Here is a 72,089-nt window from a genome sequence, read left to right on the forward strand (position 1 = left end):
CAGCAGATGGCCGCTCACACTGAGCCTGGTTCTGCTGGAGGTTTCTTCCTGTTCAAAGGGAGTTTTTCCTCTCCACTGTCGCTACAAGCATGCTTAGTGTGAGGGATTGCTGAAGAGTCAATGGCTGAAACTGAAACGGCACACTAGCCACTAGCCCTTAACTATCAGTCTTCCTCGCAGCTGTGCCAGGCGGTTTGATTGAAGGTGGGGGGATATAACTGAGAATGGGACGGCTTCTTCCCTCCAACAGAAAAGGAAAGCAGCCGTTGCTATGGCAACACAGTGATGCCCCATGTCTGTGGCTTTAGCCTGTTAAATTACACATTTGCCCCTCTCTTAAAACAAATGTATGCGGTCAAATAAAACTATTTCAAAGAAGATTTGTCCATTTTGGAATTGATTCAATTTTTTTCATATATTAACTTTTGATTTTCTGTCAGTGTGACGAAGATTCAGCAAACCAGCGGAATTTACATTTGAAGGAACCTGTTTCCTCCGCCTCCAGGACGCCGTTACACCTGCTGCCGAATTCCAGTGAGCCTGTAACTGATGCTGACTGGCTGTTTAAGGGCTGAACGACCCACTGGCCCTACCCACTATGGGGTTTGGGACGGCCCTTACTAGGGCTGGGCGATATAGAAAAAAAGCTTATCGATAAAAAAAATGCATATTGATCGATATCGATAATTATTGAAAAGATTTGAAACCATATTTTATGTGCAGCTCTGCCTGGACTTTTTATGATATTGCTAAATGATTTATTTTTAATAAAAAACACAAACACAGACTTAATTGAATCTTTATTTAACCAACTTTTTTAACCATAACAGAATTGTTTTAAAGAAAAATAACTTAAGAGACCTGAGTTATGTTATTAAATACTGACAAAGAATAAACTAAAGTGACCAGAAAAGTGACCAAAATAACAAATAACAAATAAATAAATGGACCCACCCGCATTCTTCTAAGCTGAACCTGGTTCAGCTTAGTTTCCTGCTTTAACCTGAGTTATTACTTTGAAGTTTCTGGCCCCTCAGCATTTTTCTCTCAATTGTTAGAACTACGTGGCAAACTGCCCAGAACTGAAAATATATATATATTTTCCCGAAATTCCCGAAGATTCCTTGGAGGACGACGCATATGCGCGCCGGGGCCTACACAGCTCGTACTCCTGCGGCTGTGAGCGGCTGAGATGATAAAAAAAGTTGGTTGTGTTATCAGACTTGGTTTTCACTGGTTCCCGACACATTTTCCAGATGACTGTGGTTTGTTTTTTGTCCGACTTGCCATGACCGAAATACTGCCAGACTGCCAAACTACAAAAACCCTCCTTTGAAACAGTTTCCTCCGCCTCTCCTTGCTGCATCTTCATGTGCTCTGTGTTGTGGTTTGAGAGGGCGGCGCTTTGTGACGTCGTGCCTGGGTCCGCGATTGTGATTGGTTGGGAGGAAGTAGTGACTAGCATAAACCTACATGCTAGGCTACAATGAGAAGGAAGGAAAACTGCGTTTTTTTTATTGAACTTTTATCTACTCTCTTTTTTTCTATTGCACCACACGTCTATCGATCGATATATATCGGTATTGAATTATCGCCCAGCCCTAGCCCTTACTGTAGCAGACCCTCTGTGGGAACTTGCAAACAGAGGGTTGGTGCTCAGGGGCCGGTTTGGGATTGGGCCCCTGAGTCGATGCAATCAGCTGCTTTTCCTTATATATAAAACTGCGAGACAATCTGACTGGATGATGTGGTTGAATTGTCTCTGTAAAATGACCTGAGCTGACAGGAGGTGAACATAAATGAACAAGTTACAAAGTAGAAATACTTTGTTTCCTTCCTTCAGTAGAAATGTTGGCTAGCTATGCTTTACTGCAGTAATTATGTTTTAGTAATCTTCTTACTTCTACCCATTACAGTTTGAAAATAGTCTCGTTAGTTTTGTTTCATTTAAGCTCATTTTCTTTATGGCCTGATGGTATTTAGAAAAAATAAAAAAATCCATCAAAATAATTAGTTTCATGTAGACAATTAATTTCTTTGTGGTTGGACTCAGTGCTGCACCTGTCAAGGCTCAGAACAGAGGACCCAGTTTTTGCAGTAGACAGACAGATTTATCAAAAACCTTTATTAAGAAAATGGATCTGCAGTCACAAGGGGTGACGTCTGAGACAGGAACCTCTGCAGGGAGAGAACACAGGTTAGTGACCACGTCTATCCGATGGAGGATGATTATTAACGTGTGAGGCTCCTATAGTTCAGTCCGAGCTCACAGGATGAGGTGGATTCTGCTAACAGCACACAGCAAACGCTGCCCAGAGAGTTCCAGACGCTCAGGCCTTGAAGACTGCAGAACAGGAAGCAGATCAGATCCAAGCAGACAAAGGAAGGCAGGATAATCCACACAGAAAGCCCATATTCTGATCTTCAGCTACCACAGCGTACATGTTATATTAAATAATACTACTTATACTTTAGCAATAGCATCAAGGTACTACTAAACTGTATCTCTTATACTATATCTGCTGGTTGTGCTGTTCTTTTTATATCTCTTTGCAGTCGATGAATCAGACTGAAGATGTTTAATCATTATCTCCCTTTTATCTCCTCTTTCTTTCATCCCTTTTTTCCTGTTTTTCTTTCCCTGTTCTATTTTCCCATTGCAGTGTCCATGTAATCTATAAAACTCCCCGCATAATTATAATAAAGCTATTTATATGCATAAATGAAGCGGAACACTATGGTGATAGCCGTACTGCTCCACTTGTGAAAGTAAAATCTGTTGGCCTCTTTTTGGCATCAAGATAATTATTCTTATTGCCACATTGCAGACAGGACACTGTTAGAAAAAAAAAAAAGTCCGGAGGGCGGAGCTAACGTCTGTGTCAGAGATGCTTACAGGAGTCCAGGCCAGAAGATCAGGGATCCGACAAGGTACCGAAGGGAAATCCAGGTCAGTGACAGGATCAGGCAAACAGGTCAGAACAGGAAGAGGCAGGCTCAGAGGTCCACAATCAGAACGGGTCAAGATCAGGCAATCAGAACACAATCAGCAATAAGATCGGGCAATCAGAACACAATCAGCAATAAGATCGGGCAATCAGAACACAATCAGCAATAAGATCGGGCAATCAGAACACAATCAGCTACAATGGAGAAGTTTCACCAAAGGCTCGAATAAGCGGATGACTGGAAGCAGTCAGGTTAAATAGAGACTGGAATAGGTGGATCAGATGAACGGTGATGAGAAACTAGGCAGAGCTAGGCAGCTGAACAAAATGAACAATCAAGTCAGTGATCATGACAGTACCAACTTGTTGTTCACCACAAAGCAAAATAAATAGTTTATCAAGATGATGTAAAGTTAAATGTGACAATGTTACCATTAGTTATAAAACTGAGAAAATGAAGTCTAAGGAAGTTATCAACCAGAATTGTAGAAAATGTTGCTCTAATAGGGTAGAGCAGTAAAGCTTCTTGCCTTAACATGTTTTCCTGCATTACTTTTACTGTTATACTTTAAGTAGTTTTATAAATTGTACTTTTACACTTTTACTGGAGTAAAAAGCTGAAGTTGATCCTCTAACTTCTACAAAAGTGTTTTTAAAAAGCAGGATTTATGCTGGAGGAATAAACATGAATACTTTAGACACCACTGTTTGTGAAGTGGCGCTATTGAAATAAACTGAATTGAAAATGAATTGAATTGTAATTGCCAACAGAAACACTTGGTTTTATTTCAATGTTTTTCAAATCTAAATAGCATTCATGCCGTCCAGCAGTGTTGGGCTAGCTACTTGTCCAGTGTAGTGAGCTAAGCTATCAGTTACTCAACAATAAATTAAGCTTCACTACACCAAAGCTACCACCTAAAGAATTATAGCAAGCTAAGTTACACTAATGTGTTAAAAGTAGCTTAACTACATCAGAAGCTACTTAACGTTGTACCAACCTAATATCAATTCAAAATGAGTCTGATACACTGGTTAAAATATTTATTAAAGATCAGCCAATGACATATCACACTGTAAACATTGCTTTATGATCAGCATATTAAAATAAAAACTGAAGTAATTACTAGTAGACAAACTAGTAAACAATCTGCTGTTATTAGAGCCAAATGAAAGGTACTGTGTAGTGTTCTACACATGGAGACATGGCTATGAGTTTGCATTCAATGGACATCTCTAGGGAAAACGAAACCCTACAAAAGGCATCTTATTTCTTTAGGGTCTCCCTTAGAGAAAACTTCTTCAGACCTCAATTAAACAGTCGATTCAAGTAACAAATGAAACTGTTTACAAAAAAGGGGAAAAAATAAAGAAGGTAATTAAGAGATACATATATTTATGTCTCACCATATAATTTAATTTCTACCTACATATTTATTCATTGTATTTTTGGGGGGGATTAATTGAATGCTTATTTATTTATTTATTGAGCATTTATTTATTTATGTATTTATTTTATATACGGTAGAGCTGTTCCTCCATAAATAAAAAAATCTTATCTGTGCAAAGCCTAAAAACAGATTTATGTAAACATCCTGTCTGGTAAACTAGGCCATGGAAATACAATATCGAAGTTTCACTACTGCTCTCTAATTAGAGTATCTTAGTGGCACATATGGGAAAATTATCCTGCCATAATGCAAGAGCACATAACTTCAATTTGAGAAAAGAATTTCATCTTCTTGCTCTCAAAACTTATAATGCTCACACTCAAAACATGCGCTCTCTCTCAAATATGTTCTCTTCTCTCTCAAATCTTTGTTTCTTCTCTCAGATTTAATGCTTCTTGCACAGATATTTTCTCCTCTCGCTTGCCTCCTTCTCTTCGCGCACAAACCGCGCTCTGCACGGGTCACAAACACACTCGCAAACCCGTAGGCTCTGCTTGCGGATTTTTTTTTTGCTCTCTCGGATTGCAGTTGGATCGTCGCCTAGCAACCATTCCAGCCAATAGAACGACAGGCTCGGAAAGGGTGCGCTTGTTTAACCCTACTGAGTGTGCCTGTGCTACTAAGCCACTTATAAGAGCATCAGCTGAAACTGCTATTTACAGTAGCTTGTGGCTGATTGTTGTTTCAAAATAGAAAACCTGGTTTCATTTCTTAGTTTTGCCCTGGATTTTGTAGCGTTTGTGGACGCTACGTCGCTACTTGATCAAAACAATAACGTCACTACAGGAAAGTTACTTCATAAATAAAGCAGCGACGCTACGGTCAAGCTACTGGAAAATGTAGTTAAACTAATAGCTTCGCTACATGTAGCGGCGCTACTGCCCATCACTGCCGTCCAGTGTTGCATTGAATACAATAATTTGGAATTACTCTGTTGAAAACAGAGACTTTTCACCGTGCATCACATCCCACTGCAGCTACAGGCATGAAAATCCTTCTATGACCTCTATGAAAACCTGAGAACACGTGGCTTTGCAATAACAAACAGCATAATAGAAATTAAATATCCAACATTGAAGTTTTCACCAGAAACACATTTAAAACTGTTATCTCTAGAATATCCAGATGGCCAAAGGATGCTGTAGTCATGCAGAAGGACTCTAAACAGATGTTTCAAAAACGTCACGTATATTGAATAAAGTTTTGATTCTTTATGTAGAGACCTAAACCTTCTGTACTGAATAGATTTAGATTTTTCCTGTAGTCAGTGAAATGCTGCACTAACTGGGTTATAAACCGCCAGTGTTTCTGGGCAGCACAGAGCGGCTGACCAGCAGCTGCTGTTCCTCGGATCATTTCTGAAGTGGCTCTGCACAGATATTAAAGAAAGATTACATTTTCAAGTCCTGTGATAACCCAACGCAATTTTCTTTCTCAGAGAGAGTGCATTGATTTACTCAAGACCAAGCCATGATTGTTTTTTAATGCCAGTCAGCAAAGCAGAACGAGATAAATTACTTTTCAGCCCATAGCTGAAATGCAAAAGAACCAAAATGTCAGTGATTTGTAAAAGAGAGATTAAAGCAGTTCTCCATTTTTCAAAGCTGTGGCGATACGTAGATCCTGTCATCCTCACCAGCAGCTGAATCGTCAGCGTCCTGAAGGAGACGCCTACTTCTGTTGGTCGCTTTATCAAAGCATCGATAGATGACGGATACATCGCTGTGTTGCTAAACTATTTATTTTGACCTCAATTAACTTATGTCATGAAATAACTATTTTAAAGTTTATACTGATGTTGCTTCAAGTTTATGATGGAATCCCATTGATTTTCTTTGGGGATTATTAAATGTTATCCTCTGTGATTATCTGAAAACACGGTTATGTAATGTACGGGAATCGGACCCAAGATACAACCAACACAGGTCAGTGACTTTTACAGGCTTTGTTTTAGGAATGAATGGGGAAAGCATTTAATGTGGAGGACACACTGCTGCGCTTGAACAGGAACCCCTGACTCAGGAGGTCCAGAGCATGAAGGCCCGGTTTGAGGCAGTGAACTGAGTAATGAGCTGAAGTCCGCCTGCAGACTGGGTTTGCTGGGGCACGGGCCCATTGGCAGCTGTCAGGTTGACAGGAGGTTCCAGTGGGGGCTTTCCAGAGATGTGATCCAGAGGGGTCCAGGTTCAGCAACAGTATGACGGATCCAGCCGCAGTAGAGACAGGGGGATCCAAGAAGGAAGGTTCAGGTCCAATCCAGGTTCAAAAACTATTAGGTTTCAGAGATCCACAAAGGTTAGGCAAAATCCAGTACTCAAAGGCAGAGGGGGTCAGGCTTTAATTCCAACAAAATATTAAAGTCTTTCTGAAAGAATATTGGGATCAACTGTATCAAATGCAGCACTGAGATCCAACAGGACGAGCACAGATACAAGTCCATTATCTGAGGCCATGAGAATATCATTAGTGGCTTTCACCAGAGCTGTTTCAGTGCTATGATGAGCTCTAAAGCCAGACTGAAACTCTTCAAAAAGTTCATTATGCTGGAAGTGATCGCACACTTGTTTGGCAACTACTTTCTCAAGAATTTTGGATAAGAAAGGAAGATTGGATATAGGTCTATAATTGACCAAGTCATCTGGGTCAAGAGACGGTTTCTTAAGCAGAGGTTTAATTACAGCAGCCATTTCTTTCTACATATTATGATCAAACCTTTAAAGGTGGGAATATGGGTGTTGAGCCATATGCCATGATCATGGTTTTTGGACATTGGGAACCAGTGTCCATGTTTCATCTTGACATAATGACCAGAGAAGAGAACGCAGCTTTGGTGAAAAAACAGCTGTGGAATCTCTGCATCCCTCAGTTTTTAGCCAAGGATCTCAAAAGCGGCCACCGGACCTCCCACAGAGGTGTGACTTACCAGCCCCCTCTCTGTGAGGGAAAGAAAACCCATGAAACAGACAGGATTTTGTTTCGGCAGGACCTCCAGCAAGATGGAGATTCAAGGCCCAGGGGGAACCAGATCTCCAGAATCCTCAAGGATAAATCAGAACCTTTCAGAACCAAACTGCTGCAAAACAGACCTTTTGCAACACATTTAGCTTGAGTTTCAGAACCTATAGAGCCAGACTGGATGAGAAGCCAGCCTTGATGTAAACCACTGAGACAAAGAGGACCCCTGCTGGGAGCCTGAGACAAAGAAACCCCTGGTTGCTGCCCTGACTGCTGAGCTGCAGCTGGATGAAACTCAAGCCTTCCAAATAGACATGGACAACTATTTATTTTGGTTAAAGCAATGATAAACAGTCTCTGCATGAAAATGATTACAACTGATGGCCACACATTTTCAAAATCCCCATGATGTCATCAGCAGGGCTCAAACTTAAAGAATCATTTCAGAGTCAGTTGTTTCATGAAAATATGACATTTTGACATAAACATGGGTTTTTATTTTCTATGTTTCAGGTTTGCCTGCAGTTCAACAGGATGGTTGGTAAGAGCTTCAGACAGGAGTTCTGTGCAGCCCTTCATCATCATAGTCTTACAACTCCTGACCTTAAAAAAACAGACCGGGTATGGATGTCTGTTCGTAGTTTTAAGGGTAGCATATGAACCCTTTTTTAATTTTGAGATGTCCTCTCTGCTCTCTCAATCTACCAGACTTTGAATGTGACAGAGGTCTGATGCCTTTTCCTTCCTGTCATTCACAGCAATGATCCTTTAACCTTCTTCAGGGCCTGTTTTACCACCCCTCCCCAGTTTATCCCTTAATTATTTCCTCTCTTTTCCCGTTTTTAAAGCTCCCTGATTTTAACCTGTAATACTCAGAGACTGAGGAGCGGATGGATGGATAAATGACCGGTCAGTCTGGGAAACGGAGGAGAATGGAAACATGTAGAATCGTAGCATAACCTGCCCTCCTCTCTCTGCATGTCTCTTCCTCTCATACATATCACTTTAGGAGTGGATTGTTTAAATTGTTCGTCTTTTTGTTTAATTTGATTGTTTAATTGGTTCAGGTTTGTTTTATACCTCAAACTATTAAAGGAGAATTCCGGTTTTTAACACTTTTAGCCCATTTTCTGTAGTGTCCAGGATGAAATCGAATGATCGACACCAAAATTTTGACAATTGGTCCTGTCTCTGCTTTTTGGCTCATGCAGAATCCCCCCCCGGCTGCTTTAGAATGGCTTCCATTGTGCATGTCCGATAATGTCCTTAAAACAACCTTAAACGTTCTTTTTTTAAAATATGCTACTCACCGGGTCGTCAGCGCTGTTCAATGACGTTCCAAAAAAAGTTTCGTAAAGAAAAAACGTTCCTGTAGTGTTTTATTTAGCATTTTGTAAATCCCATTGAGTTCTGTTGGAATAGTCAATATTCCCCTGCCACCGGAAACGGAAATGGGGCCTGTTTACACAGTTGTAGTCTTTTCGCTTCACTCTGTGTACTCCGACGTCGAGGTGCTAACGTCTCTGTTAAACACTTTAAAAAACTCTGAAAATGGAATACGAAAGGTGGATTCTTGATTCTCTATGTATCTATGCTTCTTTTTCTATGTCTGCTTGTGTCTCCTTGAACCCCAGTGGGCCTCAGCAGATGGACGCTCACTGTCTTCCTGTTCAAAGGGAGTTTTTCCTCTCCACTGTCGCTACAAGCATGCTTAGTGTGAGGGATGTTCACACCAAGCAAACCTGGGAAACCTATGAAGACACTGTTGCAGTGATCAATTCTACTAAAGATAAATGCATGAATGAGTTTTGCCAGATCCTGCTGAACATTAGTCCTTTAATCCTGGAGATGTTCTTCAAGTGACAAAACGCTGACTTAGCAAATGTTTTTATGATCATCTGAAGGTTCAGGTCTGAGTCCATCATAACACCAAGATTTCAGCCATAATCTGTGGTTTCTAGCTGTAGCAGCTGAAGCTGTGAGCTAACTCTGGATCCCTTCTTCTTTGGTCCAAAGATTATTTCCTCAGTTTTTTTTCTATTCAGTTGTAGAAAATGATGGTTCATCCCCAGATTGATCTGTTCTAAGCTCTAACCAACGCTCTGATAGGTTCACGGTTACCTGACGACATTGGGATGTTAAGCTGTGTGTCGTCTGCATAGTTAGGCTAACCTATCTGGTTGTTTGCTAAAAATTGAGCTAAGAGGCGCATGAAGATGTTGAATAGGAGGGGCCCCAGAATGAGGCCTTGAGGAACCCCACATGTGATTTTTCTGGTCTCTGATTTAAAGTTCCCTACTGACACATAGAAGTCCCTGCCCTTCAGGTAGGATTTAAACCAGTCCAGTGCTGAACCTGAAAGGTAAACCCAGTTTTACAGACGCTCTAATAAAATCCACCGATCAACAGAATCAAACGCTGCTCTGAGGTCTAGTAATAGCAGCACTGTGGTTCTTCCAGGGTCTGAGTTTATACAGATGCCATTGAACACCTTAATCAGGGCAGTGTCTGTACTGTGGTTGCTATGGGAACCTGACTGGAAGACATCAAAGCAGTAGATTTTTGTTAATAAGCATTTAACTGTTAAACTGCAACTGTTTCTATATTCTCACTGAGGAAGGAGGTTAGAGATGGGCATGTAGTTTTTCAGGTTTTTAAGGGAAAACACCCAACATGAGGGATTAGTTTATGGTTTGAATTAAATCAGACTAAAGCAGACAAAACTTTCTAAATAAAGCTTGGGGTTAGAACATTAGAGCTTAGCTGCTGACTAGTTTCTTCTCAACTTTTGCAGTTTATTGGGCAGAATTGGGACATTTTAATAGATTATTAAGATGAATTATTATTTATTGTAACTGGAGAAAGCCTTGGTGCTGGAAGAAAATGTTAAATAATTTAAATAGATAATTTTGTAAAGCTCTATTGAATTAAAATGATATTTAGAGTTTTGAGTACTAAAGACATATAGTGTGGTCAGAAATTAATATAGAATTTTAATGAACTGAAGTTAAGTTAAATTGAAAAGTAGTAAACTGTTGTTCCAACTAGAGATCTTCCGTTAGTTTAACTTGGTTTCAGCTGAAGTATTCTGTCCCAATCCTTTGGGGGCTGAAGTACATTGAACTTAGTTTAGTTATAAAATTAATCCTTCAGTACTTCCATCGTTTAAGGCAGCGAGTTAGGATGGTTTTTGAAAGTAGATTCTACTAATCTTGGTTTACAGCGTATATTTTCACTTTCACCATATTGTTGACCATTTCCTGTATCACATGCGATTACTTAAAGGAATAGTACACCCAAAACATGATTAGCCTTCATTTTCTACTCACCCCCATGCTGAACAACACTCTGGAGTACTTTTTTGATATCTCAAATGCATCTGGAGATCTGGGAGGCTTCTTGCTGTCTGCTGACATTCAAATAATGGAGGTCTATGGCGCCCGAGACAGAAAGGTCCATAAAAGTCCACAAAAAACGTGTCAATATTCCTCCATACTGCTCGTCCAATGTATTCCAAGTGTCCTGAGTGGGTAGCGTCCAGAATTTACTGGAAACGAAGTCATTTAGAATGTTTTTAGAGCATAAACAGTAGTGTATAGGATTTCCTGAAAGCACGCACATGCGCGTTCACGACGCTACGGAAGCCGGCAGACCAAACCAGCGCATTCAGCTCGGCAAAGAACTCATGCTCTTCCTCAACACTGAAGTCCTCAGACATTTTTCTTTCGTTGTTTCTTTCTTTGCACAGGTAAACAGCACATTTCTTCTTCTACGCTTGCATTATTGGCAGAGCAGACGCTGAATGCGCACTTTCATCTGGTTTGGTCTGCCGCGGTTTTCTTAGACTCGTGAACGCGCTTTTAGGAAATCCTATACACTACTGTTTATGCTCTAAAAACATTCTAAATGACTTCGTTTCGAGTAAATCATGGATGCTACCCACTCAGGACACTTGGAATACATTGGACGAGCAGTATGGAGGAATATTGACACGTTTTTTGTGGACTTTTATGGACCTTTCTGTCTCGGGCGCCATAGACCTCCATTATTTGAATGTCAGCAGACAGCAAGAAGCCTCCCAGATCTCCAGATGCATTTGGGATATCGAAAAAGTACTCCAGAGTGTTGTTCAGCATGGGGGTGAGTAGAAAATGAAGGCTAATCATGTTTTGGGTGTACTATTCCTTTAACACACATGCCACAAAGATCAAGACTTCACAGTTGCTGCTCTGTCTTAAAATCTATATTTTTAGAAGTTTTTTTTATTTAATATGGACTTTAAACTTATTACATATTGCTCCTTTCTCCTTGGTCCAAAGAAAAGCCTTTTTTTCTCTCTCCTGCATTCAGTGACCCAGACCCAATACTCATACTAGGCCACAAGTCTCTCTCTGAAGTGTGCTTATAGAGGAAGTGCACTTAAGGATTCAAGTGCGTAAAATCTGGAGAATTGGAGCAGTGCTTCCAGCCTGCATCCTAATGCAGACGTCTAAATGGAAAGGACTAATCCCCTTTTTTTGCAGCTTTATTGCTAAAAAAATGTTTTGTTGAACAGGATCATTCTTCATTAGACCACCGGTTTCAGATAACAGCAGTAGTACTTTAAAGTTTGCAACATAGCTGCGTGAAGACCACCACAATGATAAAAAAGTCAGTGAAGGGTCTTGCTCAGGGACCCAGAGTGTCAGTCTGTGGGAGTGGGGCCTGAACTGAAAACCTGCCCTAACCACCAGGCCAGCACTCCCCCCAGCTAAAGCCCAGTGTGCACCAACAAGAAATGAAAAAAGGAAATAACTCCTCGATGTAAAGTAAATAGGATCTAGATGTTGAGTAGGTCTCATTCGTTCGATATCCAATCTAGCTAATTACTCATTATTTGAGCCAATATCAAATCGCAGCATCTCTGTATTTATACTTCATATTTCCCCAAAGCAGATGTGTTTATATTTTATACTTTATAACCACATCTATTTTCCTATGAAATTGCCTGTGCAGCGCAACAAAACAGACCTGTGGTCTATCTTGGTCTGAGCTACTTAAGGCCTCTCACAGAAAATCACTTTCCACGATTTCATTTCTATTCACTTTCAGAGTGCTTCGTGCCCCGACGTTTTTAAACACACGTTACAGATCAGGTGCATAATCAGATGTTGGGTGTGTTCAGGGCTTAAGGCTGAAAATATTTATTCACATTTAACATGATTTTTGTCAATTGCTCATTTGAACTGTATTTATTACAGAAATGTTTTTATGGCTTAAACTAAACCCACAATATTGTCATGATCTTGGCGCTGATGGCTGGTTAGGTTGCTCAGTTTCTTCACCTGTCCAGTTCTGCCCAGTTTTCTCATCACTGCTCACCTGTTCCACCTGATCCTGCTTCTATTTGAAGTGCTTGGTCCCAGCCATCAGTGCCAGATTATTCTTGAGAATTTTTCTAGTTGTACTAATAGTATTCTGATTGTCTGATCCTAACCTATTTCTATATTCTGGAACTCTCTGTGTTGGAACCGCTGCTTCCTGTCAGCTTACCGGCTGGTATCACCCTTGTTCTCTGGGCACCGACTGAACTCTAAACCAGGTTAGTGACTCACGCGCTCATCCTCTGTCCTTGTGGTTACTACCCTGTTTCCTCACTCCAGAGTTTCTTGCCTCAGACGCCTTCAGCCGCTGCAACTCTGATCCGTTGTTGCTTTAATAAACGCTTTTGAAGTTATCCCACTGTCCGTCTTGCCTGAACACTTGGTCCCTTTGTTTTGAGTCATTACAAATATATCCAAACAACAAGCCAGAGTAGTCGGTAAATGTTTTCCCCACAGTGAATTGATCATAGGCTATAAAGAAACATCCATTATGAAAGCTACTGTATATCATACTAATCAAATAAAATACTAACAATTTTAAGTCAAATGGAAAATGCATTCAAACTGTATAAATATTACAGTCAGGCAAGTCCTAAAACCAGAAAGTCTCATTTTCCCCCCACCATGGTGGCTGCTTGGTGATTTGTCAGAATTGTTGGCAAATGCAATTAATCTGTGAAAAATACAAGAAAAAAGTAAATACTGTGAAATAACGTGAAACAAGTAAATAATAAGACCCTGGTGCTTAAGACTCACATCTGCTTAGGTGGGTTTGTACTCCAGCACACCTGGATCCAACTGCTCCAGGTTTACTCCTGGTTTGGGGGGTATTTGGCATCTTTTCACCTGTAATAAACAAATATTACATTGAAAAAAACTGAAGCATAGTTAACTATTTTTGTTGTTTTTGTTTTATGCCTCACTGCTTGATTGTCACACTTATAAGTTGTAGCGATGTAAAGATGCTTTTATGTTTTAAACACTGAAGCAACCAAAAGTTCCTTTGCGACTAAAAAAGCAGATATCAGACATTAACTAGAGAAGGCCGAGTATTAAACCATCCTGAGTTCCCATCAAAGCACCATCAGAAGAGCAAGCGGAGCGGGCTTTGACTGCAAAGCTCTGACAGGCATGTTGACTCACTCATATGTTTGGTGAAAACATAATGGAAATAAATAAGGAAACAAGTCACTTACTGAGTAACAATGAGCCTTTGTTCCCTGCATATCGGCTGAAATAACAGTTAAACTCAGCAGGTGGTTTTGTAGTTTGGTTTATTGTGGTTGTTTTGGGTGCAGTGGATTTGTTTGGGGTGTGGTTTCTTTGGTCGGCCACATCTTGTTTCCATTTTGGTAAAAAGCTAAATGGATTTAACTTTCCAATATCTGTTTTGCTTAACTCTTCTTAAAAGGGAAACACATGAGTTTAAATATCAAAGCTCATTGTGAAATATTCACCTCTGCTGTTTACCTCTCTAAGCAGGTGAGCACAGGACCACACCATTGGAGAATGGAAGGGGGGAGTTTGGTCTCATATTTGCTGTTTCCTATGATAAGTTTTGAGTATTTGTTTGGGTTGAAGTAAAATATATTTTTTTGTATTGATAGGTAGGTCCATCCATCCATCTTCTAACACACTTAATCCCAAGTGGGGTCGCGAGGGGTGCTGGTGTCTATCTCCAGCAGTCAATGGGCGAGAGGCGGGTTAAACTCCAGTCCATCACAGGGCAACACAAAGACAAACAGGACAAACAACCATTCACACACACTCACACCTAAGGAGGATTTAGAGAAGCCAATGAACCTAACAGTCATGTTTTTGGACTGTGGGAGGAAGCAGGAGTACCCAGAGAGAACCCATGCATGCTCAGGGAGAACATGCTAACTAGGGCAGGGAATAGAACCCAGAACCTTCTTGCTGCAAGGCAGCAGTGCTAATTGGCCATTCATTTAAAACCAATTTTATTTTTTTTCTTGTTATTTTGCAGCTCTATATCCCTTTTATCAGGAAGTCCACAAACTGTAGTTAAAAGCCTTCAGCTGATCCAAAATGCTGCAGCCAGAGTTCTGATGAAAATGAAAAAGAGAGATCATATCTCTCCTATCCTGGCTTCTCTTCATCGGCTTCCTGTTAAATCCAGAATAGAATTTAAAATCCTCCTTCTCACATATAAAGCCTTAAATGGCCAAGCTCCATCTGATATCAGAGATCTGATTGTTCCTTATGTTCCTAACAGAGCACTTCGCTCTCAATCTGCAGGTTTACTAGTGGTTCCTAGAATTTCTAAAAGTAGAATGGGAGGCAGATCTTTTAGTTCTCAGGCTCCTCTCCTGTGGAACCAACTACCAGTTTTAGTCCGTGAGGCAGACACCCTGTCTACTTTTAAGGCTAGGCTTAAAACTTTCCTTTTTGATAAAGCTTCTAGTTAGAGTGGCTCAGGTTATCCTGAGCTATCTCTATAGTTCTGCTGCTATAGGCTTAGACTGCTGGAGGACATAGGGACCCCTTTTTCATCATTCTGCTTCATTCTATCTCTATTCTCCCACTCTGCAGAATCTGTTAGTTCAATCTCTAACGTTCTGCTCTCTCTGCTTTTTCTCATAGTAGCTTCATCTGGTCTGTTCCTGTTTGGCTGTGACTCCATCCTGGAGAGAAATATCAGCTGTGCTGCTGCCATCAACACCTTTGTTTCTAGATGTTGGAGCTTGGCCTGTTTTCCAGTGTAGTCCTGTTTCTCTGACTGTGACTAACTGGATGTGCTCTCTTGTTGGTGGTTTCTTCCAATTTAGTTCCACCTCTAGATATCAAACATGTCTGCCATTGTTCGGTGTGGTTTGGTTGATGAGCTGCACCAGATAAAATTAAAGACTGAAAACTCTTTGGAGCATGTTTTCTTTCAACTAGTTTGGATCCCAGCTCCAAGATCGCTGGGCCTCCTGAGGAGCATGTGACCGGGGGGTCATGGGGGCAACACTGTTCAATTCATGACATTATATGGGGGTCATTTAGGGGGTTTAAGGTGCAAATCTAAGCATTCTGTGTTCAGCCACAACTCTGAAATTGTGCAGTAATGTGGCGTTCCAATCACTGCTGATGGTCCTGCTGTTCATGCAGCGCTTTAAAACAAAACTAGCTTTGCATCAAATACCAACAGAAAGACAGTGAGCCCATGAAGAAGATTACTGTGGATCCCACTGGTAGATGGGACTCCTCCTCTGGTCTCATGGTACATTGGTTTTGTTGTGCAGAGGTTAATGATGTAGAAATTGGGGTGATAAGTTGGGGGAATGGAGCAATCTGTAGCTTGAATAAACTAGCTTTAGCCACCTGTTACCTGAGCTCTGCCCGCCTTCTGCTCCGTCTGTCTGTGCAGGATAAACCTGACCTGGCTAACTTCCTGCTGCAGCAGCAGCTGGAGGTTAAATGGATCCGTCCATGCGCCTCTCTTATCATAAATGTCTAGCATTCGGTTTGGGTTTACCTGAAATGCAGTTCCCTGACCCTGGCACAGGTTGACAGAGGCATCTGGTTCCACTAATAAGCTGCTGACCTACATTTAGGCCCATTTCCCTTTTTTTCCTTCTGGTGCTGCTTGAGTTGTTCAGGTGTTCGTTTAAATTGACACAAGCAACAAAATAGAGGGAGATTTATTCAACAAACCCGTACAGATTCTAACTTAAAAGCAAATTCTTGTTCCGATTTGACATTAATCCCAAAAGACTCGTCATAAATCATTAATACTGACTAAAGCTGTGAGGTTCCTGGCTTTTCCTGAACAAATGTCTGCTCAGATATAGGAGATTGACCAAATAACCACAAAGCTTTGTCTTATTAATACTTCTACTACTGAAGATTCATCATACATTTTTTTTATTTTAAAGAAATCATCTTTTAACATTTAAAAAAGGCAAAATCAAAATGTACTGCATGCATGTTTTTGAAGGTAACTTGGTTGTAGAAATGTTTTTTCTCCATTTTTGGGCGCGATGACAATGAACGTATTCTTTCATCTAAATAGAGAAGAAGGAGCCAAGAATTATGAGAAAAAGATAAAACAATTTGAATTTCCTCCCCCAGTCATGAAGAAGCTCCCCTGCCTTGTTAGATGTTATCTGTTCTGGTCAGCTGATGACATCATCTGTTCCTGTTTGGCTGTGACTCCATCCTGGAGAGAAATATCAGCTGTGTTGCTGCCATCAACACCTTTGCTTCTAGATGCTGGAGATCGGCCTGTTTTCCAGTGTTTAGTCCTGTTTCTCTCCTATAGCTATGGGCTCAACTTTTACTGGGACTAACTGGATGTTCTCTCTTTCATGTTGACATTAAAACTCGCTCAGAGCTTCTTAAATTAACTTCCAGGTAGAGCTGCCTGTGGATCTAGTTTACCTTTTCTAGCATATAAAGTATTTATAGATCACAGCTTCTATGTTCTTTTTTCTATGTCTGCTTCTGTCTCCTTGAACCCCAGTGGGCCTCAGCAGATGGCCGCTCACACTGAGCCTGGTTCTGCTGGAGGTTTCTTCCTGTTCAAAGGGAGTTTTTCCTCTCCACTGTCGCTACAAGCATGCTTAGAGTGAGGGATTGCTGAAGAGTCAAATGCCGTGTCTCAACATCTGCCGAGGAGAGCTCTCCTCGCAAAGCATATCTGCTCGTCTAGTGACCATGGATTATCACTACTTTCAAGGTGCATTGTGGGTAATTTAAACTCCCGTTCTTTTCATCCACTAGACGTGTGGACACTCGTCTAAAATGGTGTAATCACTTTATAGTGCCCTATCTATAGATTAGGGCGGACATTCAGACACAGTCAATGAGTCGATGCAATCAGGTGGTTTTCCTTACATAGAAAACTTTAAACCAATCTGACTGGATGATCTAGTTGAATTGAATCTGGAAAGTTCCTTAAGATGACAGTATGTGAATTAGCTCTATATTAAATGAAATGAATAGATATGAGTTCCAAGTATCAGATTTTTAAAACAACCTTAAAAACATGCAGAAATAGTTTATTCACTAGCATATATTTATTAGTGAAAAGCTAAAGTCATCTCGCCTCAGCTTAGGAGGTGTTTGCTGTTGAAAAGCATCACTGAACCAAACAGCGCTCTGCTGGACGAAGCACCTCAGACAGATTCAAAAAGCTGCTGACTTACAGCAAAGAGGACTTCATCAGGACAAATCGGTGGCTAACAGATTCAAATGGGACAGAAACACAGCTTCTGTTGATGGTGACACCTTGTTGTTTGAAGTAAATGAGAAATAGTTTATTCATAGTTAGTAGATTGATTAGATTAGTTAATTGTAGATTATTTTAACAAGCAATAAATAAAGCTAATTTATTTGTATCTCCCTCTATTTATGGTTATGGATATGTAAATAGATTAAAATACACTAACACTTGTACATAAGCCAAAGTATAGAACTGGTACTTCAGGCTCTCTTGGATGTCGACAGTTTAAAAACAAAGAGGAGGTTTTTGCTGCCGAATAGAATTGACCACCGCAGGTTTACTTGTTTTCAGTCATCTAGACTGAGCGTAGCTGCAGCTCTCCTCCTGTTGGCATCTTCTAGTGCACTTTACTGCCATGACCGCCCTGTTAGTGTCTCACTGTACTCTCACTATTATAGATGCACTAATCGTGAACTGAAGATGGTCTGGGTAGCAGTCCTGGTCCAGTGCAGGTTTACCCTAACAGTGATTCAAACTGAGGCTGCCACTAAACTGCAGATGACTCTGGTGGCAACAGAAGTTAACGTGGGTTATTTCCAGGTATGTTGTGCCAAATTGTTCTGTATACACAGAAATATATTTTCCATCCTCCATTTTTTATTGATTTTTGTGGGGAGTGTTGGTGTTCTGTCAGATGAGCATACGCCGTCAGACCTGCATACCTATAGTCAATGCACAATACGTCAGATATACGTTTATCTCATTAGTTTTGAACAAATATAGATTTTAAACTACCTCACAGGGTGTGTTTCCTTTAGTCAAGTACAAAAAAACATACGCTTAAAACAACACCAAAAAGTAATTAGCTTGTTGTACATGACTAAAGGGATACAGGCGCGTCGAGGTAGTTTAAAGTTTATTTTTCGTAAACTAAAGGGATAAATGGGTATTGACTATGGGTATGCTGGTCTGACTGGGTATGCTGGTCTGACTGGGTATGCTGGTCATACAGTGGTTAGGGCGCTTGGAATCCAGAGGTTCTGAGTTCAAGCCCCACTCCCACAGTCTGCCACTCTGGGTCCCTGAGCAAGACCCTTAACCTCACACTGCTCCCCAGGCTCCGCACAATGGCAGCCCACTGCTCCCCAAGGGGAGGGGTTAAAAGTAGAGGTGAATTACTTCAATGTGAGATCAATAAAGTTTAATTATTATTATTCAGCGACTCTGTTTCCATGTGTTTCTGTTTTGCAGTGCTGTTGGGCGCAGGTTGGTGGATTGATTTTATTCAGAAATACGCAATAAATGTTCCTGTCTGGTACAACCTGACAGACTGAAAATTGAGACATGGAAATAATCCTTATCAGCATTTCTATAAATGGCCAGCGTATTGTCAGCAGGTGTTATAAGCTGCGGTTTCTGGAAAGCTCTTCTTTCCTTCTGCTAACAGTAGGTTGTGGCGTTGACCCTACCTGTGATTCTTACTGGACCAAATAAGTTGGAGTGGCCAGAGACCTCAGAGGAGATGGGAGGAAGAGCCTCCTCACTCCTGTGAAGATTTACCTTTCTGTCATGACTTTATGTGGTTGAAATGGAAAAGAGAATTGGGCGATGTTTACAGCACCATAAAGCTTTCTTTTAAACCCAAGGACTTGGTCACCCTGAAACTGTAACACAGCTTCCATAAAACTCAGGCTAACGCCGTCTTTTAAATCTGATGAAGCTTTTATCGATCTTGTTTTATTTGCTCCTATTTCCCCACCTCTGGGTTAATAGAGGCCAATCAGAGGACAACAGAGGAAGGCTCCTGGCTTATCAGCAGCTTTAATAAAAAAGAGAAAATGATGCAAAGAAGTTGGATGAAGAAAGTGATGCCAAGACATAAGGATTGGTTTGATGTTCACAGCCCTGCATGCTACGTCTGGACTTCAACAAAGCTTTCATAAAGACATGTTTACCAGGTAGACATTTTGATTAATTTATGGTCTCAGCCATTACTGTGTGACATATTCAGGACTACATTTCTAAGAAAATCCTTTACATCTTGCTTTGAAAGCCACACAGAAATATTATTGAGCGATTCTGTTTTTCGGTTTCTTCATTCTAAAATAAATATATATTTGTATGGTTTTCCTGCAGCGGTACAACAAAGCTTTATTTTTCTATTCTTGCTGACTAATTGGACCTACAACACAACCAGGGAGTGTAAATTGTTGCTATAAACTGACTGAAACGGTCCACAAAAAAAAAGGATTGTTTCAACAACACTGTAGTTTAGTTGGTGTAACAATCATGCAGCTTTTAGAATAAGCAAATTGCCCCACGGTGCTTCTAGACTTTCTAACCACTGCATCTCACTCTGAATGATCAACTGCGCTGTGATGACCATTGTGGAAAAAAGTATTCAAATATACACCCCAGTTAAATAACAGAGATCGATGGATTTCACTCAGTCGGCATTTTATTTTATCTTTGCAAACAGTTCATCATACGGTCCTTAATGCACCGTAATCAGTCCTGTTCTGATCTGAGCAGCATTTGTTAACCCTTACTAACAATAATACTAAAAGCTAAAAGAGCTAAAAGCTAAAAGAAAAGAAATCACAGACACTCAGATATGATCCTGTGGCAACAATATCATCCTTGTTGGGATCTGGAGGCTTGTCTACTTTTCTCCACCAGAGGGAGCCTGAGATCTTCCTCCTGAGGGCGTGAGCTGACTTCTACACACCTGCTTCCCATCTGCTCATCATGAGGCCTTCTTAAGGAGGAGGAGGCTGACACTTCCCTGCCAGAGTGTTTGCCAGTAATGATCCTGACTTATCTGGATATCAGTCCAATCCTGGAGAAAACAATCGCTACCTGGAACCTGCCTGTCTGCCCTCAGCCTGCTGATCAGCCTCTGGACTCTCAAGGTTCCCCCCCTGCCGGTCAGAATACCCTCTGAGCAAGGATTAACTCAAACCGCCGTTCAACTGCAAGTTGCAAGAAAAAAAGTTGCTCCAGCTGCTTCCCTTCCGTGACCAGCCTGACAAACGAAGACGCCTGATTGTTTCTGCATGTGCGTCAGACGCCTAGACCCCAACATGACAATCCTGTTGCAACGATATGTTTCTGTAGCAAAGATATAATCCTGAGGCAACGATATGATCCTGTGGCAACGATATAATCCTGAGGCAACGATGTGAAAATTGTGGCAATGATATAATCCTGCAGCCATGTTTCTGTAAAATACAAAATGCTGCTTTGCTGATATTCTGTCTGGGTTTGGAGTTCTTCTGATCTTTTTCCTAAAGATCTCTCATTGGCATTGTTACTGGAGGTGGTGACAACTAGGAAAGCTCTATAGACCAACTGCATTTTTCCTTCTTTCCTGAAAACCAGTGTAACGATCGGGACTCTTAGACCCAATATTCAGCAGAAAAACAGACGATTTGAAACATTTTTATCCTTTTAAAACATAAACAGAGTGGAGGAACATTAACGGGGCGGGTTATCAGATTCTCTGCAGATACAGGAATCTCAGGTCAGAGACAAAAGTGTTGAGCTGATTACGACTAGGAGAAAAGTTACTGACCTGGTTAAGAGTCTGATTCAGAGAGAGAGGAACCCGTTGGGAGATGTCCACTGCTTGCAGTCAATGCCACTTCAGAGCACAGGGGAGCTGGCACCAGCCGACGCTGAGCAAGCAACAGTATCCGTGAGGGATTATCCAAAGTCTAAGTACAGTAGCAGCCATTCAAAATGGGCCTTTCCAGTCAAAAGCCAGCCCAATGGCAGCCCACTAATGTGCAACTCCCAGCAACATCCCCTCCATCTTCCAGCCACTACAATGACCTCCTCTTGTAAATTTTTTGTTCTCTGACTCTTTCACTGAATTACAGGGTCTGACCAGGAGATGGCGCTTCTCTTTAGATCTTAATTACAGAGGGGGGGGACCAGCCAAGGACCCATCAAGGAAAGTGGGGACATTTTGAAAGGCCTTACAGTCCAAAACTGTTTCAGAGACCAGTGGATCAGAGAGCCAAAGAGGTTTCCAAGGGAAATCCAAGCCGAAGTCAGAAACACAGTCCAAGTCCGGTAACCAGAAAAATCCAGGAAGTCAGATCAAAAATCACACTGAGCAGAACAGATGGGTAAAAAGGCAAAAAACAAAACTCCACGGGAAAAAAACAGATCAGAATCAAAACAAGAAAACATTTACTTTAACGTTACTCTCACCGAAACAGCTTGAATAATCTGGCACTGATGGCAGGAAAGCAAACAGCATTAATAGCTGCAGGGACCAGGTGAATCAGACCTGCGGTAATCAGCCACAGGGCAAATTACACAGGTGAGCAGGGAAAATGGATCAAGTCAACCATCAGCGCCAGGACAACCAGTGCTGCCCAACTGGTCCTAATCTGCACTCAGATTTTCAATCATCTCTGGAGTTGCTGCAGCTTCCCTCCTGCCCCACCGCCAGCACTGATCCAAACAACCTCAGCCTCCATGGATGGAAACATCTGCTTGTGTTCATGTAGGAAGAAAAGCTCTTGAAAGGTTTGATTATTTATATCAGCCTCTGATTGAATAAAACAAGCCATTTCTTTTCCTATTTCACTTCTTGTTTGCCCTTCAGCTCTCCACAGAAACCCACCAATGAAATGACAGCGATCTCCACAGACTAGCGGTTAGGAGGCAGGCATTTCACAGACACTGTCAGTGCTTGATTTTCCTATTAGCTGAGTCCCTCCAGCAGAAGTTAATGTGATGCAATCTGTCTATTTGTCTGCTGTATGTTGGATATAATAAGAAAATGTAAGGTACCTCAGTGTTCCATTGTTACTTTGAGCAATTACTTGGTAACTGAAGCAGGAGTGGGTGGTTAACATTATACTGCTGTCTGAGTCACACAATAAATCCAAGATGTATTTCTGGGTTTCATGAAGCTGCAGGCATTTGGCTCCAGGCTGTTAACAGAAAAAGTTACTGAATCATGCTGAGGAGACAGAAACCATACTTCTGCTGTATTTAATCTAATTAAGAGAACTCTTCTAGTAGGATATTATGGGAACCAGAATATTGTACTATTAAGTGGAACTAATTTATTTTTGTCAGCTGTTTAATGTTCTTTGTATACTGTGAATACCTTGGAATCACAGCAACAGCCCCGACAGAAGCAGCAACCGTTTTCAGCTTCAGCAGCTTTATAAGCAGCTCCAGTACCACCGAGTTCATCAGCACAATAAGCAGCAGAAACAATAGCAACACCATGATTAACATGCTGATTATTGTTCTGGCATCTGTAGGGCCAGTTACTCAGGCAACAACCTTTGCTGCAGTACCTGCTTCAAACCAAACCCAGAAATACTGCAGAAATGTCCTGCCATAGTTTATGTTTCTGAAAGTTAGCTTGAAACATTATTTCATAGTCTTAGAATCTCATCTGCACAGAAAAAGAGAAGATTACATTAATTTCCACACAACATAAGCTGCCTTATGCCAGAGTTAGACTTTGTAAGCTTTAGTTTCTGGTTATTTTTATGTTGGATACACTAGTATACATTTAGAAAATATATTTATTTTATCACATTCAGTTTTCCATTCAACTCAGTTTATTTCTATAGCGCCAATTCAAAGCACATGTCAGCTCAAGGCACTTTGCAGATTCAAAAACCAGCTGATTGCATCGACTCATTGACTCTTCAGCAATCCCTCACACCAAGCATGCTTGTAGCGACAGTGGAGAGGAAAAACTCCCTTTGAACAGGAAGAAACCTCCAACAGAACCAGGCTCAGTGTGAGCGGCCATCTGCTGAGGCCCACTGGGGTTCAAGGAGACAGAAGCAGACATAGAAAAAGAAGCATAGATACAAAAGGCAACTGTCAACCAGCTCCACAGGCGGCCCCGTCCAGGAAACACACAGCCAGGCAGACGAGCTCCGAGCCAGCTCCCATGTCAGAGGATGAAGAGAGCACATCCAGTTAGTCACAGTCAGAGAAACAGGACTACACTGGAAAACAGGCCGATCTCCAACATCTAGAAACAAAGGTGTTGATGGCAGCAGCACAGCTGATATTTCTCTCCAGGATGGAGTCACAGCCAAACAGGAACAGACCAGATGAAGCTACTATGAGAAAAAGCAGAGAGAGCAGAACGTTAGAGATTGAACTAACAGATTCTGCAGAGTGGGAGAATAGAGATAGAATGAAGTAGAATGATGAAAAAGGGGTCCCTATGTCCTCCAGCAGTCTAAGCCTATAGCAGCAGAACTATAGAGATAGCTCAGGATAACCTGAAGCCACTCTAACTAGAAGCTTTATCAAAAAGGAAAGTTGTATTACATTGTAAAACCTGCATATTAAGATGTAATATTAGTGTTTACTGTCGGACTCGTAGCCAGGTACATGATGAGACGGACACAAGGAGGAGCTACGGCACCTGCCCCTTTTCCTCCAGCCAGAAAAACATTCCACCTGAAATCTCCTGTCTTTCCTTTATAAACAGTGGATGCAATGTGTAGCTCTAGGAAGCCTTTTTGGATTTCAAACCCAGCACATGAGCCACTGCATAGCTCCCTTAACATATATATATATACAGTGGGCAAAAAAGTATTTAGTCAGCCACCAATAGTGCAAGTTCTCCCACTTAAAAAGATGAGAGAGGCCGGTAATTTTCATCATAGATATACCTCAACTATGAGAGACAAAATGAGAAAAAAAATCCAGAAAATCACATTGTCTGATTTTTAAAGAATTTATTTGCAAAATATGGTGGAAAATAAGTATTTGGTCAGTTACAAACAAGCAAGATTTCTGGCTCTCACAGACCTGTAACTTCTTCTGTAAGAGGCTCCTCTGTCCTCCACTCATTACCTTCATTAATGGCACCTGTTTGAGCCCGTTATCAGTATAAAAGACACCTGTCCACAACCTCAAACAGTCACACTCTAACCTCCACCATGGCCAAAACTAGAGAGCTGTCAAAGGACACCCGAAACAAAATGATAGACCTGCACCAGGCTGGGAAGTCTGAATCTGCAATAGGTAAACAGCTTGGTGTGAAGAAATCAACTGTGGGATCAATTATTAGAAAATGGAAAACATACAAGACCACTGATAATCTTCCTCGATCTGGGGCTCCACGCAAGATCTCACCCCGTGGGGTCAAAATGATCACAAGAACGGTGAGTAAAACTCCCAGAACCACACGGGGGGACCTAGTGAATGACCTGCAGAGAGCTGGGACCAAAGTAACAAAGGCTACCATCAGTAACACACTACGCCGCCAGGGACTCAAATCCTGCAGTGCCAGACGTGTCCCCCTGCTTAAGCCAGTACATGTCAAGGCCCGTCTCAAGTTTGCTAGAGAGCGTTTGGATGATCCAGACGATGACTGGGAGAATATCATATGGTCAGATGAAACCAAAATAGAACTTTTTGGTAAAAACTCTACTCGTTGTGTTTGGAGGAGAGAGAATGCTGAGTTGCATCCAAAGAACACCATACCTACAGTGAAGCATGGGGGTGGAAACATCATGCTTTGGGGCTGTTTTTCTGCTAAGGGACCAGGACGACTGATCCGTGTGAAGGAAAGAATGAATGGGGCCATGTATCGTCACATTTTTAGTGAAAACCTCCTTCCATCAGCAAGGGCATTGAAGATGAAACGTGGCTGGGTCTTTCAGCATGACAATGATCCCAAACACACCGCCCGGGTAACGAAGGAGTGGCTTCGTAAGAAGCATTTCAAGGTCCTGAAGTGGCCTAGCCAGTCTCCAGATCTCAACCCCATAGAAAATCTTTGGAGGGAGTTGAAAGTCCGTGTTGCCTAGCGACAGCCCCAGAACATCACTGCTCTAGAGGAGATCTGCATGGAGGAATGGGCCAAAATACCAGCAACAGTGTGTGAAAACCTTGTGAAGACTGACAGAAAACGTTTGATCTCTGTCATTGCCAACAAAGGGTATATAACAAAGTATTGAGATGAACTTTTGTTATTGACCAAATACTTATTTTCCACCATATTTTGCAAATAAATTCTTTAAAAATCAGACAATGTGATTTTCTGGATTTTTTTTCTCATTTTGTCTCTCATAGTTGAGGTATATCTATGATGAAAATTACCGGCCTCTCTCATCTTTTTGAGTGGGAGAACTTGCACTATTGGTGGCTGACTAAATACTTTTTTGCCCCACTGTATATATACATATATATATATATATATATATATATATATATATATATATATATATATATATATATATATATATATATATATATATATATATATATATATATATATATATATATATATATATATATATCATGTACTTTCATGGTCTCAGTAGAATAGAATAGAAAATCCCCACAATGGGGAAATTCTGGTGTTTCCAGCAGCAAAAAGATTGTACAAAAAAATGGTCAAACAAATGTGGACCTTAGAAAAATGTGTGAGAATAACATAATAGTGAAGAGTTAAAAGATAAACAATAAAATACTGTAAAGTGTTTTAACAATATAAAACTGTGCACTTGGAGAATAAATAGCCAATAAAGAACTATGGACAGTTATATATTTGAACATAGAAACATCAGAGATGTGCAAAATGACAGCAGCATGTTATTTAACTGACTAAGGTCAGGGTTTATACAGGAATTAATAACTCAAATTTAATTATTTTTTAATGCTCTTTTAATGCTCTTATAAATAATTTCAATGCCACCAACAGGTACCCATCAACAGGCTGCAGCCATGTCCCAAATTCCTCGTTTTCCAGCCACTTAAACATTCTCTAGCTTTTTGCTGGCATTCTATGCTTTTCTGAACATGCAAATATATCGTGATATAATATATCTGATGAATTTGTTATTATAAACATTTTTTCAATAAAGCATTTTAAATGCCACAAAAAACACATTAAATACATATTAATGCAAATTAAGGCCTTAATTTAAAAAACAATAATCTAATGACTTTTAATGATTATTAATGACCCACTGAAACCCTGAAGGTAGAAACTGAGCAGAATCAGCATGAATGGAAGAACTGATTGAGGTTGTTGGGAACAGTGGTGATTCTAGAGTCTTCCAGCTGCTGGGAGGAAGGATCTGTGATAACGCTCCCTGGTGCATTTAAGGTGCAGCAGTCTGTCACTGAAGGAGCTCTCCAGTTCAGCACCAGCTGAACCAGCATGGGGGGGGGGGACATTATCCAACAGAGATGTTCATTTAGTCAGGATCCGTCTGTTTCCCACCTCCTGCACTGAGTCCAGAGGGCATCCAATCACAGACGTCTGTCAAACATTTTATTTAAATATTAACAAGAAGCCAAATTAGCAAGGTGACATTTGTGCACATAAAATATATTTGATGAAGCTCTAGTCAGTAAAATCCAGACACGAACTGTCATGATCTTGGAACTGATGACTTGCCTAATTTCTCATTTCTTTCACCTGTCTAGGTCTGCCCAGTTTCTTATTACCGTCCATCTGTGTCACCTGCTCCAGCCTCTATTTAACATGACTTCTACCAGTTATCAGTGCCAGATTATTTTGGGCCTTTGTTGAGAGTTTTCAGGCATATCTAGCTGTTTCTGATTGCCTGATCCTGACCTGTTCTGCCTCTCAGCCTCTCCCATCATCCTCCACCAGATTTACAGGGTCACTAACCTGTGTTCTCTCCCTGCAGAGGTTCCTGCCTTAGATGCCCTAGCTGCTTACTGCAGATCCGTTTTCTTAATAAACGGTTTAAGAAATCTGTCTGTTTGCTTCGAAAACTGGATCCTCTTGTTCTGAGCCTTGACAGTGAAGATTATGTCGAAATGACGTTTTTCTATTTCTGAGTGTAAAAATGATGATTTGATGCTCAGATAAGGGCTGGACAGTGGAGCACAGTTTGTAGCTTTGCTGCCTTGCAGCCAGAAGGTTCAGGGTTCAATTCCCATCATTGGTTCTCTCCAGGTGCTCCGGCTGCATCCCACATGACTGTTAGGTTAATCGGCTTCTCTAAAGATTGTCCTTAGGCATGAGCGCGTGTCTGCAAGGGTTTACTACTTTGTGTGTCTCTGTGTTGCCTGCTACACAGCTTACCTGTCCATGGTGACCCTGCCGCTCGCCCACAGACTGCTGGAGAGAGACTGACGCCACCGCAGCCCTAATGGAAGATGATGGATGGATGCCCTGATTCTTTTTTAGTATTTTTAATTCTCTGGGCTTCTAGTTGATCTCATTAACTTCATCTCATTTGAACTATAAACCTCACACAGGCTACATGCAGCCGTAAAGATAAACCTCCTTATGGCCTTTTTCTTTTGCTTTTATCAGGGCAGAGGAGGACTGCAGTCTGGTGAACAGTTTTCCCCAGTATCGTCAGGGTGGGTGGAAGTTTGGACCCAAAATGCAGAGGCAGAGATGGTTTCATGTGGATTTAAAGATGGAGGCAGCAGCAGTATAAATCCAAAATAATCAGGCAATGAACACAGGAACCAGAACAGAGAAGGACGGGAGGAGACTGACAGGAACTGATGATGAGGACATGAAATAAAGACAGCAAACTGCAGAGGAGGGTGTATATATACACTGGAGAGGAGACTAACAGGACAGAGAGTGGACCTATGATCTGAGTGAGAACAGGTGTGCAGAGAAAGAACTAGAAAACCAATGGGAAGAAGGGGACACAAGGGGGCGATGGAGAGTAACTGGGAAATATAAAAAAAAGATAACTGTAAACAATAAATGACAAATATAAAAAATAGAGCAAAACCTAAAGAAGCCTGAATAGGAGACGACTAAAAAAAACAAACAGGAACAGTTAGACTAATAAGATATAACTCTTAACAGTAAAAACAGAATAACATAAATCCAAGCCCAACTAAGTTAATTCTAAACTGAAGCAAAAATTCCAGAATGGCTGCTCAGAAAAAGCAGTTTCATGTATAAAGTTTCTTTTTATTGAGAAAAGTTTTTTAAAGTTTATAAAACAAGTGAAAAAGAAGATGGATCAGCATGATGGGACAGTTCATAGTCATGCTGAATAGTGATGATGTGCTGGTGAGGAGCGATGGAGGAGAGCTTTGGTTGGCGCGACCCGCTGATAGTGGAGCGTGTTGATGCAGATGAAGTGGGCGAATAATAAGCCACTACTGGCTGCATCTCTCTCACCAGGAGCTGCCTCTGTAATTAAGCCCCCGCAGATGAGGGGCTTAATGAACGGAGCAGACTGCCTACATAGAGGCATCATTCATGACAGAAATATCCAGTTTAAACAATTTACTAATTACTGTCATCATGCTTCTGCTGTCATAGTTTAAAATGTTTTACTTTTTTTATTGTTTACTATGTGTTTTTATCCTCATTACCGTAATGTTTGCATTAGAAAAAACCTTTGTTCAAGCAACCACTTAGGACAAATGAGGACCTTTTAAAGGAGAAGTCCAGTCAGCAAGGAATAATCAGTGGATCATTATTTATACCTAAAACTAATACGTTTGCAATAATTTAATTGATTTAGCGTTAATCAATAAAAAAATGTAAATAAAAAGTCTGTGAACGGCCTTTTTGCCCAAATATAGTAGCCCCTCCCTCCTGCCATCTTCCAGCAGTGACGTCACGGTGCGGTAAGCTTAGCGCCATTCTCCCCGCTTTACAAGCTAAATCAATGGGAACTACTAGACACATCTGCAATCAACAACAATTATTGAAGATTGAAATTCACCAGAGCTATAGTGAAACTGACAATGCCCACGTGCATGGCAGCTGGATGCTGGAATACATCGGGTAAAAGTGAAAAAAAGAGTTATTCCACCTTTCTGATTCCTGATCCTCCACGGACGGGTTGGTCGTTGGATCGCCAACTTGAAGAGGGAGGATTTGCCATCGAACTTCTGGCCAGAGAAAAAATCCGTAATATGTAGCCAACATTTGGAAGAAGAATGTTTTCAAGATGACTTGGATAATAGCGCGTTGTGACAAACACCAGATACAGCACTGGGACTTGATCAACAGCCGATACCGCTGCGAAAGAGGGCGGCCCATCATGGCTGTGCTAACGGCTATGCTAGCAGACCAAACAAGTGGTGTAATTAATAAAGAGATTCATGCTGCGCAGTATTTATCAGTCTTTAGACAGTATTTGGTGTACAATTATTATAACATAGTCTGGTTTAAGACCCATGATAGCTGTTGATGATGATGAAGTCAAAGATGAATAGCCAGGGAGACAGAATATTTTACTTTTGTAAGACAGAGGAAGAGCAACTCAGACACAACCTGCATACAGATCTTATGGTTTTACTTCAGATCAGTACCTCAAAGATGATTAATAATGTTCAGAACTCTACAGCAGGCGTCTTCAGTTCCAGTCCTGGTGTCCTGCACTCTTTAGATCAGGGGATGTAACCTGTGTCCTAAACGCCTCAATGGAATACCTTAACTGCCTCACTATCAGCAGTCTAGCTCTGATAATGAGCTCATATTGAACTCAGGTGTGTTTAAGTCTGGAGTTCAGACCTGCCCTTGAAGATTTGAGGTTGAGATCACTGCTTTAGGCCTCCTGTCCCACCTTGCTGAATTTTCCAGCGTCTGCCTGACTTCCCAGAATCTCCTAAATTGCTGCCATACGCCGAACTTTCTATGTATATTTTCCTATTTTGGCCGTATACATAGAGTATTCCTAACGAACTTCTGTCCAACGACAGCCTAACTTCTGCATAACGCACGGCCTGAGGGGGGCAGCGATGCACCCGGCGGCACCTGGTCTGCAGAAAAAGATTTATTTGATCGCGGTATTAACCTAGCTGCTGTTTACCGCCCAACAAAAGTAATAAAAGAATAAAGAAGAAAAAGAAAGCAGGTTTCTGGTGTCAGCAGATTGATGTCTTCTAGGAAGTGTGTTGGTGGTGGGCGTGAACGCAGGGAGGATCCATCACTCACCTTCTGGCTCACCCTATGATGGGGATGAAGTCTGGAGGAGAACTGACGGTTTCCTCCTGTGAACCCCCTTTATACCAAAACGCTGCCAATACGCCATTATACAGTAGCTGGAAATTAGAAACACGTTCAGCGCTCGTCTGGAACACGGCAGATACCTTGATATGCATTGGAGAGAAGTTCTGGATAAGTTAGGCAGAAGTTACTCAGTGGTTTAGGATCAGCTGGACTGGCATACAACCAGTATGGCGGGAAATTTGGAGGATGCTAAAAATGTCCAAAATATCCAAACAATATTCCAGCATTTTGCCAGATTTTTCGTTTGTCAGGCATACGCTGGCCTAAATCATCAAGGTATGACACGGGCTTTAGATGCATTTGTTGTCTAGCTCAGCTGATCAACAGCATGCAGTCAAGTTCCACTCCAGTCCTGCTAATAACCACCTGACTTAACTACGGTCCAGGATCCTGCAGCTTAACGACTGGAATTTAATGTCACGTTCACACCAAAAGCAGCAAGAGCAGCAGAAACACACGTTTTTTGATGCTTGTTCAAGTTTAGTTCTGACGCGCGGCTGAAGCATATTTGCTGCTCCAGCTGCGCGGTGGAAAAGTGGGTCTGATGCGCAGTGGGCGGAGCTACCCTAACCTTTCTCTGCCTGGAACAATGGCAACTATATTAGCTGTGATCAGCGGGTAGAAAGTAGTTAGAATCTATGTTGAAATGAGAAAGTCCTCCTGAAAACATGGTCTGTGCAGTCAGTTCATCCAGATTACCATCCTGCCTTCAAAGATTATTTCTGTGTGGGAGCCGCTCAGACCCCCACATACCGGCGCTGTCACTGGGAATCCCATTCAACAGGAGCCTCTGGCCCGATCGTCTCATTGCGGTTGGCCGCGGCAGCTGGAAGGAGACTTTAATTTCCGTAATCCAAACTGCAGGTAGCAGGATAATAAAAGCCAACATATTCTGCCGGCAGGTTTCTACATTTGAAGTTAATTTAGGCGTTAATAAACTGTTTTAGAGGAGTGATCATAGTGCTCTGCATCAGCAGTGCTGCGTCTGACTCCCTGCCAGCTCCCAGATCAGCTTCTCTCATTGGTTGATGAGGCACGTCCAGCAGCTAAATGCTAATGCTCACGATGCTCCTGCTGCTCATAATGCGCTGCGGCATCTTTTCGCTGCGCCTTCATGCAGGTGAACCATTGACTTTGCATGTAAACTAGCTGCGTCTGCTGTCTTTGCTGCTTTTGGTGTGAACGTAGCATAAGACTCCTGACCTATACTGTAGTAGCCACTGTGGGCCAGCCAACGGTGAATCAACAGTAGACAGGGATCAAACGATGGCAGTTTGTTCTGAAATATGAAGGCATTTACTGAACCACAGCAGGGGCAATTCATAACTATTCAGAACAACAAATAAATAAAATAATCCTGTAATAACTAAAAAGGATTCAGGAAAAAGCATCAAAATGGTCTCAGTGCAGCATCAATAGACGTGTGAAAAACCTCTCATGAATGAATGGTCCTGAGTGAGAATACATACATTTTATTATAATTGCCCTCATTACTAATTTTCAAACCAAGCATTTATTTTATTGTAATCAGTATGTTAATGTGGCTGCACTTCCTAATGAACTAATATAATTTTTGCTAGAAGGATTGATTGGGACATTTAATATGTTCCATACCAAATACAGCATTCTAAATGGAGTCGTGATTACGAGTCAGTCCTAATAAACGCATTAAATCACATGGGATGTGCTTTAGCATATGCTTGTAAATGGACCATATAGTTAAGCTTCAAAGGAACCAAAGAGGTTATCTTTGGTGATTGGACTTTAATTAAGGACACCTAAAGAGCAGCCATGGGTAGTTCTAGCACTCAGAAGCTGCAAACACGCATGAATAAGCTTTACCACTGAGGAACGTTTTCTTTTAGAAATCACAATAGTTGCTCCTTGTTGGATTAAAGGATTTCCTAACAAGCAGATAGTTTGCAAAGCATAGTTTCACACACAAATCATTGTTTTGTTGTAGCTTCTGACCCACATGCAGAAAAAACTCTGACAAAGACAGACGAAGTCTACAGATACAATTATAATAAAAAATGGAATAGTGAATCTGGTCCGATGATTTCTGGAGCTCCTGTTTGGCGTGGGGTCAACCATTAGGTGGTTAAGTTATTAGCGGTTATCGGTCCCAAAGGATGGCTCCAGGTTCTTCCTCCTCTACCTTATGCTACGTACCTTACGGCCGTTCTTACTTTTTATCTACTTTATTTACAGCCGACCTTCTTTAAAGAAATCAGTATTTAAAGCTTTACGTGTGGAATCACATGTTTCAGTCATTTTTAATGATTTAATGTGTTTAAAAACAACTCTTGACAGGATTTGATATTTTTTGGGGAGGGCTTGTTGCATATGAGCAACATGCCAATAAACTTCTTCCTTAAAAAAGGAATTACGTTTGGGTTAGGATTAGAATTCATTGGGTGATAATGACCTACTGAGCCTACTGGGAGGTAGGAGTTCAATTCAGTTCGTTTTATTTCTATATCGTCAATTAACATCATGTCATCTCAAGGCTTTGCTTTGCAGGAGGTCTGGAGCGCTGTGGGGCGGAGCGGATGTGGGATTTACCGTATTACAGTTTTTTTGGATTGCTTAAGCACGATTTTCAAAACAGGGCCCGTGTTTTCAAAACACTACACACAATTAGCACAACCACACACCCAATTAGCAAAACACTACAGATCCTTTGCATAATTAAACACTCTTGTAAAAACTATACACTTCTGTTTAAAAACCAAACTTTGTTACCATATGAAACACACGTTTCACATTACTATACTCTGTTTGCACGAGTTACACTCTGCTGTGATAAACCTAAAACACTTTTAGCACTTCTACTTCCCTATGATTAGAGTTGGCTACCATCAACAAAGTACAAATATAATGTAAATTCACCAAACACTACACAAGACCAATGTTGCAGACTGAAGAAACTCATTTATTTCTCAACACGCCCAAAATGTTGACATGGAGATTCATAATACTGTAACAAAATGTCACTTTACGTATTGTACTGTAAGTTTACTGTAAAAACAAAACAAAAACTAGACATTGTCTCTTCGCCTAGCTGGATCTGGCCAGAGAATTTCATCAACATCGCAGGCAATGTTGTCATTAGCAAGACACCTTGGAAAGAAACGTCTTGAATGACGAATCCATCCTTGCATTGCTGCTACCTCCATCTGGTCACAGGCCTCCTCCATGGCCTGGATGAGGGGTACCTCAGCCTGGAGACGGAGATCATATACCTTCCACCGCCATGCCGAGAAAAACTCTTCTATAGGGTTGAGAAATGGAGAGTATGGTGGAAGATATAGGACGGTGAAATGTGGATGTTGCTGAAACCATTTCTGAACCAGAGCAGAGCGGTGGAAAGACACATTGTCCCAGACAACAATGTATTGCATATGATCGATTTGATTTGCTGCTTTTATGTTGTGCAATTGGTCCAAGAATGTAAGTATGAGTGCTGTGTTGTAAGGGCCCATATGGGCATGGCGGTGGAGGACCCCATTCTGTGTAATGGCTGCACAGAGTGTTATATTACCCCCACGTTGCCCCGGGACATTGACTATAGCTCTGTGGCCAATGATGTTTCTTCCCCTCCTTCGTGTTTTCATCAGGTTGAACCCAGCCTCATCTACGTAGATAAACTCATGCTGGATCTCCTCTCCATCCATTTGTAAAACTCTCTGAAGAACAGTGTCAGGCAAAATTGTCTTCAGTGTAGATCTATTATACATATCACAGTACAGTAAAAGATTATGAGACAGTATGCAAGATCACAATGCTTAGGTGAATACATACCTCTGCAAAATCATGCCGCAGTCGTTTCACCCTTTCGGATTTGCGCTCGAAAGGCACTCGATAAATTTTCTTCATTTGAATATGGTTTTTTGTTAGGATGCGTGCCAGTGTTGATGTTGAGACCTGATGGATATTGCTGAAACCGACGTGGTTATTGACAATGTTAGCTTGGAGCAGTTTGAGGGTTATAGCATTGTTGGCCAAAACCATGTTTACTATCTCCCTCTCTTGCTGTTCTGTGAACATAGGAGGCCTTCCCCCTCGTCGTTCCTGACCCTCAATCCTATGTAGAAAAAAAACAGTAAACAATAGTACAGTAATTTCACAGGAAAAGGTAACAGAAGTGCTGATAGTGCATAGAATACAGTACTGTAAGCAGTTGCTGAAACCGTGCAGATGTTTTTGATATAATGATATTTTTACAATACCTATTTTCCAGTCGAAATGTTCTTATCACACTTGCCACTGTGTATCGGCTTAGATTTGGCTGTACTCTCAGTCCAGCCTCCCTCATCGTCAGGCCGTGGTTGACAACGTGGTCAACCAGTGTTGCGCGGATCTCATTTGTCAGATTCGGTCCTCTTTGAGCACGTTCTTGTCTTCCTCTTCCTCTACCTCTACCTCCAGCATGGCCTCCATCTCTTCCTCTTCCGTTGATTCCTCCTCTGTTGATTCCTCTTCCTCCCCTTCCTCCCCTTCCTCCCCTTCCTCCTCTTCCTTCTTGTCCTTGTCCTCCTCCTTCTCCTCCACCTCGTCCTCCACCTCGTCTTACTATTTCTCTGACTCTTTCTATTGTGCTTGAAGACCGATGAACTCACCTGCTGCTTTTTATAGTGCTTATACACCTGATTGGTGTGTCTACAATTAAGCAAACAAGTGTTTGCACACCTGGTGACTGTGTTGAATCAATTGGTTGGAAGGTGCAGTAATTTGACAGTCAGTGCTTTGGTATTGCAAGGAAGTGACTTCATAATAGATTTTTGTGTGTAATGTATGTTAAGTGTGTTTAGTGTTTTGCAAATCACTGTGTGTAGAGTTTTGCAACAAGTGTGAGGTTGACAATGTGCTTATAGTTGTGCAAATAAGGGCTGATGTTTTGCTTCTTGGGTGTAAGGTTTTGCTAATAGTGTACTACTTTTAACTTTAGTGTGTAAGCACTCCAAAAAAACTGTAACAGGAGAAGCAGCGCAAGTGACGTTTAGACACTTTGGTCAGACAAGATGTGTTAATTTATAAATGTTTTACATCAGGTTGGGTCTGAATTAGCCAGCAGGCAGATCAGGATCCGGACCACGGTCCACTAATCCGTGACCTTTGCCTTATAGTATCCCCACCAACTTTCATTACTATTCGTTACACCCTTGGTTGCAAGGATGGAAAACTGTTCACAGATCCAACTGGTAGTTACGGAAGAGGATTAGGGCCACTGAAAAAAAAAAAAGTTAACTGATTTTTAAATTTTATTTCAGTTTAACATGGGGAAAAAGTCAGAATTCTGACTTTTTTCTCAGAATTCTGACTTTTGTCTCAGAATTTTGACTTTTTTATTGTCAGAATTCAGTCAGAATTCTGATATTAAAGTCAGAATTCTGAAAAAAAAGTCAGAACTCTGAGATTAAAGTCAGAATTCTGAGAAAAAAGTCAGAATTCTGACTTTAATCTCAGAATTCTGAATTTTTTCCCATACTATACTGAAATAAAATTTAAAAAAAATCTGTTAACATTTTTTTTTTTCAGTGGCCCTAATCCTCTTCCGTAGGTCGTGCATTGATCCAGGTATTTGAACTAAATCACACCAAGGAGCGCTCTGACGGAGGATGTGGGATTCCAGGGTTAGAGAGCTCTGCTCTGATGGATGTCAGTTCCAGCTTGGTTCCTCATGACTCAATCAGCTCCTCCCAATAGAAACACGTCCACCATAGAAAGATTCCTTTATCCTGTTTCTATCAATTCATCAATGCAACAAAACCTAAACCATGCGGTGAAGCAGCGCGTGGTGAGAGCGTTCACTGCTCCTCCCTCACCTCAGGCTGCTATGTGACATTTGCTCCAGGATAAACATTTAATCATGAACGCTTATTATATATTTAAGCCCACATAGTCCTTTTCTATAGTGGTCTAATACACTTAGAGCCCGTGTTGCTATACGAGGCATATATAAGACTTTTCCATTTTTGCGGCTCCAGACAGATTTATTTTTTGTTTTTTTTTGGTCCAGTATGGATCTTTGAGCAGTTTGGGTTGCCGACCCCTGAGCTAGGTGAATGGAGCCTTTTTAATGAATTCAGGGATATTAGATTGCTTCCTCGCCTGCAAAGAAGCTTAACTTTTGTTGCACCACAAAAATTAATCAGGGACTAGTAGTACCGTAGCTATGACCTTCAGTGAAGGAGGCAAACTTTTTCTAATCAAACTGGAAGACAGAAAAAATAACGCTGACAAAGTATAAAGTGGGGAATGCTCCTAAAAGGTTTTTGGGTGGCTTTTAAAAATGCGATTTTAATTTAGCGTAATTTAATTTAGACTGTTTCGTTATCCTACCTCCAGCGTAGACACTCTCTGATCTACCGCTATCCTCCTTCCATCTCCAGCAGTTACCTTCTAGAGCAGGGCTCTTCAACGTTTTCAAGGCCAAGGACCTCAAACTGATGGCGAGATGGAGCGGGGACCTCCTAAATACATATAATGTATGAAATAATGTTCTATCAAACTGGTGCTATAGTCACTCTATTACAGATGGAGTAATGAAACTAAAGTAATCCCTCCCTGGGATTATTAAAGTATTTCTGATTCCTGGTTGATGGGACAGGTGTTGTGAATGAAACGGTGTCCAGCTTGAAAGAGCTCCTGTGTGTCTCTGAATGTGAGCATTGATGACTGAAAGACATCTTCTGCCTCCATTGTCTGTTTACTTCAGTCTGTTGGATTCATCTTAATGTGAATTTAAAGACATTTCAATGTAGATGTAGCTCCTGGGAAACCCAGGGATGCCAACGGCTTTATTCGGCCTTGAAAGGTTAAAAAAGCAATGCGAGTCCCATTAAAAGCCCAGTCCACCAGACTTAGACCTAGACTTACAATATAAAAACAGAGTATATAGTACAAAAAAGCATTAAAAAGAAATGTTGAAATAAAACCAACAACAGAAAGACTTGATAACGTAGTAGAGCCTTTCACCTGCTGGGAAAATTCACCTGCCATTAGAGCTGCTATCGCTGGCCAGACAAATTTCACGATGAGCAAAAGAAGGCTAAATTTTAGCAGATTTTGTATTGTGAGAGCGCCATTAGATGGATATTTATAGTAGAGAGAATTGGTCCCAACACTGATCCCTGTGGTACTCCAAAGTTAACCCTGGAGCATGAGGAAGGTTTATCATTAACGTGAACAAAACTAATTTCTTTAAGAAAAATATGGTTTTAACAGTCTAATGCTATTCCTTTAATTCCTACAGCATATCACAGTCTTTCTAGAACAATATTATGATCAGCTTTATAAAATTGTTAGGAATCCAGTCTGTGTGGGTTGTGTTTTGGGTGTTTTTCTCTCCCTCCACCACCAGGTGGTGCCCTTTCCTCGTTGGTCCTCCTGCACACCTGCGGCTGGTTGGCTCATTACCGAGGAGTATTTGAGTGGCGAACTGTCACTACTTCGACGGCAGAGTGTTTACCAGTTTTGGGTACTCTAGCCAAGCTGAGTTTAGCTGAGTCTAACTGAGTCTTTGTTTCTCTGAGTCTAACGGGATTATTGTCTTTTGCCTTTCGGCAGGAAGTCATCCTGCATACTGGATGTTTGGCCTTCTTCCCCTGGAAGGATTGTTTGAGCTTGACACTGAGCAGGGGATTAATCTCCACACGTCCCCTTTTAAGTTCTCCTGGAAATCTAAGTGGCAGTCCGCTCCATTGCTCCTCAGGAACCAACCAAACCAAAACCTGTCTGCCCTCCAACAAGCCCCTCTATCTCTGGATAAACGCACACCGACTGGATTCTGGGAAGAAACTTTACTCCGCAAACGTGAGTCCCGTGTATCTCTGTTTTTGCAAGAAGTCGTTCAAAGCTCCCACGGACCCTGAACTAACCTCTGTGAACTTCCCTTCTCACTTCCAGTTCTGGTTCACCAGCTCTCGGAGTTCGCCTGAATCCAACCCATTTGAACTCCTCCATAAACCTGTTATACTTTTACTCTGGTTTCTCTGAGTGGTTTTCTGCATGTCGGTCAGATCTCTTAAAGACGTCATGACAAAAATAGAGCGCTGAGAACTAACAAGATAAGTCCCAACACCAGTCTATTGTCTGAGGCTATTAGAATATCATCGGTGTCTTCTGCTAGTGCTGTTTAGCACTATGATGACCCCTAAAATCTGAGTAAATCTCTACGCACTCTGGATAAGAAACTATTCTATGAAGAATTTTCTATAGGAAAGGAAGACATCAGGTCCTTGGCTGGCCCTAAGATGGTCCTTGACTGGTCATTTCATGGTCTTGACGCTGATGGTTTTCTTTTTGTTTGCTCCTGCTCACCTGTCCCATTGGCCAGGCGGCTGATTTACGCCGATCGTTTCCACCTGTTCTTCAGCTATTGATGTTGTTTGCCTGCCTTCCATCAGCGCCAGAATATTCAAGCTGTTCTGAGAGTAACTCTTGCGATCAAGTGAATTTCTCTGTGATTCTGACCTGTTTTCTGCTTTGGATATTCCAGTTTTTGCCTCGCCCCTGTTCTGTTCTGTCTCTTTTTGGCTTTTTACTGTTTTTGCTGGTTACCGATCCTGGACTATTTCACTGACCTCGGCTTGGATTCTCCTCACAGACACTGTTGCTCCCTCAGCATCGGCTGGCGTCAGCTCATCATCACTCTGGGTTCTGGAAGGTAGGTTCCTTTATCTGCAGAGAATCTGCCCCGCTGACGCCCAGCCGCTCTCTGTAATTCTGTTGTTTTTATTAATAAGTCCTGTTGGAAACCGTCCTGGTCTATCTGTCTGAATATTGGCCTTTAGTTTCTCAGGTCATTATATTCTCTCCCAGATTCTTTCATGCGAACACATAGCAGAATAAAGACTCTAAATAACTGTTTGTTATGTATATCTAAACAATCGAAATCTAATAAAATACAATACAACACTGACAGATCTCTCTGTTAAGAATTATGCACTCGTTTCATTTCCAATTCTTTGTTACGTGCGAAATGAAGACCATTACTTTCTAACTGGACAGAATAACTGTCCTGATTAGATAAAGTGTTTGGGAAAACATGAGCCTTAACACTTAGTAGCCAGGTAATACTAGGGTTTAACACATGAATAATGAAAAACAATCCTTTCTCTAGATTTGAAGAAAGCCATTTGCTCTCCATTGAAGCCTTAGGCTCCAAAGTGTGCTGCGTTTAATTAAACCACGGATAATATATAAAATTTACAAATAGGTTTAGGTTATTTAATGAGATGTGGGGATAGGTGGTGGTCTGCGCTGAGGAGGATGACTGGCTGGTGGCAACAGACTGAAACAGAAGAATAAAATGGCAACGCTTCAGCCAGTAGGGAAATTACGGTCCTGGGAGGAGGCCAGTCAGTCCAAGTCAGTCGGACAAACTGTGAGACTAGTTGACTTGCCTCTCCCTCTTTGATTAAGTCAGAGCATGTAAAAATGGTGCAAACTGCTGCAGGTTGGACAGACAGGTAAGTGGAAAACAGTTGAGGAGCTAAACGCCTGAAGCAGGAGAAGAGAAACAGACAAAAGTTTTCCTATTATCAGGGGAGTTTAATAAGGAGGACTGAGGTTAGGGTGGAAATGGCCCCTGATTTCCCAGGAGAAGAGAAGCAAAGGTACGTACAATCAGAAAAACATAAAGCTCTAGGCCAGGTTACCAGACCAGTGGAGGAAATAGCATTCTCTCTGACTCCTGGTGCCTTTCAAACCCTCCTGATCTGAGTGGAAATGAGAAATACCTGGAGAGCTGCGACCTGTTCGTTCCACCCTGCAGGTAAGAGAGGGGAACAGCAACAGACACAACCTGCATACAGATCTTATGGAATTACCTCATATCAGTACCTCAAAACAAGGTTGGTATCATCGGCGTCGCCAGACCCCATTTACTGGGTATGTGCCCCAGTATAAATGAGCTGTGCCCCAGTATAAATGAGCTGTGCCCCAGTATAAATCTCATGATTATTTGCAACAGTATTACATTTTTTTAATGCATCAATTTAGATAATTCCAACGGAAGGAGACGTATATTTCTACTCAAAGGCGTAGCAAGTATGTTGTTAACTCCAAATTGAGGATGTATTAGCGCCCCCACGTCAGCGCATGTCACTGCATGAACTGCAGGTAAATTAACGCGCTGCTCTCAACTGAGTTGGATGGGACACTGTGCGGCCACGACGCATTTTTAGTTCTGGTAATGTTTCTTACCTGTCAGTTTTATTATTTTCCCAGTGAAACCACATGATTTATAGGCTACTAACTGAAAATTACTGCATTGGTTTGTAGATGGATATCAGGAAATTCCTCACATGAAGCAGAGACAGGGAAGCAGTAAAACAAGATGTGAGAGAGGGAGGTAAGGTCCCGTGATGAATTAGTGATTTAAGCTAAGCAGTTACATTAGAAACGTTATAAGCAATATGATAGATATTTACATAATTATAAATTTACATTTTTTTTTTTATGTTTGCTGTAGAGAATGAGAATGAAGGTGCTGGAGTAGGAAAGGGAGGAGGAGGCGAGACAAACAAGAAGGGGACATTAGTGACTTAGGGGGAAAGCATGTTGTCCCACTATCCCCAGGACAAATTTGGAGTAAAAAAACGTTCATTTAACTCAAAATGGTTTGAAAGCTTTTTATGGTTGAAAAAGAAAGCCTTGTCATCAAGGATATGCAGTGTGTTTTCAACTTGCTTGATAACATCATGTTCCCAACACTAACGCAGGTCATCCAGATCTCCCTCACAATCCCAGTCAACAGCTGGAGTTGTGAAAGGTCATTCAGTCTAGTGATTGACCGCTTTGCAAAAATGAAAAGTAGGAGGTAAACTTTAATGCTCAAAAAATAAAAGAAAAACTTAGTTCGGGTTGAGTTAAACTTTCCCCTGAACTAAAACTCTGAAACCTAGGAATTAATGATTACTTCAGAATGTGTATAAGGAAACTTTTTATTTTTCAAAGTTGGTGATGTCTTATTTTTTATAGCTGCAATGTTGAAAATGATCATGTGTGTTAAAACAAATATGCTCTTACACTCATTAATATCTCAACTGGTAATTTTGGTAGGAATTTATCAGGGTGGGGCAGCGTGCTTGTCTGTATTTGTGTATGGCAGGAGGGGCATATGCATTAGGGGGCCAGTGGCCCAGTAAAGCTTTGTGCCTAGCAACGCCCCTGGCTGGTATACATTCAGGCTAGCAAAAGCTTTGAGTAAAATGAGTTACTGCTGCTTTGACCTCAACCAAAGTCTTGAAGATCAAATGTCAGTGACAAATTCAAATACTCTGTTCTGTGGCTCTTGAGCCTCAATATGTAAGAAATATGCTTTAAAACGTTCCTTTTTGATAACGCTTCTAGTTAGAGTGGCTCAGGTTATCCTGAGCTATCTCTATAGTTCTGCTGCTATAGGCTTAGACTGCTGGAGGACATAGGGACCCCTTTTTCATCATACTGCTTCATTCTATCTCTATTCTCCCACTCTGCAGAATCTGTTAGTTCAATCTCTAACGTTCTGCTCTCTCTGCTTTTTCTCATAGTAGCTTCATCTGGTCTGTTCCTGTTTGGCTGTGACTCCATCCTGGAGAGAAATATCTGCTGTGCTGCTGCCATCAACACCTTTGTTTCTAGATGTTGGAGTTTGACCTGTTTTCCAGTGTAGTCCTGTTTCTCTGACTGTGACTAACTGGATGTGCTCTCTTCATCCTCTGACATGGAAGCTGGCTCGGAGCTCGTCTGCCTGGCTGTGTGTTTCCTGGACGGGGCCGCCTGTGGAGCTGGTTGACAGTTGCCTTTTGTATCTATGCTTCTTTTTCTATGTCTGCTTCTGTCTCCTTGAACCCCAGTGGGCCTCAGCAGATGGCCGCTCACACTGAGCCTGGTTCTGCTGGAGGTTTCTTCCTGTTCAAAGGGAGTTTTTCCTCTCCACTGTCGCTACAAGCATGCTTAGTGTGAGGGATTGCTGAAGAGTCAATGAGTCGATGCAATCAGCTGGTTTTCCTTAGATAGAAAAATTTGAATCAATTTGACTGGAATATCTGGTGACCTGAGAGGATATGTGTTGTGAATTGCTATAGAAATAAACTGAATAGAATTCACAAGGAGCTGAAAGTTGTGTCTTTTTCTGCATTCCACACCAAGTTGATTGCTGTGTTTTATGAACCCGCCTGTTCTTGTCAACCCACTGAATAGCCAGGACCAATTGCTGTTCGCAGAGGAGCCGCTGACACATACCGCACTGTGTCTGCCGCTAAATTGAACAGTGAATCAGCCGGAACTGTTGGATCTGTGCTGACGCCATCTGAGTCGCTGCTACAAGCTAACTGCTGCAGTTTAAAGGGGATGCACTGTTGTAGGCTGTTGTAAGTGATCAAATTAAGCCCTGCTGATCTGATTCTTTGATTTGCACCAGAATAACTCCAATCTCTCTGAGAGCTGCCTGTTGGATGAGCGGACTGTGTTCCTAATCAAATAAAACCAGACCCCTGCCCCTCCATTCCACGAGCCAACAAATAAACCTCTTCCTCTCTTTTCATCTGACACTAAATAGATAGTCTGCTTGGGGGAGAAGTAGATATTTTTTACAGATGTTGTTTGTGTTTTATTTGAAAGAAGGTTTCTGATTAAACTGCTGATGGTTTTCCCATCAGAGTTCTGCTAAATCTAACCCTAGCTGGGCCTGACTGAACGACCCATGCTGTGCAGACCAGCTACTTGCCTAGCTAGCATCGTTGGCTCCAAGCTACCTCATTGCCAGTGTTCTGTCAGATGAGCATCCCCCGTCAGACCAGCATACCTTTTGTCCATATGCATGTGCAAGACATCAGCAGACTTTTCCTTTAACTATGAGATTAGATCATGAACATTTAACAGTTACTTTATTTTGGGCTTTCTTAACTTTGAATAAAAACAACAGTATCTCCCTTACTTCAATAAAAGCACACTGGCCTTTCCCATTTTCAAAAGTAGACAACAGGAAATAGAAGCCGGACATTTATATCCCAGAGAAACAGGAAGTAGTTTCATTACAGTTTGAATGGGACTCAGTGCAAGTTCTGGAGTGTCTGGTGCCATGAAAGCAAGAAACAATCAGTGTTTAGTTTTATTTTCATGTTGCGTCCAAGTTAAACACCTTTGGCATTTCTGGTCACTGATTAAGTTAAAGTAAAAAAATATATATATATTTAAGGTCAGACTGCCATACACTTCAAAAAACATCAATAAGTAAGTAATTTAACATTTTTTTTAACATGACTAAAGGTATACACGCCTGTTAAGGTAATTAAAAGTTTCTTTTTCGTACAAAACTAAAGGATAAACTAAAGGGATAATCAGGTATTGACTATGGGTATGCTGGTCTGTCCGGACTTGCAGAACACTGGTCCTATGGTAGCAGCCATGTTGTGAGTCCTCTAACCCAGGGGTCACCTTCTGTTCTGACTCTAGAATGAGGCGGTTGCGTTTTCCTGCACCTCCCTGCCTGTCGCTGCTTTGCTGTGTCTCGTCCTTTCTGAACTCTCTCTTCATAAAAAAAATCTGGTCAGCTGGTCTCTCAATGCAATTGATCACATTTATTCAACTGGAAGACATGGAAATGGGGACCCGTCCTGTCCTGCTGGGACCTACTTCCTGGGATACACCATGGATTCCTGGAAGGCTTGGAGGATGGTGTGTTTTACAATGTTGTCACTGGAGGATATCGAAGATGTGTCGATTTTATGATACTCTGCTTTCTCCTGGTTGGATTTGGAGGATAGCTGATGCATCTTTGATTACAGAGGATTTTGGCAGCAATTTGGGGGATTATCAGGCTGAATGAATTGAATGCACTCATCATACACACACAACTAATGTCTGAATATGTCAGATTGACTTCATGCGACTAAGCCTCCGATGTGACCCCTCTGCCTACATGTGCTGAGGTTTTTTGATATCTCAAATTGTATCCTGTCAAGGATAAAGTGTGAAATATGTTTTTCTCCTGTCTTCCCCACTGTGGCTCCTATTTTCCCACAGAGACAATGGCAGCGCCAGGTAACCGCCAGGACCTGGGCAGCCAGGTAACCAGTAGGGAACCCGGCAGCTTGACCTCAGTTAATCCATCCAGCCTCCCCCACCCCCCAAATGTATGTGATGTATTGTGATGAACGGTTGTACTGAAACTGTCATTTCCCTATGGGATTATTAAAGTATGTCTGATTCTGATTCAACGTCTTCAAGGCTAAGGACCCTAATTATATTCCCTCACATCCCTTAGTGTGAGGGATTGCTGAAGAGTCAATGAGTCGATGCAATCAACTGGTTTTCCTTAGATAGAAAACTTTGTATCAATTTGACTGGATGATCTGGTTGAACTGGAAAGTGCCTTGAGATGACATGTGTTGTGAATTTGGCGCTATATAAATAAACTGAATTGAATTGAATATATAGTATGAAATAGTCTTCTATCAAACTGGTCCTATAGTCACTCTATTACAGATGGAGTAATGTAACTAAAGTAATCCCTCCCCGGGATTATTAAAGTATTTCTGATTCCTCATTGATGGGACAGGTGTTGTGAATGAAACGGTGTCCAGCTTGAAAGAGCTCCTGTGTGTCGCTGAATGTGTGCATTGATGACTGAAAGACATCTTCTGCCTCCATTTATCTGTTTACTGCAGTCTGTTGGATTCATGTTAATGTGGATTTAAAGACATTTCAGTTAGTGGGAAAAACTGCAGCAGGAAATATTAAAAAAAAGTCTAATCAACCAAAACTTTCACAAACCCCATGCAGTTCCTCTGAGGACCCCTAGGGGTTGCGGACCCCCTATTGAAGACCGCCGCTCTAACCCTTATGTTCCAGCCGGCTCGTCTTGCATTTCTGATTCATTAATTATTTTCCCCTGTAGAACCAAATGAAACTTCACTGTTTGATTGCATTTAATATTTCTGCTGCAGGGTTCTTCACATTTATCTTCTGCTATTTTAAAAGACACCTTGAATGCATACTACTCTTTGTGTCATGGCAATAAACATAAAAAAATGCAGAAAGAAACATTTTGTGAAAGAATTAGGGAGAGAAGCAGGAAATTTCTATGACTTTCAACTTTAAAGGCACCTTTACGCCATAGATATATATTTCTTATCTCTTCCCTGATTCTCCTCTCTTTCTATTGTGACCAAAGGACTTATTTTAATATGTAGAGAACGATTGTGAGCACAAACTCGGTCCAGAACTGATACATTTTTCAGACCCCTCTAGCACTTTGATTTCTAAAAAGCTCCTAGCGCCAAATCTAGAGACTTTTTTCTGCTACTGGAGATTTTGGAGACAACATCTAAAAGCAGCGAACTCTGCTCTCCAGAGCCAGTAGATTGGTAACCCCGCCTCCTGCTCTCCTCTATCTTGTCTGCTGTCATGATTCATGCAGCTATTATTTCATCCAAATGAAAAATGGAGAACAGATAAGCAGATCATGGCTTGTCTACAGTGAAAAGAAGGACTGGGTTATTTACTTTGGCCTTTTTGGAAACACAGGAAGGAGCAATCAGCTAAGTGAGCTTAGTGCTTGGAAAAAATCTTTCATTCCTTTAGAGACAGCATGAAAAGTCAGCTGAGTACAAAACATAGAGAGGAAAACAAGAAGAAAAGGGACAAGAAGAGAGGGACACAACCTAGAACAGAGAATGGATGTCTATTCTATTAACATTTCTCCATCTGTAGAATGGGGCTGTTTTATGTGTTGTCTTCTCCATTCAGAGGGCCCCCTGCCTGTCTTTGCCTAGGGCCCAGAATTTCCTAAATCCGCCCCTGCAGGCAGATTGACAGTTCTAGTTGCTAATCACAAAATGTACCCGCATGTAGCATATGGGTGGGTGCCTGACTGAAGTGGATGCCTTGCACTACATACCAGAAGACAACAGCTGGTCCGTATTCCAAACACGAAGGCAATGACTAATTTCAAAGATAGATTCACGTTTGCTGGTTCTTGCAAAAATATTTGGTTGTGAATAAATCATCTAAGTGTTAAAGTAATTGTAGAAAAACACACAATTCTTCATCAGCAGCAGAAGCAAACTAACTGTGAGGATGGTAATCAGGGGAAAGCATGGAAATCAGAGCGCATTCACAACTGCTTGGTGCCATAATGAAATATGACAAATGATTTATGTCAGGCATTTGTGCTGCCACAAGAGGTAATTTGTTACAGTGAAAATGCAAAGACACTCCTGCTTTGTAATTGAATCGCACAAAATAATGAACATCCTGTTTGTTTCCTTAAACTGTTTGTCTTTCTTCTCTAATGTTTTGTTTTCTACTGGAAATCAGTTATGCTGTACATTATGCAAGCACATTTGATTAAAGCTACAACCACCAGAAAAAGATTTAGCTTTACAGTTGATGGGATTTTGTTTCTCCCTGATTAAAATTCTTTATTAATGTTTCTTTGAGAAAAAGAATTTGCAGCAGAAAACGCCATAAGGATCATTGTTCTGTAGAGGCTGTAAGGGTCATTGTTCTGTAGAGGCCGTAAGGGACATTGTTCTGTAGAGGCCGTAAGGGACATTGTTCTGTAGAGGCCATAAGGGACATTGTTCTGTAGAGGCCATAAGGGACATTGTTCTGTAGAGGCCATAAGGGACATTGTTCTGTAGAGGCCATAAGGGACATTGTTCTGTAGAGGCCGTAAGGGACATTGTTCTGTAGAGGCCGTAAGGGACATTGTTCTGTAGAGGCCATAAGGGTCATAGTTCTGTAGAAGCCGTAAGGGTCATTGTTCTGTAGAGGCCGTAAGGGTCATTGTTCTGTAGAGGCCATAAGGGTCATTGTTCTGTAGAAGCCATAAGGGTCATTGTTCTGTAGAGGCCGTAAGGGTCATTGTTCTGTAGAGGCCTTAAGGGTCATTGTTCTGTAGAGGCCGTAAGGGTCATTGTTCTGTAGAGGCCGTAAGGGTCATTGTTCTGTTGAAGCCATAAGGGTCATTGTTCTGTAGAGGCCGTAAGGGTCATTGTTCTGTAGAGGCCTTAAGGTTCATTGTTCTGTAGAGGCCATAAGGGTCATTGTTCTGTAGAGGCCCTAAGGGTCATTGTTCTGTAGAGGCCATAAGGGTCATTGTTCTGTAGAGGCCATAAGGGTCATTGTTCTGTAGAGGCCATAAGGGTCATTGTTCTGTAGAGGCCTTAAGGGTCATTGTTCTGTAGAGGCCGTAAGGGTCATTGTTCTGTAGAGGCCGTAAGGGTCATTGTTCTGTAGAGGCCATAAGGGTCATTGTTCTGTAGAAGCCATGAGGGCCATTGTTCTGTAGAAGCCATAAGGGTCATTGTTCTGTAGAGGCCATAAGGGTCATTGTTCTGTAGAAGCCATGAGGGTCATTGTTCTGTAGAAGCCGTAAGGGTCATTGTTCTGTAGAGGCCATAAGGGTCATTGTTCTGTAGAGGCCGTAAGGGTCATTGTTCTGTAGAGGCAGTAAGGGTCATTGTTCTGTAGAGGCCATAAGGGTCATTGTTCTGTAGAGGCCATAAGGGTCATTGTTCTGTAGAAGCCGTAAGGGTCATTGATCTGTAGAGGCCGTAAGGGTCATTGTTCTGTAGAGGCCATAAGGGTCATTGTTCTGTAGAGGCCATAAGGGTCATTGTTCTGTAGAGGCCATAAGGGTCATTGTTCTGTAGAAGCCATGAGGGTCATTGTTCTGTAGAAGCCATAAGGGTCATTGTTCTGTAGAGGCCATAAGGGTCATTGTTCTGTAGAAGCCATGAGGGTCATTGTTCTGTAGAAGCCGTAAGGGTCATTGTTCTGTAGAGGCCGTAAGGGTCATTATTCTGTAGAGGCCGTAAGGGTCATTGTTCTGTAGAGGCCGTAAGGGTCATTGTTCTGTAGAGGCCATAAGGGTCATTGTTCTGTAGAGGCCATAAGGGTCATTGTTCTATAGAGGCCATAAGGGTCATTGTTCTGTAGAGGCCGTAAGGGTTATAGTTCTGTAGAGGCCATAAGGGTCATTGTTCTGTAGAGGCCTTAAGGGTCATTGTTCTGTAGAGGCCATAAGGGTCATTGTTCTGTAGAGGCCATAAGGGTCATTGTTTTGTAGAGGCCATAAGGCCAGACATGCTGGTCAGCTGCTAACGGTGGCCCTTTAGTGTTTCAGGTTGTCACCCAGTCTTTGTCTTGCCTTAGAAGCCGATTAGGTTTTCCGAGGAACTTTTGCATCCTAGCAGCAATGACGGCCGGTGGCTTAGATGTAATGAACCTGCCCCCACTACCTGTGGGTGGCTACCCCTGATTGGGGCTGCCAACTCCCTGAAAAAAGAGTGGCCACCTCATGTGCGTGCCAGCTGACATGATTGCCTTCACCCCTCCTGCCGTTTGTGTGTGAAAAGATTTTTCTAACTATTTGACTCAAATCTGCATTGAATTAGATGAATATTTCTGAGTGACATGAGCACCTGTGATGGACTGGCGACCTGTCCAGGGTGGACCCGCCTCTCGCCCATTGACAGCTGGAGATAGGCACCAGCACCCCTGGCGACTGCATTTGGGATTAGGCATGTTAGAAAATGGATGGATGGATGAACACATGGAAAACAAATTATTATCCAGCAGTTCACTTTAATACAAAATAACAAACTTTGCTGAATGAAATAAGTATCTTAAATAGTGCACATTTTTGGTGCAACAGCAAAATTGTGCAAATTTGTAAACATATTTGTGCCTTTTAGCAATAACTGTAGACTACAGCTATAAAAGAGAAAAAAAAAATCATTAGCTCATTGCCACATAATGCAGCCATAGCCGACTTTTTCCACTTGTGTTTCCTCTGAGCTCTTGCAGCAGTGAGGAGTTGTCCGCCCCAAAAAGCAGCGTCAGCATTTAAATTCCTCCGTTCGTCCCCCATACTGCTCTGTTCTAACCCACTCTCTTCTCTGTGATCAACTCTTGGCTCGACCAATGGGATGGGGTGATTCTGGATCGTTACATATATGCTGTCAGCTTATTAGTCACAATGCAGGACAGGGAGGGGAACCAGTTTACCGTAATTTTGCATCTAACTTACCCCTGTTCTTCATTTTCCATCAGCTTTTTACTGACTATTCTTTATTCTGACAGTATGGGTTTGAGATGGAAGAATGAACAAACTGGGATTCACATGGAAAATTAATAGAAAATAGTCTACTTTTTATACATGTTTGTTCATTTGCAAAGTCGCTCTAAAATAAAAATGTTTTCATTAAATAAATAGTTTTTGTATATTAAAAAATATAAAGCTAAATAACAGCTTCTCCATTATTACACTGGTACAATATTTCTTTCAGCTTTGCGACACAATATTGGACCATGGAAAACACAGATTTACTTTCAAAGCCTCAGAACAAAAAGTAAACCTGGACACAAAATCATTTTTTATAATGTTTGTTGTTGGCATTCATATAAATAAACTGGTTTGATAAGTTAGTATAGGTTGGAGAAAACTTCACCAGCCGCCACTGTCTATTATTGACCAAGTCATCTGGGTCAAGAGACGGTTTCTTAAAGGAATAGTACACCCAAAACATGATTAGCCTTCATTTTCTACTCACCCCCATGCTGAACAACACTCTGGAGTACTTTTTTGATATCTCAAATGCATCTGGAGATCTGGGAGGCTTCTTGCTGTCTGCTGACATTCAAATAATGGAGGTCTATGGCGCCCGAGGCAGAAAGGTCCATAAAAGTCCACAAAAAACGTGTCAATGTTCCTCCATACTGCTCCTCCAATGTATTCCAAGTGTCCTGAGTGGGTAGCGTCCATAATTTACTCGAAACGAAGTCATTTAGAATGTTTTTAGAGCATAAACAGTAGTGTATAGGATTTCCTAAACAAACATAGTTCAACAGAGCTATGGCTCTGGGTGAGTTTGGCAACTGTATTAAAAAGAAATCTAGGATTATTCTTATTCTCCTCTATTAATGAGGAGAAGTATGCTGCTCTTGCTTTACAAAGGTTCCTCTTATACAGCAGTAAACTATTTTTCCAGACTAGGTAGGACTCCCGCAGGCCTGTGGAGCGATATTTTCTCTCCAGTTTCCTAGCATTTAACTGGATATAAGACACTGTTAATATAGTTCACCTTAAATATCTCCTTTATTTTTGCTCCGTATAGTCTTCATGCACCTTTTCCTCCTGTGTACACCCTCTGTTTGTTTATAAGAGCACGACTTTGTTTATGTTAAGAGTGAGGATTGTTAGATCAATAAAGTTCTGTTCTATTTTATTCTACTCTATGCTATTCTATTGAAAGTGTATAGCTCTGCATTAAACCAGGGAGCCAGCTTTCTATTTTTAAAGTTTTTCATTTTCATCATTTAGATTGCCCTTGCAAGGATTACATGTAGTTTTAAAAGGAGATTCCACACTTTTGATTCTCCAGACCAAGTTTCTCAGGCTACTTCTTAACCAGTTAGCAGTATTTGGTGAAACGCACACCATCTTCAATGTGAACCTTTTTTTTCAGCATTTGGACGTATGATTTTTAGATGGACTGGACAGTGGACACCCAGATTCTGTCCCAGAGAGCTGCCCCCTGATGTTACTGTCTGCAGCCACACCTTTAGTTGTTTCCAAGGATCAGACCAACATCTGGCCGTGCTGGATCGGGCCCCTGCTCAGTAATGAAAGGAATGATAATCCTATTTTTGTCAGAATGTGCAAGAAGGTAATCACTCCTCCGTGTTTTCCAGCAATTATTTCTTATCTGCTAATTCTACAATAATTAAATATGGATCTTTCTGCCTTAACCTGGCTTCACTCCACTTTAATGGGTTTCTCATAGGACCTTATCCAGGGATGCTTGAAGAAGCCAAGCCATCAGCTCTCCGTCTCCTCAGATGGTCTCCTCAGTTCAACTCAAGGTCTGGCTCAAAAAAAGAGAGTCTATCTTCTCTGATGGTTTCCCAGACATTTTCTGGGCTGCCACCTAAAGCAGTGGACTGGGTGCTATTAGAGAAGATGATCTGTGGTGCTTAGCAACACTATCATTCCATAGCTACTTCAATGACAGGAATATATCTGCAACCTAACTCATCTTTTAAATGTGAAGATTATTAAAGATAGCAGCAAACCCAGGCCTATGTGAAAGACTTTAATAAAACCATAGTACTGGTACTACAGCATATTTTTATGATTCCTCTTTTTTGTCATTTTAAATATTCTATTCAGTTTATTTCTATAGCTCCAATTCACATCATGTCATCTCAGGTCACTTTCCAGTTCACCAGATCATCCAGTCAGATTGATACAAAGTTTTCTATCTAAGGAAAACCAGCTGATTGCATCGACTCATTGACTCTTCAGCAATCCCTCACACTAAGCATGCTTGTAGTGACAGTGGAGAGGAAAAACTCCCTTTGAACAGGAAGAAACCTCCAGCAGAACCAGGCTCAGTGTGAGCGGCCATCTGCTGAGGCCCACTGGGGTTCAAGGAGACAGAAGCAGACATGGAAAAAGAAGCATAGATACAAAAGGCAACTGTCAACCAGCTCCACAGGCGGCCCCGTCCAGGAAACACACAGCCAGGCAGACGAGCTCTGAGCCAGCTCCCATGTCAGAGGATGAAGTGAGCACATCCAGTTAGTCACAGTCAGAGAAACAGGACTACACTGGAAAACAGGCCAAGCTCCAACATCTAGAAACAAAGGTGTTGATGGCAGCAGCACAGCTGATATGAGGCTCAGAGATGCTTTATGTGTTAGCAGAAATAAAAAGCATGTTTTTTTCTTTTTTTGTGCAGGTTTGATTTTCCCTTTCAAACCTGCACAATCTGATAAATCTATTCATTAGAGGAACATTACAAGTGTGGAGCAAACAGCTTTAGAGAAGCCTTGCTTGCAGTTGTGGCTCCCAGAATTGGATTAGTCAGACAGAACTCGTCAGTGTGATCCTATCAGCATTCAGACCCTGTGCAGAATCACTCTGCTGGCTCCTCTGTGATTCCTAATGCTATCAAAGCTCTGCTCTTTTTTCAGCGCTGTCTTAATTAGCACAACTTTAATTAAGGCCTGATTCCTCCAGTGCTCCTCGCAGTGAGGTCCATTGTACATTTCCAATCAGAGCTAGAAGAAGTGAGAGACTCCTGCTGAGGATGTGCCGGCGGCCGGTTGGGAGTGATCACATCCACTCCTGATTGCCACGTGTGTGGCGGCCTCAGTCGTATTCTGGTTGGACCGCCATGTTCTCCTGGATGTCAGGATTCCTCTGATGATCGGCGCGTTTCTGCTGGAGGCAAACAGTAAATCTCATTAAAAGTGACGCAGGGATTATTAAATAAATTCCTGACATACATTATGTTTGTTGCCTGTCGTTCCCTTATCAGTTTAATAATTATTGTTCTCTATAAATGTGCTGCTGTGAAGATAAAAGAAACTTAAAGGAACCTTTACAGTAGAACTGCTCATTATTCTGCTGGATTCAGTGGAAAACAATGTAGAATAAATCAGAGGTCATTGTAAGCAGGAACGCCCCCTGACATGGTGAGGTCACGGCGTTTACCTGGTCATCCTGTGTAGCTCTGAGGAGGCCACTAAGATTAGGGGCTGAGGAAATGAGGCTGACAACCATGGGGATGAATTAGCTCTTAAGAACAAAACTGAATAGAGGATAAAGTTGTTGTACGCTGAGCACAGACGTAACTTTCTTAAGGACTGCTGGGGTCAGTCCTCACCAATAATCTCTGCTTTTTCCTCCCCTTTCAGCTCAGCTTCTTTAGCCAAAGCTAACAGAGGTTGGGTGCAGCTAACTGTGTTCAGAGCGTTTTGAGTCAGGGTTTTTTTCCTCTCTCCTGCTGCTCCCGTGTCCCGCCTCTCGATGTGACATCATCGGATCTGTGGCCTTAAAACATCTGATTGGCGGTCGCATTTCACCGATGTACAGAGTCGCTACGTGGAGGAGGAGAGACACACAGCAGCACTCAGTGAATATTAACCAGCAGCTACTGCAACATATGTATTAGTAAAAGAAAGGAAACGGATTGGTTAAAAAAAATTTGAGACGCCACCGAAAAATCTGTTTGTTAGACATACAAAGATTTTTCAGCTAGAAATGACAACAGATTATAAATTTATACAAGTTAGTATTATAATGAGAGAAGCTTTAGAAAACTGTTTGTTTTTCTTTACTAGTTAAAAAATCGTGGCTTCTCAGAGGACCATGACTCCCAGTTCCAGGTTAACATGTTTTTATTGAACAGATAGAATCAGACTGCAGAGCTTCTACAGATCTAGAAATGTTGTTTCTACCATCATTATATTAGTAAAGAGATTCATAAATCTTTTTAAACAGAGAGAAGCAGGGAGAGCTGCAGATTTAAAAGGTGAAAAGGATTTATGGGGATATGCAACATGGAATAAAATATATGTCCAAGTTTACCAGAAAATTTCCAAGAAAAAATCTGCTATGGTATTTAAAATGAAGCATATCCATATTTTTCTGGATGGAATGGAAATTTCTAGGGATGCATGATTTACTGATTTTGGCATCAGGGTGGCATCAGAACTCATAAGAACACCCAAACCCTTGGAACACCCCCACCCTTAGAGCGCCCCCTCCCTTAGAGCGCCCCCTCCCTTTGAGCGCCCCCCTCCCTTAGAGCGCCCCCACCCTTAGAGCGCCCCCTCCCTTAGAGCGCCCCCTCCCTTAGAGCGCCCCATTCCTTAGAGCGCGCCCACCCTTAGAGCGCCCCCTCCCTTAGAGCGCCCCATTCCTTAGAGCGCCCCCTCCCTTAGAGCGCCCCCTCCCTTAGAGCGCCCCATTCCTTAGAGCGCGCCCACCCTTAGAGCGCCCCCTCCCTTAGAGCGCCCCCTCCCTTTGAGCGCCCCCTCCCTTAGAGCGCCCCCACCCTTAGAGCGCCCCCTCCCTTAGAGCGCCCCATTCCTTAGAGCGCCCCCTCCCTTAGAGCGCCCCATTCCTTAGAGCGCGCCCACCCTTAGAGCGCCCCCTCCCTTAGAGCGCCCCCTCCCTTAGAGCGCCCCCACCCTAAGAGCGCCCCCTCCCTTAGAGCGCCCCCACCCTAAGAGCGCCCCATTCCTTAGAGCGCGCCCACCCTTAGAGCGCCCCCTCCCTTAGAGCGCACCCACCCTAAGAGCGCCCCCTCCCTTAGAGCGCCCCCTCCCTAAGAGCGCCCGATTCCTTAGAGCGCGCCCACCCTTAGAGCGCCCCATTCCTTAGAGTGCCCCCACCCTAAGAGCGCCCCCTCCCTTAGAGTGCCCCCACCCTAAGAGCGCCCCATTCCTTAGAGCGCGCCCACCCTTAGAGCGCCCCCTCCCTTAGAGCGCCCCCACCCTAAGAGCGCCCCATTCCTTAGAGCGCCCCCTCCCTTAGAGCGCCCCCTCCCTTAGAGCGCCCCCTCCCTAAGAGCGCCCAATTCCTTAGAGCGCGCCCACCCTTAGAGCGCCCCCTCCCTTAGAGCGCCCCCACCCTAAGAGCGCCCCATTCCTTAGAGCGCCCCCTCCCTTAGAGCGCCCCCTCCCTTAGAGCGCCCCCTCCCTTAGAGCGCCCCCATCCTAAGAGCGCCCCATTCCTTAGAGCGCCCCCTCCCTTTGAGCGCCCCCTCCCTTTGAGCGCCCCCTCCCTTAGAGCGCCCCCACCCTAAGAGCGCCCCATTCCTTAGAGCGCCCCCACCCTAAGAGCGCCCCATTCCTTAGAGCGCACCCTCCCTTTGAGCGCCCCCACCCTAAGAGCGCCCCATTCCTTAGAGCGCCCCCTCCCTTAGAGCGCCCCCACCCTAAGAGCGCCCCCTCCCTTAGAGCGCCCCCTCCCTTAGAGCGCCCCCACCCTAAGAGCGCCACCTCCCTTAGAGCGCCCCCACCCTAAGAGCGCCCCATTCCTTAGAGCGCCCCCTCCCTTAGAGCGCCCCCACCCTAAGAGCGCCCCCTCCCTAAGAGCGCCCCCTCCCTTAGAGCGCCCCCCCCCTTAGAGCGCGCCCACCCTTAGAGCGCCCCCACCCTTAGAGCGCCCCCACCCTAAGAGCGCCCCCTCCCTTAGAGCGCCCCCACCCTAAGAGCGCCCCATTCCTTAGAGCGCCCCACCCTAAGAGCGCCCCCTCCCTTAGAGCGCCCCCTCCCTTAGAGCGCCCCCTTCCTAAGAGCGCCCCCTCCCTTAGAGCGCCCCCACCCTAAGAGCGCCCCATTCCTTAGAGCGCCCCCACCCTAAGAGCGCCCCATTCCTTAGAGCGCACCCTCCCTTTGAGCGCCCCCACCCTAAGAGCGCCCCATTCCTTAGAGCGCCCCCTCCCTTAGAGCGCCCCCACCCTAAGAGCGCCCCCTCCCTTAGAGCGCCCCCTCCCTTAGAGCGCCCCCACCCTAAGAGCGCCACCTCCCTTAGAGCGCCCCCACCCTAAGAGCGCCCCATTCCTTAGAGCGCCCCCTCCCTTAGAGCGCCCCCACCCTAAGAGCGCCCCCTCCCTAAGAGCGCCCCCTCCCTTAGAGCGCCCCCCCCTTAGAGCGCGCCCACCCTTAGAGCGCCCCCACCCTTAGAGCGCCCCCACCCTAAGAGCGCCCCCTCCCTTAGAGCGCCCCCACCCTAAGAGCGCCCCATTCCTTAGAGCGCCCCACCCTAAGAGCGCCCCCTCCCTTAGAGCGCCCCCTCCCTTAGAGCGCCCCCTCCCTTAGAGCGCCCCCACCCTAAGAGCGCCCCATTCCTTAGAGCGCCCCACCCTAAGAGCGCCCCCTCCCTTAGAGCGCCCCCACCCTAAGAGCGCCCCCTTCCTAAGAGCGCCCCCACCCTTAGAGCGCCCCCACCAGCTTTCATTACTAAGTTACATCCTGACCCAGAAACAGCCTGTTTCAGTGAGGTCATATTAAAAACTGTCAAAAAAGCCAAAGATGGCGTCTTTCATTTATAACTCAGCATAACTTAAAGTCAAGTGAAATATTAAGAACACTGTAGGAGAACGGTGAAAGGAGCGGTGTGGAGAATGACGGCGGGATTCCTTCAGTCATCCAGGAAGTGAGGAAGCAGAGAAACACCAGCCTGAGCTGACCCAGCAGGTGGATCTGGGTAGAGTTTTTTGTTTTTTATTTCTTTATTTGCGAACTGAAAACTGATGATTATCAGACAGGACTTAAATACAAGCAATGCAAAGGGTCCCTCATAAGTCTGAGTTTGCTTTAAAGGCATAAAAGTCGCACACAGAGCTGTGGATCAGAATCTGATCCACAGCTTCAGAATAAAAGCACAGATATTCAGTTGCTAGGATCCAGATGTGCTGCTGATGTTTCTGCTTCAGTTTCTGAACCCCACCACCCCAACCCCAACACACACACACACACACACCCATGTTGCGTCACAATATCCTTGTGGGGACCTTCCATTGACTTCCATTCATTTCCCACTAATTTATATGGCCTAACAGTGACCCTTGCCCTAACCCTAACCATTACCGACACATACCTATCCCTAAACCTAACCTAAACTCAATTCACACCTTAGTCCTAAACCTAACCCCCACCCCAAGAAGAGAAACTTTCCTTATGGGGACCAGTTGTTGGTCCCCACAAGTACCTATGAGTCCCCAAAATGTAGCATATTCCTAGGAAATTGTCCCCGCCAGGTATTAAAGACATGGCCACACCCACACACACCCACACACACACCCACACACACCCACCCACATCCACATACATTTTCAAAACCAAACTGTTCAAAGAGCCAAAAAGAACAAGAAACAGCTCTTTCTGGAGCTGCTAGAATGTAAAAGCCTATATAAGCCTCCTAAGGGCTCGAAGTGTAAATTAGCCCACTATCAAAACTACTAAATAGGCTTAAATACATATAAAACATTGATTATTATAGAGATTGATTATTATTATTATATTATTATAGAGGTTGAACTGTAAAGTGCCTTGAGATGACATGTGTTGTGAATTTGGCGCTATATAAATAAACTGAATTGAAATTGAATTGAATTATTAAATGTTTATTTTTACCTGCAGCAGAAAATGACACCATGTGACTAATCTGCTGCACGATATTTGGTGCTTTAAGTTTAACTTCCATTACAGTATTAATGCATTATGATGTATTGAATCGATGAAAATATAGAAATACAGATTTTTGGTGTTATTGCTCTTTTGAAGATTTGAAATATGCATAATTGGACTCCTGGCTAAACAGCCGCTTGTAGCTCTGAACCGCGGGTTGCTGACCCCGACCCGACCTCACCCTGAAACTAACCCTGAATCAAACCATCGGCAAAATGTCACCACTTGATGTCAATGTGTCGGTGAAACTGGTCCTCACTCTTGTTCCTAGACTGGTACTGTCCATTTCTTTTCAGGGCGACCAGTCATTGGTCCCCTCATTGAGCCTACCTTCCCCACAGGGTACCAAAAACATGGACATCCACTTTGGCTGCCAGGGGGGGCCATCTTTATCAGAATGGATGGTAGTGTTTGCTTGGGGGGCCCCTTTTTCCAGCGGGTGTGGAGGTACTGCTGGCTGCCTGGTAATCAGGCTCAGGAACAGCCTGCTGTGAGCGCGGGGTCCAATGATAGCCAGATACTGTGATGCATCACATCATACGGAGGTGTCAAACGCAGAGACTCCAGTCAGTCTGTGAACAGGGAGCGAAAGGCGCTGCTTTCAGGGGCCACAGCGTTTAGCTTTGATGTAAAGGTGTCTGCAGTGTCTTCAAAGGCAGAGAAATTAGCTCTGATATTTACTGTAGACATGATTGAACCTGTAATAAAAACCAGCAGCTCAGGGATGAGTGAGTTTGACTTTATTAATTAGGGTGACTTAATTAGCTGGAACGCAGAGGAGGAGCAAAACGATTCCAAGTAAAGTCACGAGTGTCATGATTCTGAAGGAGAATTCATGCACATTCAATTTTAATTAACTTTTCTGTTGAGTACTAAAACCCATTAACAGTCTGCCAAGTCTGCGTGTTTTGTTAAAGACAATCTCCTGGCGACCACGACGCGGTGAGTCGGCTGTTATTTACAAACTCCTTCATAATTGTTGGGTTTTTGTCTCAATTAAGAAAGAAGAACAAACTGCACAGCCTTCCTGAAGGACCACAGCCTGATCTTTTTCTCTAGAAGTCAGTGGATTGTTTTTTATTTTTAGTGACTGGGGAGAAAACAGAAAGAAGCAGCCTTTCAAACTGCAGGGTGTTCAGTTTGATAAGAAATAGGATTCAGGGGAAAAAGATGCTTTGCAGGGACGTTAGTATAGATCAGGGGTCGGCAACCTGTGACTTCTCTTTTACGCTACCTGTTTTTAAAAAAAAAATTTTTTTGTTTATTTTAATATGGTGCGCAGGAAGTCAAACAAACATTTATATCTTGTAAACACCAGTATAATAAATAAATTTATACAATGAATATAACATTTCTTTAAAGGAAAAATTTGCGACATAACCATAGAGATCAGTCACTTCATTTGGATGGGATTAAACTGATTTCAGATAATAAAGTAAAAAATCTTGGTGTTATTTTTGATCAGGACCTGTCATTTAAATCCCAGATCAAAGAGGTTTCTAGAATTTCCTTCTTTCATCTGAGGAACATTGCAAAAATGAGCAATCTCCTGTCCAGGGGTGATGCTGAGAAACTAGTCCATGCATTTGTTACTTCAAGGCTGGACTATTGTAATTCTTTACTATCAGGAAGTCCACAAACTGTAGTTAAAAGCCTTCAGCTGATCCAAAATGCTGCAGCCAGAGTTCTGATGAAAATGAAAAAGAGAGATAATATCTCGCCTATCCTGGCTTCTCTTCATTGGCTTCCTGTTAAATCAAGAATAGAATTTAAAATCCTCCTTCTCACATATAAAGCCTTAAATGGCCAAGCTCCATCTGATATCAGAGATCTGATTGTTCCTTATGTTCCTAACAGAGCACTTCGCTCTCAATCTGCAGGTTTACTAGTGGTTCCTAGAATTTCTAAAAGTAGCATGGGAGGCAGATCTTTTAGTTATCAGGCTCCTCTCCTGTGGAACCAACTACCAGTTTTAGTCTGTGAGGCAGACACCCTGTCTACTTTTAAGGCTAGGCTTAAAACTTTCATTTTTGATAAAGCTTATAGTTAGGGTGGCTCAGGTTATCCTGAGCTATCTCTATAGTTCTGCTGCTATAGGCTTAGACTGCTGGAGGACATAGGGACCCCTTTTTCATCATTCTGCTTCATTCTATCTCTATTCTCCCACTCTGCAGAATCTGTTAGTTCAATCTCTAACGTTCTGCTCTCTCTGCTTTTTCTCATAGCAGCTTCATCTGGTCTGTTCCTGTTTGGCTGTGACTCCATCCTGGAGAGAAATATCAGCTGTGCTGCTGCCATCAACACCTTTGTTTCTAGATGTTGGAGCTTGGCCTGTTTTCCAGTGTAGTCCTGTTTCTCTGATTGTGACTAACTGGATGTGCTCTCTTCATCCTCTGACATGGGAGCTGGCTCGGAGCTCGTCTGCCTGGCTGTGTGTTTCCTGGACGGGGCCGCCTTTTCTGATCATAACGCCCAAATCCCCCCCCCCCCCCCCCTTTGGAACCGATCCCAATTTAAGGATCTTCTGGACATGTGAAGGAATGAAGCTATAAAAACCTTTAAACTGTCATTGTTCATTGTTTATCTTATATATTCCTCCTCTAACATTTGTTTTGTATATTGATATATTTTTAATCTAAAACTTTATATTTGTTGTTGGTCTTTGTTCACCTCCCAGCATCCATTACGAACCGATCTTCTGATGCTACTAACCGTTGATAAGTTTAACCAATAGAGTTACAGAAAGCTGCTGCTTTCCTGCCTCCTTTATCAAACGTCAGCATCTGAGCCAGCATGGATGAAGACAGCTAGGATGGATTTAAAGCACTTTGCAGAACATTTTAGAATGTTGGGTTTTATTGTTGGCATTCTTATAAATATGCTGGTGTGATATCTTAGTATACATTGATTAGTTTTTGGTGTACGTCCATTTTGAAGTTATAACGCCCCTGGAAAAAACTCAACCAGCCACCACTGGTGCGGACTGAGCTTAATCAGAACCATGCATCAATTAGCTAACCTGATCTTAATTCTTGATGTCTCCCCTTGATGCAGTAAAAGCAGCGGCCATCACTGCTCTGACAGCCTGGTGCTAATGGCTCACTGGTTTACTGGCGGTTCCAGGCCTCCATCATTGACCCCACAGCGAGTGGCTCTGAAAAAGCAGCAACTTCTGGCTCCATTAGGTCTCCCTTTGAAGCAGACAAAGGACGACTTCCCTGACCCTGGGAGAATTGGATGCTTGATTCCTACAAATTGATGTTTGGCTTTCTGTGTGTTTTACCTTCCTTACCAACACTCTGCACTTTGATCATCCTTCAAAGCGCAGAAGCTGCACAGAGACATGAGTCAAAGCTTTTACACAGCCTCTGGGATTAGGATCGACTCAGAGCAGACTGCTGCTGAGCCTACCTGTTCTCTGCAGGAGGGTTAAACTGATCACAGAGCACAGCCATGGGGGGCAGACATGCTTTACACTGACTGACTGGGATCTAACTGGGAACTCTGTTGTTTCAAGCAGCTATTTGAACTGTAGACTTCCACTGTTTAATAATCTATAAAGTGAACTCCTCTTCTCCTCTGTACTGAGAAATCTTCATCTAAGTTTCGACCTTCATCTCACAGCTAAAACTCACATCAAACATCTCCTTTCATGTCAATACTAAGCTAAACTCTGTCCCTTAGTCATGCTTTTATTCTGACTACCACACGCCTTTCAGAGAACTCCATCCAAAAACTTTAGTTCATGCAGAATCTCAAATCTCTCGCCTGTGGAGCTGGTTGATAGTTGCCTTTTGTATCTATGCTTCTTTTTCTATGTCTGCTTCTGTCTCCTTGAACCCCAGTATGGTATGTGGGGGTCTGAGCGGCTCCCACATGGAAATAATCTTTGAAGGGAGGATGGTAATCTGGATGAACTGACTGCACAGACAATGTTTTCAGGAGGAAACGACTTTTTACCCGCTGATCACAGCTAATATAGCAAAGCTGCTCTCTGGCATTGAACACAGGAGCAGCAGAAGCATCTGGATTCACTTTCCTGGACGTCTGACCTTAATGTGGATCAGAGACGAAGCAGCAGAAGCTTCTTAGCTGCTGAAAGTTCCTGCAGTCTGAATGTAGCATCAGTCTAGAAACCAAAGAATATTCTAGTTTTATTTAACTACTACTGCACCAAGGGCATGACTCACATGATTTCATTGTCACAGATGGAGTGCTGTATTTCAGGTCCAGATTTCCTTCTTTATTATGGAAACCTCCATCTTTCTTTTAGGAAGAAGGTATTTAAAAAAGAAAGATATGTTTTGATATATGTATCCAGCAGGCCTGTCTGCCACTAGCACAGGGCTGGAAATCACTTTGATTTCTCCTTTGCAATGGAAATTCATCTGACTCCCAACTTCAAGTCACACAGTAAAGGCATTCAGCGGGTAAATAGGAGCTATCATCAAATCAGTGTTTTCTTTATCCCCTCTGGATTTCTAAAGGAGTATGGAAATGTTGATGACAAATCCTCTTTCTTTGTGCAGAGCTAAGGAAGATCTACTGTTCTGCAGGTGGATGGGGAGGGGGCAGGGGGGGACGGGGGGGCAAAGGATTAGCAGTTCAGAAAGTCGGCTTCAAAAGCCAGGCAGTGCCATTGTCAGAGAGTAATTTCATTTCATGAATAAGTGCTTGACTGCTTACAGTGATGGCCTCATCTTCCCACCTGCTTTGGCTCCCAGTCACTAAAGCACAGAAACCTGCTTCCTAAAGAGCAGAAAGCAGTGGAACCAAAGAAAGGCCTGAAGGTGGTTCACAGTTTGGAGAAGAAGAGGTTTGTAGGTGGAGGTCACCACAGCTTTACTGCAGAGAAGTCAGATGATGGATGGATAGATGGATGGATGGATGGATGGATGGATGGATGGATGGATGGATGGATGGATGGATGGATGGATGGATGGATGGATGGATGGATGGATGGATGATGGATGGATGATGGATGGATGGATGGATGGATGGATGGATGGATGGATGGATGGATGGATGGATGGATGGATGGATGATGGATGGATAGATGGATGGATGGATGGATGATGGATGGATAGATGGATGGATGGATGGATGGATGATGGATATGGATGGATGGATGGATGGATGATGGATGGATGGATGGATGGATGATGGATGGATGGATGGATGGATGGATGGATGGATGGATGGATGGCTGGCTGGATGGACGGATGATGGATGGATGGATGGATGGATGGATGGATGATGGATAGATGGATGGATGGATGGATGGATGGATGGATGATGGATGATGGATGGATAGATGGATGGATGGATGGATGATGGATGGATAGATGGATGGATGGATGGATGGATGGATGATGGATGGATGGATGATGGATGGATGATGGATGGATGGATGGATGGATGGATGGATGGATGGATGGATGATGGATGGATGATGGATGGATGGATGGATGGATGATGGATGGATAGATGGATGGATGGATGATGGATGGATGGATGATAGATGGATGATGGATGGATGGATGGATGAATGGATGGATGATGGATGATGGATGGATAGATGGATGGATGGATGGATGGATTTTAATGTATGTTTTTTAAATATTTTTTTCTGTTACTTTTAGGTGATGTGACTGACATAATGTCATCTCATTATACTAGACTGGAAAGATGATTCAGGCTGCTTTTAATCCAGTTGAATTCATTTACAATTTTTGTATGAAGAAAATTATGATTTATTTACATTTCCCATAAAAATAGAAGCATTTAGTCATTGGCACTCCCCATTCAGACCAGGGGAAATGTCACCTGGTTATGTAACCTGGTTAGGTCACCTTGTTAGGTAACCTGAATAGGTCACCTGGTTTGGTCAGCTAGTAAGGACACCTGGTTAGGTGACCTGCCTAGGTAACTTGATTCGGAGAGACGGCATCCATCCCACTTTGGATGGTGCAGCTCTTCTTTCTAGGAATCTGGCCACATTTATTAGTCCTCCAAAACCCTGACCCCCCAGGGTGCAGACCAGGAAGCAGAGTTGTAGTTTAACACACATCTCTGCAGCTTCTCTACTGTTACCCACTCTTTACTCCATCCAGACAGTGTCTTGCCCACGACCAAAATCTAATAAATTAGCAAATATTCCCAAAGGAGTAAATCATGATAATCTAATAAAAATAAAAATAACTCCAATTGGGGAAAAAGTTAAAATGATTAAATGCGGTCTGTTTAACATAAGATTTCTTTCCTCTAAAAGTCTGCTAGTTAATGACTTGATTTGTGATAATCACATTGACTTGTGTTGCCTTACAGAAACCTGGCTGCAGCAAGAGGATTATGTGAGCATAAATGAGGAAACTCCTTCAAGATATTTAAATTTTCACATCCCCAGAAGTTCTGGGCGAGGAGGAGGAGTAGCAACAATCTTCCAGTCTGACTTACTGATTACTCCCAAAACAATTAATACCTACAACTCTTTGATCATTTAACCCTTAATTTCCCTCATCCAAATTTCAAAGCAAGAAAACTTCTTTTTGTAACTTTGTATCGTCCTCCAGGTCCTTACTCTGAATTTTTAGATGAGTTTTCAGAGTTCTTTTTTGATTTGGTATTAAATACTGACAGGGTCATCATAGTGGGAGATTTTAACATCCATCCTGACATTGAAGGCGATAGCTTAAGAGCAGCCTTTAATGCTATCTTAGACACTATTGGCTTTGTTCAAAATGTGAATAGTCCCACACATTCTCATCTTCATACTTTGGATCTTGTGCTGACATACGGCATAGAATGTGAAGAAATAACAGTATTTCCTCTCAACCCTGTCCTCTCTGACCACTTTCTAATAACCTTCAGGATTACTTTAACAGAGTTCTCCTCCCCCAAAAGAAGGTTCAATTTTAGTAGATCTTTATCAGATAGTGCAGTTATACATTTTAAAGAATCTGCTTCACTTTCTCTCTGCTCTGTGTCACTGAGCAGTGCTGCAGAGTGCAAAAGCATAGCTTATTCCCCTTCACAGGTTGATGATTTTGTTGATGGGGTTGCTAGTTCTCTGCGTACTGCCTTAGACAACGCAGCTCCTTTGAAAATGAAAACCGTTAAAAATAGAAAGCTTGCTCCTTGGTTTAATGCAGAGCTGCGGACTTTGAAGCAAAATGCTAGGAAACTGGAGAGAAAATATCGCTCCACAGGCCTGCGAGAGTCCTTCCTAGTCTGGAAAAATGGTTTACTGCTGTATAAGAGGAGCCTTTGTAAAGCAAGAGCAGCATACTTCTCCTCATTAATAGAGGAGAATAAGAATAATCCTAGATTTCTTTTTAATACAGTTGCCAAACTCACCCAGAGCCATAGCTCTGTTGAACCGTCCATTCCACCTGCTCTTAGCAGCAATGATTTTATGGGATTCTTTATAAATAAGATTGATCTTATTAAAAATAAGATCATTAGCACTCCTCTATCCGCGATTGTACCTGAGGTAGTCATGGAATCTGAACCGGGTTTAGACTGCTTTGATCCAGTTGAACTTTCTGAATTAGCAAAATTATTGTCTTCATCTAAGCCTTCAACTTGGATGTTAGATCCAGTTCCAACCAGGTTATTTAAGGAGGTATTCCCTTTGATCTCCTCCTCCATTTTAGATGTGATTAATCTATCTCTGTTACAGGGATATGTACCTAAAGCTTTTAATGTTGCTGTAATTAAACCTCTGCTTAAGAAACCGTCTCTTGACCCAGATGACTTGGTCAATTATAGACCTATATCCAATCTTCCTTTCTTATCCAAAATTCTTGAGAAAGTAGTTTCCAAACAAGTTTGCGATCACTTCCACCATAATGAACTTTTTGAAGAGTTTCAGTCTGGCTTTAGAGCTCATCATAGCACTGAAACAGCTCTGGTGAAAGTCACTAATGATATTCTCATGGCCTCAGATAATGGACTTGTATCTGTGCTCGTCCTGTTGGATCTCAGTGCTGCATCTGATACAGTTGACCATAATATTCTTTTAGAAAGACTTGAATATTTTGTTGGAATTAAAGGAACAGCACTAGACTGGTTTAAATCTGATCTATCTGATCGAATTCAGTTTGTTCATGTTAATGATAGATCTTCAACACGCTCAAAGGTTACCTGTGGAGTACCACAGGGATCAGTGCTAGGACCAATTCTCTTTACTTTATACATGCTCCCAATTGGTAGAGTTATTAGACAGCATGGGATTAATTTCCACTGTTATGCTGATGATACCCAGCTATATCTGTCTATAATCCAGATGAAGCTAACCCATTACATAGATTACAGGCATGTCTGAAGACAGAAAAACCTGGATGACTCTTAACTTTCTCCTTCTGAATGCAGACAAAACAGAAGTTATAGTCTTTGGACCAGAGTCTTTGAAAAAGAAGCTGATTAGCCAGTCATTTCATTTGGATGGGATTAAACTGATTTCAGATAATAAAGTAAAAAATCTTGGTGTTGTTTTTGATCAGGACCTGTCATTTAAATCCCAGATCAAAGAGGTTTCTAGAATATCCTTCTTTCATCTGAGGAATATTGCAAAAATTAGAAATCTCCTGTCCAGGGGTGATGCTGAGAAACTAGTCCATGCATTTGTTACTTCAAGGCTGGACTATTGTAATTCTTTGCTATCAGGAAGTCCACAAACTGTGGTTAAAAGCCTTCAGCTGATCCAAAATGCTGCAGCCAGAGTTCTGATGAAAATTAAAAAGAGAGGGCTGGGGGTACGCACATGAGAAGGTAGACGTGTTTTCAGTGCGCTCCTCCGATAAATCGAGTCTTTACTTTACAAAATACTTTGACACCATAAACACCTAGCGGAAAACACAATTTATTCGCTTGGTCGGCGACTATATGTGGAAATGGGTCCAAAAAAGCAAGGGACAATGAAAAAATCTACTGAAGAGAAAGAGCAGGACGGCGACATGCTAAATGAGCTAACTGCTAACGCCTCAGCAGACACCGAGGCTGTCCTCTCCGCTATCGGAGAAATGAGTCGCAAAATGGACGAACGTTTTAACTCAATACAAACTGCTTTGGAAGAGAACCAAACTACCCTGAGAGAACATGGAGAACGCCTGTGCGCCTTGGAAAGTGCTTCCAGCGAACATGACTGCAGGTTGGCAAAAGTGGAGCAACTAGTGTTGAGGCTGGAGGAAGCTAATAAGGCCTTGCATGAGAAAGTTATCGACTTAGAGGCCCGCTCCAGACGTCAGAACATAAAGCTTGTGAATCTGCCGGAGAATGTCGAATCTGGGAAACCAACTGAAGTTGTCTCGAGATTGCTGTCGTTACTTTTCGGACACGAACACTTCCCACAGCCTGTTGAAGTGGATCGGGCGCATAGGCTAGGAAGCCGGCCATTGGATGCTAAAAGGCCCCGTATTATGATAGCAAGGATTCACAACTACCGAGTCAAGGAACGCATCATGCAACTAGCCGCTAAACACTCTCCACTGATGTATCAGGGCCAACGTATCCACATTTTCCCTGACTTCCCAGCAGAGATTGTGAAACGTCGACAACTCTACGGGGACGCGAGGAAAAAGATTAAAGATGCGGGCCACAGAACGGGGTTCATCTATCCAGCTCGGCTACGCGTTACCCATGGCAACGTAATACACACGTTCAACTCCCCTGAAGAAGCCAACGCTTTCGTGAGAGGCATCATGACTGAAGAGAATAACTGAAGAGAGCTCCGAAGTAGAACAATACTAATTCAGGTTTACACCTTAACTGTGCTATTCACTTTACATCTGCATAAGCACGTTGGAAAGGGATCTCAGGTAATGTTAGATGTAGATTAAGCACTTTTTTTTTTTTTTTTACATAAAGATGTTTAAGTTTGAAGAAAAGTTATATACCTATTTCGGTTTCAAGCTTTTTGTGTGCCTTTTTTTCTTTGTTTAATAGTGTTTTGATATTACAATTTATATAAATATGTCGGAGGAATGCAACTTTAGAATAGTTTTTGTGATTCTAACAGCTAAATGGTATAATTGCCACATACACTGTTAGAGGTTACCCCCTTAGATAGATGTTAGGTTGGGTTTGTTTCCTCTACTTTGTTTGGGAAAGTAGGGTAGAAGGGAGGATAGGTTTTTATGTGTGTCTTTTTCAGTTTTTTGTTTGTTATCTGTATTTTTATGGAGTACTAAATTTGTCCGCTCTGCAGAAAACGACCCCTAAAGTTTTTGATGACAAGGGATAACAAGAATGATGAGGGGTTCAAAATGGTTAGCTGGAATATCAGAGGTATGGGTAACCATGTTAAGAGAGCTAAAGTTTTTACACATTTAAAATCTCTTAAGTCTGATATTTCGTTTTTACAGGAAACTCATATCAGGCCTCGTGATCAGACACGTTTGAAATGTAATTGGGCAGGACAGGTATATCAATCAACTTTTTCAAGCAAAGCACGAGGAGTAGCCATAATAATAATAAAAAATATCCCCTTTCATCACATAAACACAATAAATGATCCTAATGGTAGGTTTTTGATTGTTATTGGTGAGTTGTATTCTCAACATGTCACTCTAGTAAATATATATGGTCCAAATGTAGATGATGCAGGATTTTTTCGTAAAACTTTTGATAATATACCAGATTTGATAAATACTAATTTAATCATTGCGGGGGACTATAATTTGGTTTTGGATTGGCATATGGACAGATCATCCAGAAGACAACCTGTACCATCAAATGCTTCAGTAACCTTGAATAACTTAATTTCATCTGTTAACCTAGTAGATATTTGGCGATTACAACATCCAAGAGAGAGAGACTACTCTTACTTTTCCAAATTGCATAATTCTTACTCGCGTATTGACTTTTTTCTGTTGGACTCCAAACTTTTACCAAATGTTATCGATAGTAAATATCATAATATTTTGATCTCAGATCATGCGCCCACGAGTATAAATTTAAATTTTAATATTCCAAAACAAAGCTCAACATGGAGATTACAACCATACTTGCTTAATGATATAAATTTTTGTAAATACTTGTCACAGAAAATAGATGATTTCCTAAATACTAATGACACTTTAGATACATCAGATTCGAATTTATGGGAAACATTTAAAGTAGTCATGAGGGGACACGTTATTTCATATGAGGCATCGCAAAAAAAAATTAGAAACTCGAGACTGAAGGAGATTAATGACAAGATATCGGAATTAGAAATACGGTATAAAAAAAATATGAATAGTTTTACACTGCAAGAAATTCTAACTCTTAAATATGAATACAATACCATTTTGACAAAGCAAGTAAGTTACCAAATTTCTCAGTTACGAGTGCGTTATTTTGAGCTTGAAGACAAGCCACAAACTCTCCTATCTCGACAACTAAGAGGCCAACAGAACAGTAGAGCAATACACAAAATTAGGTCCAATACAGGTGAAATTATTACTACTCCAAAATCTATAAACAAATGTTTCACAGAGTTTTACAAGGAATTATAGTGAAACAAAAGCACAGGGGAACATAGATTCCTGGCTAGAGGGAGTCCCCATCCCAATGCTTGAGAGTCCTACTCGAAAGGTCTTAAACCAACCACTGACCATGAAAGAGATCTCTGATTCTGTTAAATCATTCGCCTCTGGGAAAGCCCCAGGTCCTGATGGGTTTGGAGCTGAATTTTATAACAAGTTTGTTGGACAAATATCTCCACTCTTGCATAGGATGCTGCTTCACTCAATGGCTACAAAAACGCTTCCGCCCAGTTTATATGATGCAAACATTGCCCTTATACTCAAACCAGATGGAGACGACACAAACCCTGCATCATATCGCCCTATATCTATGTTGAATCGAGACTGTAAGATTTTTACAAAAATTCTGGCCAACAGACTAAATTCTTGTATTGAATCAATTATACACAAAGATCAAACAGGGTTTATCCCTAACAGACATTCTTTTTTTAATACAAGAAGAGTGCTAAACATCACATATCACAAATTTCCAGCAAGGTCAAAACAAACTATAGTATATTTAGATGCCGAAAAGGCGTTTGATCAAGTTGAATGGGGGTTTATGTTCAAGGTTCTTGAAAGATTAGGGTTGGGGGAACCCTTTATTTCCTGGGTACACTTAGTCTATATGTACCCGACTGCCTCAGTTGTCACCAATCAAGATAGATCTACTCAATTTTTATTGGAAAGAGGCACACGGCAGGGGTGCCCACTCTCGCCATTGTTATTTGCCCTTGCCATCGAACCCCTAGCCATCAGTATCCGAGAAAACCCAGATATTAAACCCATACTAATTGGAGGAGTTGATCATAAAATATCGTTACACGCTGATGATATTGCCATTTTCTTATCGGATCCTGAGCTCTCAATCCATACACTATTGGATGTAATAAATGGTTTTGGTGCCGTCTCTGGCTACACTATAAACTGGCAAAAGAGTGATCTCATGATTCTCTCAGCAGATTTAGATCCCGCGTTTCTATCCTCAATTCAGTTCAACATTTCAGATAAAGTTAAATATCTAGGTATCAGAATAACAAAAAATCCAAATTCTCTTTTTAAGTATAATTTTACTGCTAGACTAAACTCCTTAAAAGAGAATATAGAAAAATGGAGAATACTGCCTCTGTCACTTATTGGTCGGATTAATACAATTAAAATGGTTTCCCTCCCAAGATTTACTTATTTATTTCAGAACATTCCAAATATATCTCCCTAAAAAATTCTTCAAGCTGATTGATTCGGTTATCCTGCCATTTATCTGGGGCTACAAATCACATAGAATATCAAAAACACATCTTCAACAGCCAAAGAAGTGTGGTGGTTTGGGCCTACAATGTTTCCTACATTATTACTGGGCTGCCAATGCCAGAGTGTTGATATACTGGCAGATGACTCCAGATTTAGCTACTTCAGAAAATGTCCCATCTTGGCTAACAATAGAACATAGCTCAGTTTCAAAATCATCTCTTCAGGCACTTCTCTACACGAGGAGAGCATTTTATCATACAGCAATGTGAGAAAATTTGGAGGTTTCTTCCTGTTAAAAGGGAGATTTTCCTCTCCACTGTCACTACAAGCATGCTTAGTGTGAGGGATTGCTGAAGAGTCAATGAGTCGATGCACGCAACTGGTTTTCCTTAGAGAACTTTGTATCAATTTGACTTCATGATCTGGTTGAACTGTAAAGTGCCTTGAGATGACATGTGTTGTGAATTTTGGCGCTATATAAGTAAACTGAATTGAATTGAATTGAATCTTAAAGTATCAGAAATATAAATTCCCAGCTGGCTGGGAATTGAAACAATCATAAAATCACAACATTTGATGGGCCCATTGAATATAACACAGATTAAATCATGTTTAAAAAGCATGCTGTAGTTTGGCTCTGCAAGAAGGTTTTCCCTGAAATTAATAAATTGAGAAAGAGAATTTAACCCTTTAAGCTGTAGTTATCTAATAATTAAACTTTAAAATCACTGAAACAACAATAAAAGAGTGATGCACTGAAAATGTCACGGTGTAATCACCAGCTGCTCCATAAGTGAATGTCATGCTCAGCTTTAAAAACAACCCCCTGCCTGCATTCATAACTTAAAATCATTCTACTTATCATATTTACTGTAATTACTACACGTAAAAAAAAACAGTGTGTCTCAGTTTTGAACTGAGTTTCCTTCCTGTGAGTCTATTTCTACATGGTCCTTCCCTACTTCACTGCTTTTCTGGGTTTAACTGGACCTCCTGCTTCAAAACAGCAACATGGCCCAAAATTTTCAAGTCATTCAACACTGGCTGCTTAAAGGAAAACTCTGCTCATATTCAGAATCCAAACTTCTGAAAGTTCTTTAAATGTGAAATGATTCCATCCTGTTCAATAAATAAGTGTTTTTAATTAATAGTCATTTTTATGTGAATGTGCTTTACTGGAGGCATCCATGTTTGTCAAAGAACACTACTGCCACCTACTGGTTTGTGACGTCACGGTGCGGTATCGGCTGTTGATCAAGTCCCAGTGCTGTATCTGGTGTTTGTCACAACGCGCTATTATCCAAGTCATCTTGAAAACATTCTTCTTCCAAATGTTGGCCACATATTACGGGTTTTTTCTCTGGCCAGAAGTTCGATGGCAAATCCTCCCTCTTCAAGTTGGCGATCCAACGACCAACCCGTCCGTGGAGGATCAGGAATCAGAAAGGTGGAATAACTCTTTTTTTCACTT

General features: G+C 42.0%; 1 protein-coding gene across 1 annotated transcript; it reads right to left on the reverse strand.

Moving 5' to 3' along the window:
- Positions 1-2,266: 2,266 nt before the first annotated feature.
- On the reverse strand, positions 2,267-35,309 carry LOC119785653. Its single transcript, XM_038288404.1, has 5 exons — positions 35,105-35,309; positions 34,677-34,959; positions 34,423-34,561; positions 34,046-34,146; positions 2,267-2,344 (listed from the first exon to the last, which is right to left on the reverse strand). The coding sequence occupies exons 1-5, from the start codon at positions 35,188-35,190 to the stop codon at positions 2,267-2,269; spliced, it is 687 nt and encodes a 228-aa protein (XP_038144332.1). The 5' UTR covers positions 35,191-35,309.
- Positions 35,310-72,089: the final 36,780 nt, after the last annotated feature.

This window comes from Cyprinodon tularosa, unplaced genomic scaffold (genome assembly GCF_016077235.1).
Source record: "Cyprinodon tularosa strain WSP-4 unplaced genomic scaffold, ASM1607723v1 ctg254, whole genome shotgun sequence".
Taxonomy (NCBI): Eukaryota; Metazoa; Chordata; class Actinopteri; order Cyprinodontiformes; family Cyprinodontidae; genus Cyprinodon; species Cyprinodon tularosa.

What these genes read in the sequence shown, in the direction of transcription:
- LOC119785653 (XM_038288404.1), bottom strand. Translation starts at nt 35,190, where the DNA reads ATGAGGGAGGCTGGACTGAGAGTACAGCCAAATCTAAGCCGATACACA. An exon ending in ACATTTCGACTGGAAAATAG is followed by an intron (nt 34,960 to 35,104) that starts GTATTGTAAAAA and finishes TTTTCTACATAG; the next exon opens with GATTGAGGGTCAGGAACGAC. An exon ending in AGGCCTGTGACCAGATGGAG is followed by an intron (nt 2,345 to 34,045) that starts GTAGCAGCAATG and finishes CCTGTTCTGCAG; the next exon opens with TCTTCAAGGCCTGAGCGTCT.